This window comes from Mizuhopecten yessoensis, unplaced genomic scaffold (genome assembly GCF_002113885.1).
Source record: "Mizuhopecten yessoensis strain PY_sf001 unplaced genomic scaffold, ASM211388v2 scaffold9311, whole genome shotgun sequence".
Taxonomy (NCBI): Eukaryota; Metazoa; Mollusca; class Bivalvia; order Pectinida; family Pectinidae; genus Mizuhopecten; species Mizuhopecten yessoensis.
The window spans coordinates 606,909-678,997 of record NW_018407984.1 but is presented as its reverse complement, the minus strand read 5'-3'; the positions used below and the strand labels follow the sequence as shown (position 1 = coordinate 678,997).

The 72,089-nt window shown below is 36.4% G+C and overlaps 4 protein-coding genes across 6 annotated transcripts; 2 read left to right on the top strand and 2 right to left on the bottom strand.

The window, feature by feature from the left end:
* Nucleotides 1–16,898: 16,898 nt before the first annotated feature.
* Nucleotides 16,899–34,317, top strand: LOC110457818 (potassium voltage-gated channel protein egl-36-like). Its single transcript, XM_021509245.1, has 2 exons — nucleotides 16,899–17,450; nucleotides 33,220–34,317. Exons 1-2 carry the CDS (start codon nucleotides 16,935–16,937, stop codon nucleotides 34,315–34,317), a joined length of 1,614 nt encoding a protein of 537 aa, XP_021364920.1. The 5' UTR covers nucleotides 16,899–16,934.
* Nucleotides 34,318–37,256: 2,939 nt separating this feature from the next.
* Nucleotides 37,257–49,691, bottom strand: LOC110457806 (transmembrane protein 144-like). 3 transcript variants are annotated; one of them, XM_021509229.1, is made up of 10 exons: nucleotides 49,512–49,691; nucleotides 46,994–47,172; nucleotides 46,235–46,357; nucleotides 45,433–45,532; nucleotides 44,460–44,540; nucleotides 43,743–43,845; nucleotides 42,804–42,931; nucleotides 42,500–42,600; nucleotides 41,142–41,413; nucleotides 37,257–39,399 (listed from the first exon to the last, which is right to left on the bottom strand). In XM_021509229.1, the coding sequence occupies exons 2-10, from the start codon at nucleotides 47,151–47,153 to the stop codon at nucleotides 39,310–39,312; spliced, it is 1,158 nt and encodes a 385-aa protein (XP_021364904.1). In that variant the 5' UTR covers nucleotides 47,154–47,172; nucleotides 49,512–49,691; the 3' UTR covers nucleotides 37,257–39,309. The 3 variants fall into 3 exon arrangements, with proteins under 3 accessions (XP_021364904.1, XP_021364903.1, XP_021364906.1); XM_021509228.1 differs by having other exon boundaries at nucleotides 49,516–49,691; XM_021509231.1 differs by having other exon boundaries at nucleotides 42,503–42,600; nucleotides 49,516–49,690.
* A 1,035-nt stretch (nucleotides 49,692–50,726) lies between these two features.
* Nucleotides 50,727–59,380, top strand: LOC110457810 (sodium-dependent glucose transporter 1A-like). Its single transcript, XM_021509237.1, has 4 exons — nucleotides 50,727–50,881; nucleotides 56,990–57,220; nucleotides 57,596–57,656; nucleotides 58,099–59,380. The coding sequence occupies exons 1-4, from the start codon at nucleotides 50,798–50,800 to the stop codon at nucleotides 59,148–59,150; spliced, it is 1,428 nt and encodes a 475-aa protein (XP_021364912.1). The 5' UTR covers nucleotides 50,727–50,797; the 3' UTR covers nucleotides 59,151–59,380.
* Nucleotides 59,381–61,609: 2,229 nt separating this feature from the next.
* LOC110457799 (ankyrin repeat and SOCS box protein 13-like) lies at nucleotides 61,610–67,875 on the bottom strand. Its single transcript, XM_021509210.1, has 3 exons — nucleotides 67,781–67,875; nucleotides 63,337–63,420; nucleotides 61,610–62,833 (listed from the first exon to the last, which is right to left on the bottom strand). The coding sequence occupies exons 2-3, from the start codon at nucleotides 63,387–63,389 to the stop codon at nucleotides 61,789–61,791; spliced, it is 1,098 nt and encodes a 365-aa protein (XP_021364885.1). The 5' UTR covers nucleotides 63,390–63,420; nucleotides 67,781–67,875; the 3' UTR covers nucleotides 61,610–61,788.
* Nucleotides 67,876–72,089: the final 4,214 nt, after the last annotated feature.

The window sequence follows — 72,089 nt, the reverse complement described above, 5'->3', positions numbered from 1 at the left end:
AAATAATCTTTAATCATCAGGGATTTTCCTTTCGAGGGTGTGATTATACCTGATATAGAATAGGAAGGGTATAACCCTACTGTGCTAGAGATTTAAGTCCGTAAACTGAGCTTCTACGGACACAGATATCCGCGTCGGCATATTAGGGTTATCCCGAAAGTAAATATTGACTAAGGTAATGTAACGATATTTAGATGTACATGTAAGTAAATCGTGAAGCATTCCATAATAACTCGTTACTTGTTTTGTACGTCGAAATTATCTAGTTATAATTAAAACTAAATGTTCAATGATAACTCGTTATTACTGCAAATTGAACCTTGGTTATTTGTATTTCGCTAATTGTGGAAGGAATGAGTGCGTGCACAGTAAATTATAACTCCTGTGTTAAGATTATCAGTGCCTCGAAACGACTCGTTATCGTAGCTGGATTTTAATTCTTGGCCATTTATGCTTGTATGTTATCGAGAAGATGTATTAGTATTCTACGAGTGGAAATGTTCTGGAAAATCTCAACCCTTCAGTCGACTAGACACACACTCTCTGTGTGTCGACCCGCGATCGATACCGTGGAATTGGCCTTTCACGGATACATCTCTACAGACCTAAGACACATGAATGCTCAATTTACTATGTATCAAGCCTGGAGTAGGAAACTGGTTCAAAGTCGTCGGCGTGAACAAGGTCTGGCGATGGTGTCTAGTTTGACACAATCGAAATTGGACTGCATTTTCTCATTCTTCGATATTTGATACATTACTATCATAAAACGCTTGTAGATCACTTGGATTTTGATCTGTAGTTCGAATTGCAGATATCATAAGGAAGGCTGTCGAGGTACATGTATCTGTCAGCACATCTTCTGTAAGAGCTTGTTCCTGTCAAGATACTTTCAATTTGAAACATATAGGATAACGATGGATGTTCGATCGTAACATACAGTGAAAAGTGCGGTTATATTCCAAAAGTTTAAGGGAAAAGGAAAGTAATTTCGAATCTTGAATTGTTACCTTCGTTGCAAGTAACGTTGCTCTGCTTTGTTGGAATACAGTAGTCACGTTTTACCTGTATTTAACTACAGCCAGGATAATTCCATCCATTCACCGCGATGAAGATGTAACTGGATATACATAAAAAAATAATCGTACGATATCAGGAATGATGCCTGTAAGATAAACCCAACAATGCTATTTACAGCTCCTATTTCAAAGGTAAGATACACTATTACAACGTTTTATGCTACGTATTTAACCTCTTCACTTTCTCTTCTGCCATACCTCCGCATTTAAAAGATTGTTTTCAAATTGCCTACGCTGTATGCGTTATCTTATTAGTTCTTTATTAATCTGTCAACAATATAATTTCGAAACTATCAGATTTATGCTATACCTCCGCATTTAAAAGATTGTTTTCAAATTGCCTACGCTGTATGCGTTATCATATTTGTTCTTTATTAATCTGTCAAAACAATATATTTTCGAAACTATCAGATTTATGCCATACCTCCGCATTTAAAAGGTTGTTTTCAAATTGCCTACGCTGTATGCGTTATCATATTAGTTCGTTATTAATCTGTCAAAACAATATATTTTCGAAACTATCAGATTTATGCCATACCTCCGCATTTTGAATATTGTTTTCAAATTGCCTACGCTGTATGCGTCATCATATTAGTTCTTCATTAATCTGTCAACAATATAATTTCGAAACTATCAGATTTATGCTATACCTCCGCATTTAAAAGATTGTTTTCAAATTGCCTACGCTGTATGCGTTATCATATTAGTTCTTTATTAATCTGTCAACAATATAATTTCGATACTATCATATTTATGCTATACCTCCGCATTTAAAAGATTGTTTTCAAATTGCTTACGTTGTTTGCGTTATCATTTTTGTTCTCTATTAATCTGTCAACAGTATAATTTCGAAACTATCATATTTATGCCATACCTCTGCATTTAAAAGATCGATAAAAACCAGTAGTTTGTGTATGTTGTAAGAACATCCACTGAGAAGCAATACAGATCCCAAGATATCAACATGCACAATACAATTGTTTAAGAAACGCAAAAAGGACGTTTCTTTTATATTCTACGCTATAATTAAATGTCTTTTGCAGTGTCAAATTTGTTCGATTCGGGATTCTCACACCAAACATCTGGGTGGGAGGAATGCGTTGAAGTAATCTATACCGTCGGATAAAACAATCGACATAGATACAACAACCGTCTGCCCTGAAACATGACCAAACCTTTCTCGTAGATACCAATCCTAGCTTTATATAGCATATTTGTATAATAAATCTTTTTCATCAAGTATGAATATATAAATGATGCATTCTATTATGGTGTACTTTTGTTTTATTGGGATGAGGAATCCTCTATTCGATCATTAATGAATATATTACAGAAATTGTACAATACATCTGATAAGGCATTGAGAATATTTTTATCAGTTTTCGTTGCGACTTTTTTTACGACGTGTACATTAATGAAAAGCTTACCATTGACGAAAGGCGATGTTATCGAGTTTATAATTATTGAATATATATGATAGCTGGTGTACGATGCACTCCGTTTTGACCAGCGTACCTACAATAATGACAGGCTAACGACAGCTGCGTGCCTGGGGATCAGGCGTCCATTAGATATAGTGCTTTCCTAGACATTACTCAATATAATTGAATATCAGCACTAACCATTCAACTCGTACAAATGATTGTACATATGACATACCAGTGTCAGACAAGAGTACATAATCTGGTGTAATGCTACGTTACTGATTGTCTACGCTGTTGATATGTATTACAATACTTACAAAGACCTGCACCCGCTGGGACTACAGAGTGATACACTGATTTGATCGTTTCTTTTTTACTTATATGAATTGTATTGCCGCTTAGGCATTCGGATTTTACCCGCTTTAAGAAAAACTTTGTGAACTCTTTTTTTTTAAGTTTCCATCTGGGAATAATGAACAGAATCTTTTTATGAATTAAACTTGAACGTTACCTCTGCAATATAAATAGCACATATTTGCTTTTATATGTAACCATGTTCACTTATATTTTTCGTGTATTGTCTACTGTAGCTATGACGGACGGATGTAGCACCATAAGAATGTTCCAGATTTTGTTGGAAGAAATATCTCATTGTGTGTGATTGCTCATTATTGTGTTTTAAAAGCTATAACATAATGTTCTAAACATTTATATATCACATATTCATCTTGCTGATCATAAGTTTTAGAAATACAATAATAATTACCTATAAAAATCATGAAGTACGAAAGGACCTTCCCAAAACTTAAGTTAACCAATGCAGAGAGTTAAACAAAAAAATCTGTTTAAAATTAAGTTTTTTTTGCAGAAAGCCAAACAGAATAAACATTTTGTCTGTACCATTTTCGTCCACTTAGGACCTATCTGTTCTGCTCAACTTTAGAGTATTAAAACTCCGCGTCAGGCTAATTCCTAAATGTATGTAGAAATACGGCGAAAATCAAATCATTAATTAAAATAAACACTAAACAAAAAAAGCTTCTGGGGTGAGTCCAAATGACTGAAACAGCATCCCAATAGGGTAATAAGGCCATCATTTTGTATAATTTCTGTTGCCATGATGTCTAATATTAGACAACTTTTGTTTTTCAGTTTTTCAGGTTTAAAATCTTCAATTGTTGTTAATTGAGGTAACTGTTAATTGAGACAACATCCACATATTGCATTAGTTATTGAACGCTACTCAACACACCGTTCTAAAAGGCAACCATTTCACTAGCATTATGTAAATAAATGCACATTTATGTTGTACGTCATTCATACGGTGAATATGTTTGAACGATACATTGTGTTTATTGTGCGTGGCCCTTTGTGCGTATTGGCTGACCATGAGTTTATATCACATGGTTTCATTTCACATTACTTGAGCCTATGCTGAGCAACACACGACTCTTTGTTTGTGCTAAGAAGACAGGGTTATGTTCGGTAGACACAGGTTCGAATCAGGTTAACATGATCTCATTCATGTAAACGCTTAAATCGTCCCTTTAATCATGCGCTAATTTCAATTCTTGATTATCCAATGGTTTCACTACTTTTATCATAAGACGCTGTATTTATGTCTGATGATGGTTCATATGATGTCTGCGCAGTGTGCCTCATGACACGATGGTTTGTCACGTGACCTAGTGTTTGAGTGAAGTTGATTTACGATAGTCTATCAATTGATCTTCCTATAATTGATTTCTTGCTTATAAGTCGTTTTATAATGAAATTAATTTTTGCTGAAATTAAATACATATTTATATTTCTTGTCTATTTTCATGGAATTGTTGTATTATAAAATGCTTGTGGCAAACACTCTCTCTGTCTGACAACAAATGCAGGAAAAACATGAAAGTGAACTATGCGATAAATTCTTATTAAATATTATCAGAATACATACTATTTGTTAAAATATAGCTAAAGATATAACTTATTGATATTCTTCTGATTGAACCGAACTGAAGAAGGGTTTCTATTATGAAATCAAATCGGGGAACAAGATACATAAAACAACCATTACACATTACAAAATAATAACACTACAGAACATACTGATGTTAAAACAAGTCCCTTCGGTCGGCGAGGATCCGAGGGCTATTTATGATTAAAAACCATCTTCAACAAATGTGTCGTGAAATTATCTAAAAACGCGAATTACTTGATAAAAAAATATAAATAAAAAATATGGGAGAAATCTTTTAACATAGTTTTATGATCCAAGCCCATAGCAAGGTGTAGTAAAACATTATCATCTGTTTCTTCTTAAATACTTTATATGTTTCTGTCTATGATGAAAGGACAGAAAGACTCGGAAATGTTACAGATTCTTTTGTCTATACTAGTTCTTCTTTGGTTATATACATGTATATGCATGCAAGCGTACGTAAACAAAAGCCGTATAGATAGATATACCTAATCCTCGGAGAACAATAAAACAAGTAAAGAACGCTGGCGTTTCTAGGGGAAGGTAGTAACGCGGCTCTACTGAACCTCAAGTTGCCTATTAAAAGTCGAATTAAGCAGCCGTTATTGAGGTACTCAGCATTACCACAGCTAATCTTCGACTCGAGGACTTTTTGTCGAAGGCAGCTTCGATAGAGTTCATGACCACCACGTCAATACTTCCTCAGCACTCACATTTACGTCTGATGAAAATTCACTAGAGAATCTGATTAATACCTCATCGTCATCCAAACCGACATTTGACCGACAATGAATAAGGGATACTGTAAATCATTAATATTGTGTGAGATATCTGTTTTCGCTTTCGTTTCAGAAGATTTTATTGAACAGATCTCGAGTACAAGCGCACATTAACAACAGCCATAACCTATGCAAGCCCTCTCTTTAAAATATCTGACATTCCCAGCGGAAACTTGTTAAGGTATGAATCAACAATGCGACAGATTAAACTTCTGTTCAATTTGCGTATTAGATTTGTATGACTTGATCGAAAAAATCTGTTTCCAATTTTGTTGAATCTATACTATGTAGGTCCTCAATGAGTGTAAAAAGGCTAGAATATTTCTTTTGTGAGTATCCTCCGAGCTCAAACAATGGCAAGGCAAATCTCAAAATAATGGAGGATTTTATTAATCTCATGTGAAAAACTATTCACATTTACGAGAATTTATGTGAATTTTCATGAAACAAAAAATTCCAGCATCCGTATCTATATGGTGAGGATACCCAAAATGGAACAATTTTTTAAGAAAAATATTAATATTTCCTATAAAATTTCCGAAAGACCAAATGTTTACGGTAATGAAACATTACATGCATTTAGCTTCGTTTAATGTATTTCTTGGGTATCAACAGCGCTTTTGTCTATCTATAGAGCTAATTTAAGTGAGTGAGATTCACTCGGAATTTTTAGCTGGTCGAGTACACAAAATTGAACACTTCATCATATAAGTCTGTTTATGAAAGTAACTGACAGCATTTAGAATACTTTTGTTGAAAATGTCTGGCTAATTTTAGTATAATATTTGAATATATAGTTTTCCATGTTTAGACATATGATAGGATATTTATAAAGTCGCACCGTACCGTTTCCAGGGATTTTTTATCATCATTTTTTTTTTTATATTTTTCAATTGAGTTTATGAACAACCTTTAAGGGGTAGGCAGATGAAATTTGAAACTATTGAAATCTTGATTAAGAATACATACCATTCCCCTTATTGCATAATAATAATGCTCCAGCATATATGCTTAAAGTATTCCATTTTGGCTACCCTCACCCTAACCATCAATCCAACGTCACAACGTCATGTATATTGACTTAACTCTGCCGGTTCAAAGGGTGTTATAACATGAGATGATACGAAGGTAATATGGCACTGGTGGTACTGTATAACACATAAGTCACGTGATGTTACCATTTCTACATTTCTTTTAAAAATGGAGTGATTACTACAACGATGAAATAGTATGGCTGGCAATAGTTATACTGAATTGAAACCGCCATTTTGCAACTAGGTATTTTGAAGCCAGCCGGCTTCAGAAATAACGTCAGAAATAACCAATGTCATACTGTACTTGTGTTATTAAATCTTTACCAAATATACTACTGCACCATTTAGACTGCAAAATAATAGACCTTCCCGTATCGATTTCATTTGGTATATGCCGTAGTATTTTTTTCCACGCAAATAATCACTGATGGTGTACTCAAAGCTCTCCTCTTTCCCTATTAGCCTTTGTGATCGTTCTTTCTAAGTAATTGTGATTTTTTCTTGTGCCTGATCTACAAGTTTGACTTCAATAGTTCCTATCTTAATTCGGTATAACGCCTCTGATCGGGAGCTCCTACTAAGATGACTGAAGGTTCCAACTGATTTCTCACCTCTGATTAGGTAATCATGTTAGGCAATCTTGATATGTAAGATGTGTTGTGATTGGAGGGTCTTCTGATTTCTCACTTCTGATTAGATACTGCTTTTAGACGAGAAGTATTCTGATTTCAAGTTTCTAGTTTGATTAAATACTTCTTTTATGTTCGATGCGTTCTGATTGGAGATTCCTAATCACTTCCGTGTTGAGTTTAATGTGTTTTGGTTGGAGGTACCTTGTCACATTTGAGACGTTTTTCCTGGAACGTTAGAAATGTTTTGATTGACGGTTTCTAGTCACCTTTGATTAGGTAAAAGTATTGTGTTAAAAATGTGCTGATTGCAGGGTAATATAACAATATAAACGTCGATTAACCGCATCTTATAATGTACGAACCAACTATGGGCTGTTTAGAGTACATACAGTCAAATGCACTACTATTCCTAAAATTAAACTCCAACGATATGTAATATCATCAAATTACACACGATCTGAGAGGGTGCTAAAATCAAGATCAAAATAAAAACAAAGTGCTAAATTAACCAAATTGAGATTGTCAGAACATTTCACTCGAGACCACCGACGCTAGGAAACTCCATTATATTCTACCTTCTGTAACCTGAATGTATCTACCGCTGACGGAATATTGCTAGTACACCTGACTGTCAATGTTTCGAGAAACAGTTCGAAGAGACAATTAAGGCGTGTATTGATTAAAAAACATCAGAGAAAAGGTGCTTGATATGTTTTACTTGCCTAATCAATTTCAATATGAATTGTCTATCTTTTATATAATATTTTTATTACTATGATATTGCGTTATATTGAACATACAGCCACTTGAGAGATGCCAATGGATATGTTATGCAAAATACGGCTAGAAAGGAACTGAAAAAGGGAACGGATTTATATAAGTTATTTCAACTTGTTTCCGGATCCCATTCCTCTGTACTTTGTATGTTATGTGGTGTAATGCAACCTAATGTGGAATGAAATAAAGTTTATATTAAAAAGGGAACCAGTCACTGCACTACATAAAATTTGGTAAATTGACTCTATCAGTGTAGGTGTTATGGTAGGCAGTGTAGAATATCTGTCGGATGTAGTTAGGTATTAGCAATATAAGTCAGACAGATATCCATTGATTTGTTCATTTTGTCGGCAGCATTTTACGTAACAGTTCTTTGGTGCAATATAGAACTTAATAAGGATTCTTTTAAGTTACATATATTCTGTGGCAGCGTAGGGAATCAGACACTGTTGTAAACGTTTCAGATATATTTTACTATTAAGGTGCTAAAGTGTTTTAATATTGATTGATTGCTTTTCCTTTTATGGAGTAGATGCGTTTAGTCGTTCACAATGCATGACTTGGGCAATGCGAATTAAGTAGCGTAATGGAAATAGCATATGCATTTGACTGAAATCACGATCAGCACTAATTTTTTATAACCCAACGGATTCTGATTAAATTACAACATATCCTATTGGAGAATGTACAGGTGACAAAGTTACATTGTGAGACATTACGTACCATGGTCCATCAGTAAGATTTAATGATACTTTCAGTCACCCACGTACTTGTAATTAATTGAACCCAGGTTACAAAGAAATGGCACAAGGGATCTTTTTTTAATTAGAGTGAACCATAATATTCCTCCAAGACATCTGATATTGACCAAATTTACTGTCAGAGAGGGTAGTCTTGTAACACGTGTATACACACCAGAGTCAGAGAGGGTAGTCTTGTAACACGTGTATACACACCAGAGTCAGAGAGGGTAGTCTTGTAACACGTGTATACACACCAAAGAGACACAAATCCTTTCCGAGAATATCAAGACATTTGTCACCGCGGCCAGAACGCGTTTTAAAGGTGACAAAAAATGCAATAGTCTTTTTAGTTCGTTTAGGTAGTTTTGAAAAGTATATTGAAAGTCGTAGTACAAATGAGGTATTTCTTTTGCAAACAGTTCAGTGATTTCATTTGGTAGAACAAAATGTTGATCGAGGAGATGTCCATCATGAGGAAGTAACCGTTGATCAGGAGCCGAGTATATCTCAGATGAAGGAGGATTAAGGCCTCTTCCCTCTTGTTGAGGGCCAAAAACAGATTACCTCAGTGGAAAGGAAACATGTATGGTTGATTCAGTAATACACATAAACAGCTAACAAACCGAGGAGATACATGTCGATGCGATAAGTTTTAGGGCTCAGTTATAACCGGGAGAAGGACGTTAAACACCATCACCAAATCAGAAGAAATTGCTCCCTTGCTCTTGCAATCGGACTGTAGTCTGATCACTGTCTTCATATTTTGTACTCGCTTCCCATTTTTTAAAGACATTACGCGGGCTAGCAGCCCTTACAGGCAGTTCTCGAATCACAAGCCTTTTTACGCAGTTATTCCATCACTAACCCGTAAAATCAGACCTCTGTGAACTAAACTGTTAATGCATTACTCCGATTGCAAGCATTTTTATATTATTTAATAACGAAACCTGTTTCTCCATAATAAGGAATACAAACGTTTTAACCAGCACATTGATCACAATCTTGCCGAAGCAGTGATTTGATCACAAGACATTTAAAGCAGTTATCTGATCACAAACCCATTAAAACAGTTCCCAAGAAGCTGTTATAGCAGTATTCCCACACAGCAGTTTGATCATAAGCCGGTTAACTAGTTTAGCTTTATTTTCGGAGAGAGTCAATCACGATGTAAAAAATGATTAAAAATTTATATTACTAATTCTTTATATTAGGATACTCGCTATATTGTCAGTTAATATTCAACAATTGACATAATGTATTACTTACATGTTAATTCAGTTTTACATCACGAATAACCAATGTACTATACCTTGCATCAAAGAAAAGACACAATGTTATCATTGTTGACAACAAGATAGTACGTACTTTAATAATTGGTTTTCACCCTTTTGTGTCACTGCTAGTATACATAAACGGCCTTCCATCACTCCTCCTACATGCTAGTTATATATTGCGACAGATGCGGCTCTACACTCCGCCATAAAGGTTCTCTCTTTGACGCAGTAATTGCTATAAGAAATGTTTCAAGCAACATCTACAGACAAAGAGTTATTAATCAGGCGCAAGGACATAGTTGTTCTTGATTAATTGTGTAAGCAATCAACAAACAGTTGTTGTCTTATAGCTGTTTTTTCGTGAACAATTAACGTTCAGCTTTCGTTGATCATTTATAAACAATCGACATAAATCTGTTGTTTATTCTGTTCAGTAACAATGAACATACTATTGCTGGTTCTGTTATAAACGGTATACATACAGTTGTTGTTCATCCTATTATAAAATGAAACCCTACCTAATATTATTTAAAAGAACATTCACAAACGGCAGCAATATTTTTTTTTACAAATGATTTCAAATGATATTTTTTAATTGCCGTTAGGAATTTTGTACTATTGGGAATTTTCAGTATTTTCAGCGTGGAAATACACTTCCACCCACTCGGCAATGCTGTTGTGTATATCTTATAACGCATACATATTTTCGCACATGCATATTCTCTCGCTGAACTGTTTTCATAACGTGTACCCTATTTTCTTGCTTTAGTTTAACAACCATAATAAAATAAGAACAAAATGAAAAATATGTTGTTGTTGACAGCTCCACAAAGTCCACACTATCTGAACCTGTCACGATTTAATGACCATTAATGATTTGTTTTAACCATTATCTTTTCGACGCTCCATCATATCCAACTGAAACATACCATGTTTAAGTCGATACATTAAAAGGTTTTGCGTTACACATTGAGACAATACCAGACAATGTATTACCTCAGAAACTGTTTTTGGTTGGTTGGTTGGTTGGTTGTAAAGGGTTTAATGTCCTGTCATATAAGGACGCCTTATTATTAAAAATTCATCGCTGTTTTCACTGATCTAATCTGTAACGTAGGTTCGTTTGAAGCATTATTAACAAGTCAGTTCGCTTGATGATATATGTAATTACTTATGTGAAGTACAATGTGCAATCAGTTGAATAAAAAGATGGCTGATCTAAGCACATGTGTTGTCGAGTCTTTGCTCATAATTACGTGAACAACGTAACATAATCGACAGACGGGATAAGAACGGATTCCCAGTCGTTTAACGCCAGTTTACGCCAAATCAACATGCATCACTATTCCGTCATCGACAAACTTGGATGAAAAACACGTTTATGAATGTGATAAACGCAACATGTTCATCTTACGTCTCAGATATTACTCGTTTATTGCATGAGTTGATACATTTAACTCTATCAAACGCACTCAATAAGTGTATCCATGGATTCGCAAAATTCATTGGTGCAACCTGAGAGGCCAGCGCAATGTTGGCCTATTGAGGCATATCAAGATCACCTCCATTTAATATATTTAACCAATTTCTGGGGGAATCAACTTATTTATATCAATGCATGTTTTATTGTGCTGATTTCAAACATGTCACCATTTAATTAAGTCCATGTTTCAATTCAAAAAAGATATTTTGTTACAGATATTCATATGGACCTCTCTAGAAAATGTAGTAATATCACTGTATCATAGAACATATCTTTATCCGAATTTGTCACTGCTGTGCTTGATACCGATCCCGGCTCTAATCTACGATGGCAACCGCTAATCTTTAGTCAATCGGGAATTGATCACGTGACTTGCCTATCTAGGCCAGCGAACAGGGAGACTTATGGAGGCAGAAAAGCTACAGTGTATGCCTGTTCTTATGTCCACTGTACATGTAGTGCCCTCCCTGGCTCCCGGAGATACGTTATCAGGTGTGCCGTAAGAATGTGTCGCTCAATCATTTAACAATCAACGTAGGAGATTTAACTTGCGGGTTTTCGTTTGTATCAGCTCGGCCTCGTAATGAAGCTGTGTCTTATTAATTGGTTGCCAGATTGAATTGATGTAAAACGAGATAAATAAGACAGAGGTTGGGCCGGAACATAAAACGACGCTAAGTTTGTCATTTTTTTTTTTTTACAAATTAACAGGTTTCTTCTTTACCTATTAATAGTCTGGCTATGTTGCTCCGTCAATATCATGCTTACCGTACTGCCAGTTCGAATCCGTACTTCCCTTTGACAACCGACACAACATAGCATATCATCGTATGATTTTAGTCATTCTTTGTGTATCCTCTTGACAACCGACTGAACTTAAATTACCATTGCTAGGTTTTAGTATGACACTTTGTATAATTCCTTGACAACCGGTTATACTCGTTCGATTTTAGTAACATAATCCTTGCTACCTGGACCAGCATTTGATTATTTTGCATAAAAAGACGTAACTCGGCCTGCTGTTCCTTTGTTTAGAATGGTTTTTCTTTGCATCAGGATCCATGACAACTAACCATACTTAACATGCTATGTGTGTGTGTTGTATGGCTATATATCACCTTGATAACCGACAACATATTTTTATATCTTAAATAGCTTTTAGCTATCACGCGAATTTTAGAGTATAAAATTAATATCGGTTGTGTCGGTGATGTATCGAGTGGTAAATCAATCGTTTTCATGGATTTTTCTATTGTCCTTGTAGCGGCGAAGTTAAAATCTAAGGTGACGGATTGGTTGCTTTTGTTTTTAGTTCCAAGAAATGTCAATATATATACCATGAAAAAACACATGATTCATTGCAATCGTGAAATGTTCTGTATGTATTCATGTGTTATCGAATAGTATATTTGTTTTGTCGGCCAAATGATACAATTGTAAGTTATGCATTTGCACTGTATTTACTATGTAGTTTTATAATTTTTCGCAAATACTACATGTACGATGTATACTATGAATACAAATTGAATTGACGCCATTGAAATCAAATTTAGCCAGATTTTTGACGCAATTTTTGTCTTTTTGATTCATTAGCCATTTTAAATTGTTTCAAATTTAAAACACTGTGCGAGCAATATTTTATTTTACAATTTTTTTAAGTTAAAGACAGCATGGTAAATGTGCAGTACAATGTCAATTTGTTTATATACGTGTCTATATAAATATAATAGGAACAGCTTACCATGCCACTAAACAAAATATGTTTAAACAGTTATATTACATCCTTAAGACAATATCCCGAAGGACGGCGAGACAAGGCGGTTTACCAAATATTATAAAGTTGCGTTTTAAACGAAATGACTCCTTAGAAATAGAACAGCTGTCTTAAATGTTTCAGCACAGTATGGCTCACTTGGCTGCTTTGAGCTATAACCTTCTATATGTGCGCCGTGACGCCGGTTATGAACACTCCTTGTTTGACCAAAGAACCCTGTGCTTTCAAACGCTCGCGAGTTTTCGGATGCTGATGGTGCTATTATATATATATTTCTTATGAGATGTTCTTTTTTACGATATATACACTGTCACCTTCATCAGACAAATGACCAATGAAGCGTATGCACACAAAGGTGTAAAATGTGTACGAGTTGTCCATAAAATCGATATCGATTTCGGCTACGCTGGAAACGTATGTAAAATAGTTGTTATATATGTACCGAAATGACTCAATTCAGCTGCGCTTTGTTAACACTTGGTCATAGAGGTGCGAGAGTCTTTGAGCCCCCTCGTCTCGATTTAGAACTGGGCCACAGATACATATATATTTCTATCTGCTCTTGAATTGTGCCATTAGATGAACTATATTAATTTGTTCTTGCTTCTTGGGGTACTACAACGATTGGAGAGTCAGATAGCAAACCCATTTAAGCAATACTAATATAGTTACGTTAATACACAGGAAATATTCTTCTTGTATTTAAGTATAAATACACCGGAAATATTCTTCTTGTATTTAAGTATCAATACACCGGAAATATTCTTCTTGTATTTAGTATAAATACACCGCAAATATTCTTCTTGTATTTAGTATAAATACACCGCAAATATTCTTCTTGTATTTAAGAACTTATTAATCATCACAGATGTCTATTGATAATAATCAAAGATTTTATATAGATATAGGCATCCCCAAGGATAATATTTCTAAGTATAATTACACCGACAACATTATTCTTACCATAGTAATATACAATCGTTTCTAGAGGTTATTGCGAAGACATTATGGTCTGGTCAGCTTGTAAGCGACTAAGCCTTATAATTAATGTGACGTCATCCGATTGTTTTGATTGTAACGTTACAATTCTAACCTTGGTACCGATTATATACAAAAATACTTTGTAGCTATTCATATTCATTTTTTTTCAATGATTAAAACTAACGGATTAGTGTATACATAGTCTTACTGAATACAATGTGTATATCATCATATGGTATCTATCCAAATACTGTATTCAGACTTTGTACAATGTGTTATTTCATCATAGTGTTAAAATTGTATATATATCGTAATTCTGTATACAATGTATATATATCGTAATACTGTATACAATGTATATATATCGTTATTCTGTATACAATGTATATATATCGTATTTCTGTATACAATGTATATATATCGTAATTCTGTATACAATGTATATATATCGTAATTCTGTATACAATGTATATATATCGTAATTCTGTATACAATGTATATATATCGTCATAGTGTTTACAATGTATATATATCGTAATTCTGTATACAATGTATATATATCGTAATTCTGTATACAATGTATATATATCGTAATTCTGTATACAATGTTTATATATCGTAATTCTGTATACAATGTATATATATCGTCATAGTGTTTACAATGTATATATATCGTAATTCTGTATACAATGTATATATATCGTAATTCTGTATACAATGTATATATATCGTAATTCTGTATACAATGTATATATATCGTAATTCTGTATACAATGTTTATATATCGTCATAGTGTATACAATGTATTCTGTATACAATATCGCCATACTCCTCGCAATGTATATAACGTCTAACGTATACAGTGAACATATCGTCAACTGTTTAAAAGTTATACATTGTTTTACTTTATATATACAATATACATAGTTATACTGTTCATGATTTGTATATTTTTAAAAAGTGTATATACATGTATGGTCATAATGTATACAGTTTATAAAACGTCCAATACCAGTGTATATATCACCATATTTATATAGGGTCGTTTATCTTATTTATCGTATTTTATTTCAGAATTCATCCAACCTAGTGATTTGTCACGTGACCACTTACAGAACTCTCGACAAAAACAGTCTAATAACAGGGTTCGCTGCCATAACACCGCTGGCACGCGCCGCCATGGTGATGGATGGTGGAAGCATCTACATCACAGTCTTTGTTTAGTGCTACATCAACGTTCTATACGGAGGTCAGTACAGTTGGTTTAATGGAGATCACAGCCGCATCACTAACATGAAACAAAGGATGTTACGCATGTGCGTTGGAGTTAAGTTGAATACCGTGTGACCATATATGGATGTACAACAGCGACGTGTTTTACTTATGGACATCTTTATACATTTGATTTTATACAGAAATATGTATGAACAAGTGCAACCATATGAGGTTGTTTATCACAGAGGCAGCTATCACGCACAGCATATATGATTAAACTTGACAGTGTGGCGTGCCTTTACAAGATAGCTGACACAAACATTATCAAAAGCTATATTCCTCTATAGATGTACTCTGGGACAAATTTTTGAATCTTAATGGAAATGACATGTTTCCTTTATTTGCTTTCGAACTGAACAATGTCAGGAGGGGTTATAAAGATAAACATTCTTTGTAAATGATGGAACAAAGAGGTAGTACTCATTTTTGGTTGTGAAATATTATTACGACGTTGTCAATCCTAATATAAGTTTGAAACAGATATCGTTATTATTTTTCATTTTCAATCATGGTTAGAGTGAAGTGTTTCATTTAAAATATGACGAAACATTCATAAACAAGATTAATGAAGCTGGCTTCCCGGCACAACGGCGACCAGACTGTATATCAAATAACCGAACTTTAACAACGTTTCATTCTGTCGTTTACTACTGATCCTCACAATTGTGACATCTTCAAACATACTCAGGAATGTGGCCGTTTCGTGTTGACGTTTGTCTAGCTAGTGGAACAGAATAGTGACTTTGTTTCATGCTGATGTTTGCCTATCTTTTGATTAATGATAGTGACTCTTTTGTAGGTGGATATTTGCCTAACTAGTGGATAAAAATAGGGACTTTATTTAGGTAGATGCTTAACGTATAGTGGATAATAACTCTGAATCCGTTTCATGTTGGTAATTGACTAAATATTTCTTTAAATTGTGGACAGCCGTACAATTAAATATAAGAGTACTTTGTGACGTATAAATTGTATAAGTGTGCCTCGTACCTTATACGATTAACCTGGTGTAGTTACAGGTGAAATCAACATCTGGTGTTTATGACCAAATCTAGACAGTTTTGACATAAAACAACCAATATCCTTTACTCGATGGATTTATAAGAGCACGTGGCCTATTGAACCTGACTTGCTGATTGACGGGGAACTATATAAACAATTTATTGGCAATCCTACCTCGTGATAAGTTTATTGACATGCACGCGCACTGCTCGACATTGTGTGGTTGATGTGTATCTGTATTTCAATTAATGAAACGTAAATTAATGACAGCAGCATTAAAACCGCGACGTGAATGTCGTGATATTGAGGAGACGTCCTCCAGTGTTCCGTCTCCCGGATCCCTCGTCATTATGGAATGACTTCCCCATCAGTTCTGTTTGATTAACGCTGACGGGATAGTCTTTGTTTCACGCGCTAAGAGATCACCTTCAGCAAAAGTCAATAAAGGCCATCTATTGAATGGTTTCCTTGACACCAATAACTAGCCGTTTCGATTGTGTGCAAATTAGCACTGTCTTTATGATACTACCAGATATGATCAGGAATGTGTTACTGGGTTATTTATCGCTCTAGATATGAACGCCACCTACCGGTGATCTACATATAAACCAGCGATGCGGGATAATCTAGACCTGTCAATGCTTCTAGCTAAAGCAACGATCTATATTTAAAAATAGAGACTGAAGTCGCCTTACACTACGGGTTTAGATGTCAACGTGTAGCCTCGATAGCAGACAAATGCATCAACCAAACACATTCCTCAACATGAACGGTGACCCCGTCGTTATTAATATAAGTGGAACTGTGTACCACCTCAAACGGGGAACCTTCCGCCGACTTCCGCCTTCTTGCTTGGAAAAGGCAATAAAGATAGAGAGCGATGTGCATGAAGAGTACTACATCGAGGGCCACGCCCAGTGTTTTAGTGCCATATTATGGTATTTTACCCACGGAGAACTGCACATGCCTACTTCCGTTTGTCCGGCAGTCTTTAGCAGGGAACTTCAGTTCTGGAAGATCGACCCGAAAAGATTATCACGATGTTGTAACATGAGGTTTATATCGTTTTTCTCGGACCAGGCGTTGCTCAAGTCGATGGAGGAGGTGGAAACAAAGAACGCCTTTATAGACAAAGGCATTCATCTTAGTAACACCAAATGGGAGAGATTCAGGAAAAAGGTGTGGGACATCTTGGACGACCCGACATCCTCTACAACAGCAAAGGTAAGATTTTACTCTAGCAGATTGCAAATCCACTCCTATTTTGTCTTGATTTCATGTTAAGTCAGTTTATGCTTACTCCATAAAGGCAGGAAATGCTTTTAATGCTGCCCACGCTTGTCTTATCTCGTAGCGTTGCTGCCCACGCTTGTCCTATCTCGTAGCGTTGCTGCCTATGCTTGTCCTATCTCGTGGCGTTGCCGCCCATTCTTGTCCTGTCTCGTAGCGTTGCTGCTTGCACGCTCGTCCTATCTCGTAGCGTTGCTGTCCATGCTTGTCCTATCTCGTAGCGTTGCTGCCCATGCTTGTCCTATTTCGTGGCGTTGCTGCCCATGCTCGTTCTATCTCGTAGCGTTGCTGCCCATGTTTGTCCTATCTCGTGGCGTTCCTGTCCATGCTTGTCCTATCTCGTAGCAATGCTGCCCATGCGTGTCCTATCTCGTAGCGTTGCTGCCCATGCGTGTCCTATCTCGTAGCGTTGCTGCCCATGGGTGTCCTATGTCGTAGCGTTGCTGCCCATGAGTGTCCTATCTCGTAGCTTTGCTGCCCATGCTTGTCCTATCTCGTAGCGTTGCTGCCCATATTTGTCCTATGTCGTAGCGTTGCTGCCAATGCTTGTCCTATCTCGTGGCGTTGCTGCCCATGTTGTCCTATCTCGTAGCGTTGCTACCCATGCGTGCCTATCTCGTAGCGTTGCTGTCCATGCTTGTCCTATCTCGTAGCGTTGCTGCCCATGTTTGTCCTATCTCGTAGCGTTGCTGCCCATGTTTGTCCTATCTCGTAGCGTTGCTGCCCTTGCTTGTCCTATCTCGTAGCGTTGCTGCCCATGCTTGTCCTATGTCGTAGCGTTCTGCCCATGCTTGTCCTATCTCGTAGCGTTGCTGCCCATGCTTGTCCTATCTCGTAGCGTTGCTGCCCATACTTGTCCTATCTCGTAGCGTTGCTGCCCATGTTTGTCCTATCTCGTAGTGTTGCTGACAATGCTTGTCCTATCTCGTAGCGTTGCTGCCCATGCCTGTACTATCTCGAAGCGTTGCTGCCCATGCCTGTCCTATCTCGTAGCGTTGCTGCCCATGCGTGTACTATCTCGTAGCGTTGCTGTCCATGCTTGTCCTATCTCGTAGCGTTACTGTCCATGCTTGTCCTATCTCGTAGCGTATGTTTTAGGATTCCAAGGTCACCACTGCTATGTTTAGATAATCATCAATTACAAATGTAGTGCATTGTAATCAGTCTATCAACTTTTGTACCCTTTTGATCAAAATTTATCAAAAGGTCAGGTATGATAATACCTCGGATATCTTTGAATTTCAGTGTTCGAAGGTCGTGGCCAGGGTCACTTTTGCTATGCATAGAAAGTCATCAAATGATTCTGTGTCATTACTCTAGCAGTTTCATTTCTTAACAAATTTTGATCGAAGTTACTATAAACGCAGTAATGAGAATACTGTACATCAGATGAGTATATGTTACAAAGGTCATTGCGTGTTGCTTTTCATAGATTGTTTTTCTATTTTTCTCCATTGATCAACTTGAAGTATGACGATACCATGAATGCGTACATATTTCGGGGTGTCAAGTTCAAAGTCGTTTTAGACTATTTATAGAACATTATCAAACACTGAAACAAATTATACATGGCGGCGGGGGCATCTTAAGGTAGCCGAAAAATAGCTTATCTCTCGTTGCACTTCACACGAAAAGCATTGTTAAAATCATAAAGTATCTGTAATTATTTTATCTCGCGTTACACTAAACGATAAAAATATACTTGATTACAAGATATGAAGTAGCTGTGGGTATTTCATCCGGGGAATACGTTAACCAACTATTTTGCGATTTACAAGTAGGTTTGAACCTAAAAAAGGGGTTAAAAAATCGTGTATTCTCAATTCCATGTAATTGCGTATTTAATAATTTTTCGTGATATTCAATCGACAAGAGAGAGGGTAAGATAAGTCTTCTAATATGAGATAGCTATATATAATTGAGTGAAATGTGATTAATGTCCTCATGAATAAACACTGAGATGTCAGTTCGCGAAATTACATAATGAAAGGTTCGCAAAATGTTAGAAATTTACCGTATGTCCAGAGTAATTCAATAAGAACCCTCTCCAGCTATTTCTCGGTATGTCCATGACTACAAACTTCGAGCGAAAGTTTTTTTTTTTATCTCAGTCAGATTGATGACAGCTAGATTTGCTATGTAAGTGTTATTTTAAAAGCAGTAACACAAAAAAAAGATTAGTGGCACTGTGATTGAAAACTTCCAACACAAAAAAAGTATTTGGTGTAATTGTTGATGAATATTTATCTCAAAGTGCTCATACAGACAATATATGCAAAAAGCGGTCATTTTACATTTTTTCAAATGAAAAATTGGGAATGTGTACAGGCCGGTCTTTCTGTCTATCTTGGTAAAGGAAACAGATATTTTCAAAAACTTGAAAAATATGATTTCAATGAATGTTTGTGTCCAAAACAAACTAAGCATATATTATTTATACCTACCTGATGAATTTCCTTCCGTACGCAAACAAAAGATATAGTTGACGTCAATATGATGACTTTGGATGCGTTTGAAATGCGCTTGAAGGTGACCGTTTTATTTATTGAAATAGAAAAGTAATGATATTCATATTGCATTTGACGTTTGCAGTCCCTTTAAACAAACCCATAAAACAGACAAATCAAACAACGCTTGATTACATTTTATTCATTTACAGGCCTTTCAGATTAATAAACCCATAAATAAATTGCAATAAGATGCATAAATATAGATCTATATTGTTTTTATTTAGTTTGGCAATCAACTGTTGCTTAACTGTTCTATGTATATCTGTTTCTTTTTCTTCTCGTTGCAATGCTAGAGGATACAGAACGTGCTGTGAGAATAAAACACAGTCTGGTCATGTGACCATTAATGTGACGTCACCAATCTTACTACTTTATAACATTTACTCCGACTTTGTTGTTAAGAAACAACCGGAAGTGACGTTAAAAGCGTTAGGTTGAGCTTCAGTAAGCTTATAAGCAATACTTATCCTTAGAATAGGACACCGCCCTTTGCTCAAAAAGTCTTTACTGACAAATTTTCTCAATAAAAATTACAATTACAACCAGTCTCTCTCCCTAACGTTAAGGTTATGCGTTAACATTGAAATGACGTCATGGTAATAATGACTTTTTTTTCGTAATAGTTCTTTAAAATGTGTATTGAGCTGCATTACTATGCTAACTATAAATGTAATCACAGCAAAAAAAACTAAACTAATTACTCTAAAGCGCTTTACGACAGATGGATCAGTTGGGATTCATATAGCCTATGATTGCCAAGTGAAACAGGTCACTGTTCCAACATGTATATTTCAATCAAACTATGTCATGAATGTGACCACATGTTACTGAAAAGCTGACGAATAATTCGAATTGGGAACTTTTTTTTATTATATTCTTGATTGGTGTTCAAAAGGTTTCCATAAATACTAATGTATTTTGGGATCTCTTAATAATTTACCAAGCTCTTTATTTTTCTTATGAAACTAGTTATTAAATCATGCGTTTTATGTGATGCATTAAAATAATGTTAAAAACAAACTAAATTGTTCATTATAGCACATATAACTATAATAAGCTTCCCTTCAAGTTAAATTAGTTTATCTTTTTATAACAGTATTTCTCTTGACTCTGCCGCAATTCATACCGAACGCGTCATAAAACATTCACCTGACACGGCCATCAACTCAGGACGACCACGTCCTAAAACATTTACCCCAAGTCGCCATTATTTCATACCGAACGCGCTCTAAATATTTATCTGACGTTGTCAGTATTTTATTTCGAACACGCTAAAACATTTGACTGACGCTGCCATGATTTCAAACTGAACACGGCCTAGATAATTCCCTTGGTGCTACCATTATTTATCATACCGAACACAACCTAAGACTCCGCCTGACGCTGTAGTGATTGTGGCGTAAAACCAATGCACTTGTGATTTGTTCGACTGTTTTATTGATAACTGAAGAAAACAATCATTCTTTTCTGTAAGCGCAATGTACTAATACATGTACTCAAATCATTTCTGTTCGTTACATGCGCCTTGGTGGATCTTATCTCGAAGACCCAGATAAATCCTTACATATGATTGATCGCTTACTTATAGTACATTTAGACGTCATCTCTGAGTGGAAGCGAGGTTGACGGTTTGCCCATGGTTCGCTCGCATGTCAATTTATAATACGTGCACGAACCCGATGCGAAAGGCGTCTGATCTTAAATACCAGTCTGTTGTGTAGCAATGTTTTTGCTTTACATGCAAATTTCGCTGCATATTTCATCAAGTTAATTCATAATACATATCAATGCTTCGATTAGAGAGTATGGTCTATTACTCTTGAACATTTTGTACGCATTTTTCTAAAACTGTTTTTCCTCTCATTAAATCTTGAAATTCTTAAAGTTTTAAAACAAAACAAGTGACTTATTTTTTCTTGACATGATGTTCAGGTACGCGTGGACGTTTATAGTCTCCTAACATTATTACCAGTTTCGCGTTGATGTCGATCTTTGCTTCTTGACACTATTTTCATTTCCGCATTGAGTTTCATTTTTGCTTTTTGACAATATTTACCTTTGTGCAATGACGTCCATTTTTGCTTCTTGAGTCTATTTGTATTTTCGCGTTGACGTCCACCACTGTTTGTTGACGCTTTTTACTATTCGTATTGACGTTAGGTTCACATGTTTTGTATTCGCTTCATGTATGCTTCTACTATTGGTGTCTATCCATTCCATATCAAGACAGTTCAGCTTCTTATTTCAATTCCAGTGCTATGAAAGTCAATAAAAACAACATTTGTTCATCAAGACTCAATACATTTTAACGAATACAATTCATCTGTATTTAATCTAGACTTAAGTTTGCATACAGAAAATATGTGCCTGGTTTCACTTTTAGTGTTTCAGCGTCAATATCGATTAGGACGGTACTTATAACAGGCGTTGTCTGAAGAGCTAGACAATCGGTCATTGTGATGGATTCCAGGACCAGATGTCGATTACACGTTACAAAGTGCGGGCGTGTATCAATTAACCAAAAGCAAAACCCCGCTAATTCAATATAAACTTTTGAACACACGAGTGCGGGCTCCGTCAACCAAGAGGTTGCTCGTCTCAGAATTATGCGGGGATAAAATTCTACTTGGTGATCGAGACGATTTGTAATCAAGCTTGGATGGCTAAGTTAACACGGAAACATCACCGCTCTGATTAAGTAAGATTCGACGGGAAATGTGAATACGAAATTACGGCTATACACTAGAGACGTTTGATTTGATCAAGGACGTTTTTCGCGGACCCTGGTAGAAGGATGGAGGGGCTAGACAGAGGTTGTGTTTCCTGGGTATTTAAATGAGAGCTGGACAGTGGTCTGAGACTGGACACCGTACCTACTGTATAAGATGGTAGTTAGTACCGAAATATGTCGCCTGTTGTTTAATGTCGCGTATGACGTCACCTTTTGTTATTAAGCCTCGACGAAATATTTGTGGCACGTATATGACAAAATATTATATATTGACCATCATAGATTAACTTTATTGTACAATATAACTGAAGAGCCTGAAACATGTTAGTGTATATTAAAACGATGACTATGACATTTCCATAAGTATGCCAAGAATATCCAACGCGGCGGCTACTTATGATATCATTAGGTAGTACAGTTTTCCCAATCGTTGAGAAAATAATTAATCAACATTCTGGTATTAGAGCTGGCGCCATACCATACTGTGCGAGCTGCCGACGAATGCAGAAATGTACTTAACGGTTCGGCTTGTTTATCTGCCTCCGACGAAGCAGATTAAATTGTGTCATTCCGAGGCAGCACCTTTTAATTTACATTTTTAATCATTTATTTTCATTCAAAGTCAGACGTAGGAACTTATGAATATGTTCAATTGATACCACAACACCTCTTCGCCTTTTAGCTAAATATGGAAAATATATACATTTTATATCTAGGTCTACTGTACAAAAGGTACAATATTACTTATTAATAAACTCCAACTTCCTCCTGCCGCACCACCAATTAATGTTTGCCATTGAAGGTTAAGATGTGAGGGGACCTTTTCAAACCTGATGCCAATTTAAGATGATTTTTCTGGGTATCGAAGAGGTCCATATTGCATATAGTGAACTAGAAACGATATATGAAATAAGTTATACAACTTCTTTACACCTTTGTTATACAGATTTAAAGCACATTATCCTACTTATTCCTGGACAGCGTGTTCTTACCGTAAATTATACAATTTTCAAGAATACTTATTTTTGCGAGTAGAATTTTAAAAGGCGATTTACTGGAATTAAATTTTCGAAATCAACAGTAGTCCCCAGAGCTCCATTTTAAAGTACTAATAAAGCAAAGTGTGTAGACGACAATCCATATCTGCCAGTGCATTGTACACATTTCCAATGGGACGAATTTCTCTTTTCATTATCGATCGATGAGCAAAGAATGTTTACCTTTTGTGTGTGGTGTATATTTACTTAGCTATTCCGGAAATCCTGACACTTTAGCTACGTGGTTGTTGTCTCCGGAGAAAATAAACAGACGTGCTCCTGTCGTTTTGCTTAATTAACAGCATTTTTGACTCAATTTTTATGCCAAACGATTTCAAAACAACCGTTGATCAAACACATAACAGCGCCTCAGTTAAATAATCACGAAACATTCAGCTATTAGAAATGGAATTCTTCTTCAGTGATGGTAAATAAGGTTGCGGGGAAAAGGAGAAGGATTCATTATCTGTCTAGCTCCAGAGGTCAGACGGTTAACTCGTTGCGCACAATGCCGGGGTGATACCTCTGTAGGAGAAATATGACTAGAAATACTCATCAATACTATGAAACATTCCGAGTCATTTGCATTTTCATTTAGAATACGACCCGTCATCTGTATCCTAAACACACTGCGGTTAACATTGTGCGCGAACTCTTTCTCTAGTGCTCATTTGGATGTGGCTTCAAGAGCAGCTAATATCAATAGTAAACCTGACGACGTTAGTAATTCTTTACTGTGAATGCAACTGTGCACTGCATATACGTCTCTGTGGGCAGCAGCGAAACACTTTCCTATTGTATGCCGTTGGCACTTTCGTTCCCTCTCCATAAAGCGCGACACGACATCGAGCAAGTTTCGCTTTCTCGCGCTCGTATTCTAGCTCCCTCAGGTTTAGGAAAAAGAAATACGAATTTTGTATTTCACATTAACAGGACACTGTTTTTGGCGTGAACGAAGCTCTGTTGTGTGTCTATGAGAATCATAGATACATAGGCTTCATATAGTTCATATAGTATTGTCTTTAAAGTTATAAAAGACACAATACTGCAATGGTTTAAATACAGATTACAAAATTGTATATACATTTGCAAGTTGTCACTATATAAGCCTCTTTGAAAGCTGTGTCGTTGATGGGACTTTAATCACCATGCAGCACCAGACACAATTCTTAGCGTATTAATTCAACACTGACCGGAACTTCAATATCCAATGTAAATAAACACGACGGCGGCTGAAATATCGATGGGCATTGTGAGACTTGACAATGTCATTGTAAATTTATGTCCAAAAGAAAACGTTTTTTTTTTTATTACAACAAAAACAAGGCCAAGCTCTGCAATATCGTACAAAATGCACATCGGTCGCAATCAGCAATGCCGGCAATGGTAACAATTTTAACGCTCACGAAATTTATCAGAAATATCGTCTGTTACACTGCACTGATCAACAGGGGTTCGTTACAAATATCTGAAATACACATATGCTATAGACCTACTGACACATATGTTACAGACCTACTGATACGAGTCACAGCACACATAAACATTTCAGACATTTGTAACGAATCCCTGTGCTCCGTCGCAAGATCACTCTCTTCAAACGCTATCAATTTCACGCGTCTCGCAGCCACCGTTTCCTCAGTTTATGACGACATGTTAAATATCGAGGCTGCTATAGAATCTTCCAACTGTAGTCAGATTCACATACAATTATCAAATAAATTCACGTCTGGATTCTTTACAAAATGAGCAAAGAGAAAAGTTAACTTCCAAAAATAACTCCCTCGTGCAGGGCAAGGTCAGATTTACGGTGTTCACTGTATTTATCCATGCGCGAAATTTGTTCCGCGGAAAAATCGAAACAATTTCAAATGTAACTTTCAGCTCAGAGTTCTATTGATAAACTTAAATCGCCCTATAGACATAGCATACGCAATTGTATTGATACTGAATTGTGGAATAAAGTGTTTGTTAAAATTTCAAAGTACTACTTTGTTTGCCAATCAGCACGCGACAACACGCTGTTCCAACTATTGAACGAATTTGTGTGGACTGTCGATAAGGCGGGAATTTTAAATTTTAAATATAAATTAAATAAGTTAAAACAGAACATAGGAGGCAGAGAAAACGTAAATATAAGTATTGAACTGTTTGTGTATGGTATTTATGATCTATTTGAATGATACAAAAACAGTTCAATGCTTAAGTATCTTCCCAATTAAAAACTATTTAAACACTATTGGGATGTCAAATGACAATATCTGTAATATGTGTAAAATACAAATAGAAACTACAGAACATCTGTTCTGTGAATGTTCACAGTCCTTAAAACTGTGGCAAGATTTAAAAGAGAGATTATTCAGCAGAATAAGGAAAATCATTGATTTTAAGTTAGAAATGCTCCTATGCCCATTAACTATATATTTTTGTATACAAAATATTATATATATACTGTTTCCAGAAAACCCCATAATTTATGTTTAAATGATTTGAATGAGTTTCTTGCATTCAGATATAATATTGAAAAAGCTTTATCAGTAAAAATAATATATACAATGAAACATTTGATCAAAGATGGATGGAATGTAAGGATTTATTTTGAGAATTTTTTGTATACTACAATTTGTCTTTTTGTGCTTATATGGATACATGCATTAATGGGTAAGTATGTTTGTATTTACATACATGTGTACGTATGTAAGTGCATGCATACTTGCTGATGTTAGTGTGTATGTACGTGCATGTGTATGCATGTATGTATGTACGTATGTAGGTCGTAGGAGTGTATGTACCCACATTTTGTCAATATTTGAGTTCTATATGGGTAGCAATTACAATCACGTGAAATTACAGAAAAGTTGATATTTCAATCGCGCCTAGCGCATAGCGTTGTATAACAAGCTGTTAATACAGTAAAATCGCGTTGTATAACCAGCTGTTAGTTAATACAGTAGAATCGCGTTGTATAACCAGCTGTTAATACAGTAGAATCGCGTTGTTCCAGACATGTGTCCAGTATGAAATGAATAGATAACATTTTATCAAGATTAATGAGCAAACAATGTGTTTAGTGGAGCCTTGCTAATTCAGATATTTTTGTATGAAATTCAAATTCTGGATTCGGTGATTTGTTCGTACATTTTTAACGCCAAAAGGTACATTTTATTGTTGTGAATATATATTAGTGGTTCGTTAAGCTATCAAACGAACTACCTACTGCCGCCAAACGTGATTTGTTTTCCTCTATTTAGCGAGAGAATCATATTACAATATATACAAGAATCAAAAACTGGTTCAGCAATGGGATGCCGCCAATTTGCGGTAGAACGATAACCCCTAAACACAACAAAAATCGTTCTTAATCATCCACCATTCCGTGTCACATTTTCCCCTTGGGTTTTGCTTCCGCTACATTTACTTTATCGATCCGAATCATTTTATTTTACTTTCGTTTTGTATCTGGTGACGTCAATGGATTGAGTACACTTCCCACGATTCCCAGACCCCTGGGAAGGTTTAAATCGTATCTTGTCAGGCTTCCGCTGGTGATTAGGCTTTATTAGATATGCGACCCTGTCCTTTGTGATTGTAGCGTTTCTCTTTTCCCTCAAGCACACTTACGCTATTTGTTCATTTGCTCCCAAGCTTTTCCCATTATCTACACGAATTCCCGCCACATGTAAGTGATACTGTAATACCGCCTATTTTTTTTAACTTTAACATTTACTAACTTCAATATTATCCATTCCTTTCGCAAACCTTTTATATTATATATATAAACCTGCCCCTACCCACTCCTGGAATATATGCCCCTCCCCAAACAAAATGACGGCATGACATTTTAATCGTGTTTGGCTTAGATTTATGGAGGATAACCTTCATATATATAAATATCAACTGTCTTTAAGTTATTACATCTTATTTAGGTAAACATGTATGCTCTTTCCTCTATGTTCACTCCTAGATATATATGTATGAAGTAATACTCCATGCGTTATCGGTAACACATAATTCGTATTACGAGAATACGGACACTTGTACTTCTGAATTCATCACATACGTATATGAGTGGCTGTCAAATGGCACTAATCTTTTGAAACCGAGACTTTTACAAATGTGAATGGGAAGCAGAGCCGAAAACCTCAGAAATATCGATCTACTTCATGATAAAGTCTGCGTACAGTTTGGCTCCGGGAATCCTCCTACAGTCCTATCCTCCTACACGTCCTATCCTCCTACAGTCCTATCCTCCTACACGTCCTATCCTCCTACAGTCCTATCATCCTACACGTCCTATCCTCCTACACGTCCTATCCTCCTACAAGTCCTATCCTCCTACAGTCCTATCCTCCTACAAGTCCTATCCTCCTACAGTCCTATCCTCCTACAAGTCCTATCCTCCTACAGTCCTATCCTCCTACAGTCCTCAGCAGTCTGAAGGAGACGGACTTTATCCAATAATAACCAATTCACTGTTATGAGTCTTGAGAATACAGACATTATTTGATAGTATCTTGTGTTGTTTCATTCAATTTATCGGGGCTTTGAACTTTAAAAAAATAAACATCTTGACTTTCAATATAAGTAAGCAATGCCTTGGTAAGTTTGCTTGAACGGCCGGCGTAGGCTCCCTAATTCCATTTTGACGATAAGGTAGATATGCTAAGGCAATCTCTCATATACAACAAGGCAGAATGTACCAGGCAAACGATCGTTCACACGTAAGTTAAATGTTGAAAGGGAGAAACATACTAGTAGTGTCACCTCTGGATCAATGTACTAGCAGTTGTGATACCAACGATAACTGTTGTTCATATATATGCATCAATCATTGGAAGCTGTACTGTTAATTATCCCAGCGTATCCCACTTGTAGATGTTTAACATTGTCCCCTAATGTGATTTATGTAGGTAACTTATGTACGTTGTGTTGATTCAGCGGTCTCAGTCATTGACGTTAGATGTTTAACATTGTCCCTAATGTGAATTATGTAGGTAACTTATGTACGTTGTGTTGATTCAGCGGTCTCAGTCATTTAAGTTAGATGTTTAACATTGTCCCTAATGTGATTTATGTAGGTAACTTATATACGTTGTGTTGATTCAGCGGTCTCAGTCATTGAAGTTAGATGTTTAACATTGTCCCTAATGTGATTTATGTAGGTAACTTATATACGTTGTGTTGATTCAGCGGTCTCAGTCATTGACGTTAGATGTTTAACATTGTCCCTAATGTGATTTATGTAGGGAACTTATGTACGTTGTGTTGATTCAGCGGTCTCAGTCATTGACGTTAGATGTTTAATATTGTCCCTAATGTGAATTATGTAGGTAACTTATGTACGTTGTGTTGATTCAGCAGTCTCAGTCATTGAAGTTAGATGTTTAACATTGTCCCTAATGTGATTTATGTAGGTGACTTATGTACGTTGTGTTGATTCAGCGGTCTCAGTCATTGAAGTTGTTAACTTGTATACCCTGTACCTTTAACTTATTTTTTTCTTTTCGATGAATTGCTTCCATGAACTTACAGTATGTTCGGCAGTAGCATCTTCTCCAGTAACAATGCACATACTCACACCTAGCATCTTCCCCAGTAACAATGCACATATCCACACCTAGCATTTTCTCCAGTAACAATGCACATATCCACACCTAGCATCTTCCCCAGTAACAATGCACATATTCACACCTAGCATCTTCTCCAGTAACAATGCACATACTCACACCTAGCATCTTCCTCAGTAACGATGCACATATCCACACCTAGCATCTTCCCCAGTAACAATGCACATATCCACACCTAGCATCTTCATATCATGCATATTGCCGTTAGCTCATTGAATATATCAGCAAAACGTTTCTGTCCATTGTTGACACAGACAGAGTTTAAAATAATGTTTCATTTCAATTCTTTTCATTTATAGAAAAAACCGGAGGTCTAGGATTAGTTTTATAAAATTTATATCGAATATAAGAAAATCAATAAAGTTGAACGCAACAACCAAATCTATGTTTGGAATGACGCTGAACACTGCAAACAAATATTTTTGGAACAAGCTTTATCGCGACAGCTTAACGTTCATCTGAAAAATGATTTTTCATAACTCGCTTATGAGACCTTTCATTTACTAGAAAGATTTAACCAAAAGCAAAACCCCGCTAATGACCTTTGCAGAAATCATCTGTCGAAAATATTGTTGATTTTGTCTGAAATATAATTTTAAAAACAGAATTTGAGTGGCGCAAAATTTTAATGAATAATACAGTTAATGAAAAAACCTACCTATACATGCATTCATGAAGTATCCATGTATTCACTATTATCGAGAAAGATGTAAGAAAATATGTCAAATCTCCTGTATAAATTAAAAAGGTATCCATTTCACATGTGATTTATGAAACAAAATAAGTAGTCTAGAACTAGTTGATAAATATTATTTCAAAAAGAAAAAGACAGTCAGTACCGTTTGCAAAACATTACCAAGAAAGCAGGCGTAAAAAGGGAAAAAACAGGTTTTCTCTAACATTCGTCTCTTTAAGTCATCTGACTTAAATGAAACGTTTTATATGTATCACAAGAGTCTCCTGCCTTTTGTCTCAATATAGTGTATTTTACTGATTATCACATTGCGTTAAATGTGTGTAGTGTTATATCAAATTGGTGTGACTTAAACGGCAGATTGGTTGAGTTACACATGTTTAACTGGTGTAATGGGTTAAAAGCCATGACATATGGAACGTTTCTGTTTAAAGAATCGTTCCCTTTTGACTTTGAGATCTTCCATTTCAGACATTTTTTCGCAATGTAGTATTACAATGAATACATAAACATTATAAAACTTTACGAGCATTCAAACTGTATTAAAAAACAAAATAACAAACTTTGTGAAGTATTGTTGAATAACATTTGTGTATAGATCAGCAAGTTGGTAGCTGTGTGACTTTTGCATATAAACTGGCAAGTTGATCACCTTGATTTAATCACTAAGCGGACGGACTTGTCGTTTGTAAAAACAACGATGTTGATCACAAACAAATGTGGTACAAAGAGGTTCCACAGCTCGCTATCACGCTCAATCATGTACAAAGAGGTTCCACAGCTCGCGATCACGCTCAATCATGTTCATGTACAATGGAATGGCAACAAATAGTGAAATACATTCAAGTCATTGACAGCTAGGATTTTAATATAATTATAGTGTATATTAATAGTTTTATCTTGTTAACATACATTTGAACCCAAACTTATAAACACGTGCTGTCACTGGCTAGGTCATTAATTATCCCACAGGGGTACTTATCGATGAGCACTTGTCCCAGTGGTATTTGTTGCAGTATTGTTGAGAATGCTCGTCGTTGTGTCGGTGGATGTAAGAAAGCCATTACATCACTGTATCCCTACCTGATATATTACTATATACAGTAATTCACTGTCTGATGCGATGTTAGCGACAAGTAACCTTTACGTAAAGAGCCATTATCGTCCCGAATAACGTTTGCAACGTGATTCTGTTTGGCAAATTGATGGTAACCTTGGTCTGAAATATCTCACACACGCAACTGCACGTGTCCGTCTGTCCGTCGCATCGTTCGTGCCGGAGGTGAGTCAATCATCCCAGTATTTGTTGGTTATACATTCCTTCTGTTGTCTGTGGCTAATGTTACGTACAGACGATCACCTTTACTGTTAGTAAACTACACGCTAGCAGTAATGAGGTCCGATCTCTAAGAACAGTGCTACTTTAACTTAATATCAACTGCTTTTTTCATTTGAAAAACAAAACAACTAAAAACATTGACATTCATTAGAAATGAATATATAAACTACAAACTGTATGCTGTTACATTTTTTTGTTTGCGCAATCTCACGTTAGGTTTTGATACAAAACTATGTCCGGACGGTCTGAGCAAAACAGTAAAACGTTGCCAGCCTACTTTTTAATCAAGAGTGTCAGGTTTTATTTAGCCTCTACCTGTATATGATGACCCAATGGAATGACCAAAACCATTTTAGGGTTTTAAGGTATATACATCTGTACTCTGCATAATTACCCGAAGCTGTGTATGCATAAAAGTACCCACAGCTTTTTTTCGGTATATACAATGTTACCACAAAAACAACCATTGTTAATCCTTACGATTTATAAAACGTCAGACACCAGATTTTAGTTCACAGTTCCTTATAATTCAATGTAACATCACAGACAATATTTATTTAGTTTTGAGATTAAAAGTTATTCATTTCTGACAAAAATGATAGCGTTTTGCACAAAACATAACTTTGCGCCTTAATTTCATCTCTGACTATGACCATTCAGACGTTATAGTTAGAAATACAACGCCGAACATTGCGGAACGCCGAACATTGAGGCATACGATGTCCGCACTTTTTGTGTTGTCTTTCTTTTTACATGTAAACTATACGACAAACCCTGCAGAAGTCTGCTATCATTTGAAGAATAGCAAAAAATAAATTATTATGATAATTCCTTTAGAAAGAAAAATAATTATCTCATTTGTGTGCGCGTATGAATAGGTCTGTCTAAGTCAAGAAAGGATGTAAGAAATTTCTTTTTTGGCCTCCAGATCGGAATACCTCCATGTCCACAGATAATGGAAAATCCTATCAGAAACCTCGGGTCTTGATAAGCATTCTAACGTTGCAAAAACAGGATTGGGACATCGCGATAGGTTAAAGGAAAAACAACGTCCATCATTCCGACAGTCAGTTGTTTTTGTCATGATTTATTGCGTATGTTTTGCTTTTTGACCTTACGGGTAGACAAGAAATACAACATCTCCCTGTGAATGAGGTATATTAAGGACTGGTGATTCAAACATTCTAAATTCCCCGGGATGTTTTGCTACATTTCATCCCTATAATTTGAATCATATTATATATATCTCACCAATAGGAAAAGACTCTTTTAATCACTGAAAGGCCATAAAGTATTTGACTTTCCTCTAATTAAAATCAAAATAGTCCGACGTGCCATAAATATGAATATTTATTTCGTTCAAAACCTAAAAAGAATAATATTCCCGAAAATATATTACCAGTTAAAAATGTAGCAGTGATAATAAACTTCAAAACCGTGATGTTGTCATGAATATGGAGCAAGTGGTTATAACCATTCATATACTTGAAAAGTACTAAAATACAATGCTTGTAAATTTGTTAAGTAAACTACACCTACTTTTTGTTTCTCAATATGTTGTAATAAAGCCTATTCATTTGATTTTTTTACCCTAAACACGGCAAACATTTAATTCCTTCACATGTCTAGATCGTGGAATTATGTTCTATGTAAATTTACTTTTCTATTTCTGGGTCAAAATCTCGAAAATTTAAGCCCAAATAAATAACCAGTAATAAGGTAGTAATATTTGTTGATAAGCATACTGAATCTTTCTATGTTGTAGGTCTACGTTGGTATCTCAGCCTGTTTCATCGTTATTTCAATATTCGTGCTGTGCGCCAGTACACACCCTGCCTTCCAGAGGGAGCTGGAAATTTCTGAGTGGAAGGAGTACTTCAAGAGCGAACCAGGGAAATTTGACGAAATGTTCGAAAACAAGAAAGTGTCCATTGCCAAACCGACACTTCCACCGGGGAAATCTGGAAACGCCGATATCTCGAATAATCCAGGTCACGGTAACAAAGGAAGTGCGCAACCTCGAACTCGAGAGATTGTAGGAAGTGCGCAGACTCCAATACGGGAGAAACGTGATGATGATGGTGAACAAATAGCGAACGAAACAATGTCGACAAATGAAGTGAAAAATTTTACGAGATCCTTGCCAACGAATTTACATTCTCGGTATCATTTCCTGGACATCGTAGATTATGTGATGGTGACGTACTTTTCGCTCGAGTTCGCTCTCCGGTTGCTCTTCTGTCCTGTCAAGAGGCGTTTCTTTATATCTATTCTGAATATTGTAGACATTGTTGCTTTATCGTCCGAATGTTTAATTATGATATTCGAAACAATTTTTCCAAAGGAAAGATTCACAAGTTTTTCTCTTCTCGATATTGTAGAATGCATACAGATAGCCCGAGTGTTTCGATTATTTCGTCTTATCAAAAATTTCATAGGGTTTCGCGTACTTGTATATTCCGTGAAAGCCAGTTTCGCTAACATGATGTTAATGGTCTTCCTGCTGATGGTGGCTGCGCTGATATTTTCCACCTCCGTATTTTACCTCGACCGGGATCAATTTCCATCGATACCAGACGCCATTTGGTGGGCTATAATAACTATGACAACAGTTGGTTATGGCGACATGCATCCCGGGACTATGGCGGGTAAAATCATCGGATGTCTTTGCGCAGTTTCAGGTGTGTTTGTATTAGCTGTTCTCATTCCTGTTCTCGTCACCAATTTTCTACTATTTATTGGTTTCGCCCGCATTCCCAAGAGAGACAAGGAAGGGCTGGCTTCCATGGTGAGGAAAGAATACGAAATCAGAGAGTTCAATAACACCAAGTCAAAGGTCAGAGTTCAACTATCGTGTCCATAATGGCAGCAGGTATACTCTAACACATCATGGTGTCAGGGAGTACGCACATGGATGGTGTAACTAAATAAATGACGAGTAATGAATCGTTATTATATATGTTATGTCGTCTTCATTGGCCTAACAATTTCATTTTGTGTCTTAAAGATAAAAATGTTAATCCACAAACTCTTGATGTGTATGTCAAGCAGCGTGCTCACAAGTAATAGGAAGAAATTAAAAGTGCATGAAAATACATACATGGAAACGTCATTATTCATGAAGTGTAAAAGTGTATAGTAACTGGACAGCCATATGCCGATACGTAAGTAATGTATCTCATCTTCAAACTTACAAATAGAGTCAACGTCATTTCGGAATTGGTCGGGATGTTCAAAATAATAAAAATTGGCACGACCACTCTTCAGAAATGATTGGGAAAAAGCTTTTACATTGTCTTAGAATCACGAAGCATCCGTTTCTGTTCAATGGTTTATATACAGCTTTTTCTGTATTTAGCTATAGGAGAACAAACTTTGACGTTTATTATGTTTCAAAATTCATTCAACATTACAGCTTTGAAAAAAATAAGGTAAATAACTTGTTTATATTTAATTATGAAACTAATTTTTGGAATCGACATTTTTAAAGAACTTTAAACTGAGATAGCTCTGAGATTATCGTTTCTCATTCTCCTGAAAATTGGCACTGAATTCTATCTCGAAAAATACATCCAAGAAATGTGTAATTGATTCACTTTGCCTATATGTTCACGTCAGATTAAAGTCAGTGCCTAAAATGAACAGGAATCCAAGTGACATTGGCCCTGTCGTATATACATAGTTGTCTCCAAGAAAGCGAAATGAGATTCATCTTCATATTTTCTCCACTTTTTTACATTATCTTATCTAAGATTACATGTATCAGGTATGCAATTCTAATTTTACCTTCGATGTTGTCTTTTTGATAATATTGATAGATGCTTTGGAGACGGATCCAGGACTTAGTGTTTAGTGGGAATGCAAAGAAAGATGACAATTTGCATAAGCAGCATAACCTTAAATATATTCCGAAACAATAAAAAGAATGGTAAACAGTTTCTCGTCAATCCCCCTTTTCAAAAGACGTTAAATATTTTCAGGCAGAAGGAAGCAAAAAAACAACGGATTTTAAGCCTGCCCTCCCCTACACTCCTGGATCCGTTTCNTGCTCCAAAGAGAAGATAACTCTGCAATACGCAAAGACGGAATAGAGTACGTGGTGACATATTATATTTCATTACTTATTATCTTTGTTAGACATTGGTCACTTTTTGTAGCTGTTTTAACGAAGACGAAAAATACGCTGCAGTCACCTCATCGCGAGAACCGTTACAGTATTGTGGATGGCATAAGTACTTTCCGAGATGGAAACTTGCAGTCTGGATGTTACAGTGTGGAACCTCGTTTATCCGTACAATGGTATATTGTTAGCGCGGATATAAACAGTGGAACCTTAAGGAGCCCTACAAATACAATGGAGCTTCACTAATGAATAAATTTACATTTAGTAGTTTAGAAATATTGCAGCCGATGCTCGAAACTCTAGATTATAGAATAAAACTTCCATTGTTCGTCTCGACATCTTCATTGGACCTTCATAAGCCTTTATATATTCAATGGATTAGTAGTAGTTTAGAGATATTCAGTGGATTATTAATTGTTACAGTTAATAGTTCTGACATATTCATTCACCGAAACCTCGTTTGTCTGTACATGTACATTATCTTAGTCCGAACCTATTCAGCGGATCCTTGTTAATCTGGACAAATACATTGACAGCGAATCCTTGTTAATCCGGACAAATACATTGAGTTGTGTTTTCAACTTGACCAGCTGTTATGAAAGTGATAAAGCCATTGTATTGTGAACAAAAAAAAAGGTGTAAAGGGAGGTTAACGTAAACCTTTGAATTGAAGGTGCTAACATGCGTTTATCACTGTTTGTTTATCATGAAATTAATGAGCAAGCGCTCTAGACTGCAGGGGTTTATCTGGCTACAAAGGCGGCAATAACACGTTCAAGGTATACGCCTCGTTATTAAAAAATGCATCTCATTTTCAAAAGAATTCCCTAGTCAAGGTCTGTTAAATGTTTTGAATAAATGGTATTTAACGTGTTAAACGGATGGCTGGAACATTTCAAAAGTACAAATATTTGCGGTAATATCACTTTGTTTGATAAATCCTATATCGTGCTACAATGTAATTATATCAGTATTAATCAAAAGCTATAAAATTGCATACAAAACATATATAATGTGTGAGGCATCATTTTTATCAGCTGTCTACAAACTCTCTTAATTAACAAATTGTTAACAATTGTTTACGGATCTTTTATGATAATGTATCGGTACATCATGTACAACAGAAATAAACAGTCTAAAATTAAATACTCAAAACCATCTAAACATTACCATTTCTGAAACACCCATAAAATGTGTTTATGTGGAGCTCTCCTTGAAGGGAGGTTCATACCAACAGTTAAGTAGCAACTACGATGTATAGCCTTAAGGTTCATGATAGAGTGCAAGGTCATGTAGCACGGGGTCGTGTAGTACAATGACATGTATCACGGGGTCGTGTAGTACAAAGTCATGTAGCACGGGGTCGTGTAGTACAAGGTCATGTAGCACAGGGTCGTGTAGTACAAGGTCATGTAGCACGGGGTCGTGTAGTACAAAGTCATGTAACACGGGGTCGTGTAGTACAATGTCGTGTAGCACGGGGTCGTGTAGTACAAGGTCATGTAGCACCGGGTCGTGTAGTACAAGGTCATGTAGCACGGGGTCGTGATACCCTGTAACTATGTGTATGATACAACAAGTGCATTTTCTCTAACAAGTGCTCAGTAATCTTTTTATGCAATTAATCACTTTGTATGTACATAGCTGTAAGATAATTAAAACATCTCTAAAATTCTACTGCGTGGTTCACATTTTTTTTATTATTTTCAATAAACGTAATACAATAATAAGATTTCACCTTGACGATCAATATTATCATATAATATCACCATATTCTCATATAATGCCACCATGTTCGTAAGAACGACTCTCAGCTTTTATACACTTACTAAACAGCGGCATCCAATACTCGGAACACTGCACAGAACCCCATTAAAATACCACAGACCAAATAAAACAGGAATTTCACGGGAGTGGATGTGTCGCCTGCTCAGCGGTTTTAGTAAGAAAAGTGTTTTGGCTTGACAGATATGCCAAAACGCATAAAAAACTGATACTCGACAGAAAAACAAGAAGCATATGCTTAACATTATTGCTTCTAGCATTAACGTACAAAATTTGAAAGGAATTGATACTACACAATGCCCTTATTTGGCAATAAAAGGGGCACAATTCCTCCAAAAATGCATGTAAACTTCTGCGCGAGGTATATTAGTACGCAATATGTGTACCGAAGGGAACTCAAGGTATCGCGCGGAAACCTTGTTTCGGACGACGCAACCGACGAAACGACAAAGTACTACCTATATGTCGCCTCGCGTTGCAGGCGACACAAAATCTGCACTGACCTCCAGTGAAATAAAAATGCCAGACTCTCATAACCACACCTGAAAGACTAATGAAATCATCTCACAGAACTCCTTTAAAACACATTCATATACTTCTTTAAATGTATCAGATTCATTAAAACATGCAATAAAACATGTTTATATATAAACACAAAAGCGTTAAAACATCGCACAAAGAATTATAGAATTATCAGATTCTTTGAAATACATCAGACCCATTAAAAACGTCACCTTCATTAAACATCTATAAGACTGCACTATCATTAATCACGATTTACTCATCACAACCTATCACATTACTTTCATACTCTCATTAAAAGACCTCACATTCTGATTCAATATGTCTTAGACTTTAAAACGCTGTTTTATTAAGATACATAAGCGTCAGCCAAAACGTATCACATACTCATTAAAAACAGTGAGATTAAAGACCAACAAGTACACACTTAAAATATACTTATTTGGCGGTATTCTTTTCAAGAAAAACGAAATATATGGTTATACAGTGTATCTGTATTAGAAATAAACTTTGCACCAATTCCTCATTACATATGTAGATGGCGAGTCTAATATTTAAGTGCGTTGGTATAGGAGTGTTTACAGTGTGTTGGTATAGGTATGTTTACAGTGTATTGGTATAGGTATGTTTACAGTGTGTTTGTATTGGTATGTTTACAGTGTGTTTGTATAGGTATGTTTACAGTGTATTGGTATAGGTATGTTTACAGTGTGTTGGTATAGGTATGTTTACAGTGTATTGGTATAGGTATGTTTACAATGTGTTGGTATAGGTATGTTTACGGTGTGTTGGTATAGGTATGTTTACAGTGTATTGCTTTGCTACGTTTGATTAAGCTAATAATATTTTATGAAGATGATATAACAGGGTTTTTTGTCGTCTGTAACCTCAAATTAGATTGAAAGTTTCAATATCTTAAACCACTATAATCAACGTGATGATTGTGGACATTACTTGGCAGGAAAAAAAAGAAGCAGAAACGACAAGAACATTCAACAATGCTTTTCAGCTTGGGAAGAGATCATTAGAGGATATCAAATTACTGTTATATTATCATTTTTCGGATTTCGTTTTTCTCATAAATATTTGAGCAATAAAACATTAGTCTATTTAACATTAATATCATATATGAAATGATCGATTTAGAGACTAAAATGTGTGGTGTTTCACCATACTATCTGTTATTCTGAATGACAATAAGATTTGGTCCAGAACAGGAAACTATTGATACTTCAAGTCAAACATCTGACGAGTCGTCATTCTTTATTTCTGACGTAAAAACTGAACGGATCCAGGAGATGAACACTGAGGCAAGTCTTCATTGGTCGAACACTGTACCAGTTGAGTTGCTCGAGGAGAGTACTGCTGGCCTTACATATTGCACTGGTCAATGGGTTAAGGAACATAGTACAGTCTTTGTTGTTATTATACCGGGTGTTTAGACAGGGCACACATAACTGCTCCGGCCCCTGTCACAGCTATCCCCAGTAACAGTAGACATAGATTCCTTCGACCCTGAAATAAGATATTACATCAAGGGTAGACTTATTCACAGTTTAGATATGTAACATCTAAATGCAACATAACATGGTAAATAATTCAAAACAAGGAATTTATTTCCTATCGAAAAAAGGAATATTATTTAGATTTATTTTTTAAATATTTATATAAATTGTAAAATTATATGGTACACAATCTGAATAGATCTAAACGCAACTACAAAAGGACCACACTTATCAGTTTTATTGAAATCATTCACTCAGTATACAGATCATCCACACAAAACGTTCACTCATTGCCGCACAGCAGAAATGGATACACTGTATATGTGATAACAGAGGCATTGAAACGAAAAGGGTTGTAGAAAGTGGGCAGGAGAGATTAATTAACAAGCTATTGTAATCGTAGCAGGTCTGCAATGTCCGATTAGCAAAGACAACATAAGACAATATCCGATTCCACAGAAGGGACACACAACATTTGCCTTGAACAATCATACAGTTGGCTAGTCCGAATTATTCTGACGTTTATCGACTTTTTTCATATCGGTCTGTCGTCGATTAACGTCAGAACTCCGGCCCTCTATAATATGCGGGAAATATGCGACCCGCGCCCGGAGCGCACTTCAAACTGATATTTTAGAAACAAATCGTCACTTTCACACACATGTCGCACATGGATCGAAAGATCTATTCTTTATGCACTAGGTGGTATCAAAAACATGTTATAAAGATCATTACGAAAAGCATTTTCCAACGTTTTCTATACCAACCCATGTTTTTTATGGAAATTAGGCCATGAGAAATGTCACATGACTTGACGAGATCTCGCGTTACCGAAGGTATTTCCCAACGTTATGACGTAGGCCAGCGAGATTTTAGTCACGTGGCATTGGAAGGCGGGGCTATCAAAAAACTAGAGTAAAACAGAGTAAGTTTGAAAAAATATGTTTTTAGTGATTGTATTAGTTGTTTGAGGCATGTTATGTATGTTCATCTTGTGCATAAATAATAGATCTTTCGATCCATGTGCGACATGTGTGTGAAAGTGACGATTTGTTTCTAAAATATCAGTTTGAAGTGCGCTCCGGGCGCGGGTCGCATATTTCCCGCATATTATAGAGGGCCGGAGTTCTGACGTTAGTCAACGACAGACCGATATGAAAAAAGTCGATAAACGTCAGAATAATTCGGACTAACAGTTGGCTAGAGCGGGTCAAAGTGTTGTAAGTATGTAAACGCTATTTATTGTGCTCGGGGACAATTCACAAGACAAAAACAGAACTACTTCGATTTACCTTACTCATGTTTTTTTTACCTCCAGTATATTTTCCTTTATAATATAACATATAATTTTATCGGTTCAGTGCCCTGTTCTCCGATGTGACATTGCAATGAGAATGTGCTACATAGTGAGAGAAAAACTTGTCAATAAAAGACAAAAGCAACCATTGATGGTGTCTAGTCCTGTCTTGGTTCCTGTTAAGGAGAAACCTTTGTCCATTTCATTTCATTTCATCAGATTTTATTGACTTTGTATATGCCTATTTAAGTCCTTTTCAAACGTATCATAACAATCCAATTAAACAGTACAGGGGAGATAACTCCAATTTAGCTTGTGAAATGAACATTTTACAACTTTGTCCATATTTCATCTTATTTGTTACCTCGTAATGAAGTCATTTTTTGTCAATACTGTGTCTTACATTCATTTCCAACAAGAAGTGCATGTCCATCATTGTCAAAGTTTGATCTTACCTTGATCTCCCGGAAGAAGACCACGCCCACTATGGCGTTGATGACAATTGGCACTGTAGTCATGATAGGGAAGGAAACTGATTCTGACAGCGTATCGTTGACCAGAAACCACAGCGAGCTGGCTGTTCCCCACATCAGCCCGGTCAGGATCCCCGGGAGGCTAGCCCGGGGGTAGATCCGGGGTATGTTGCCCATCACAACACAGTACACGCAGAAGTAAAATGTATTTCCCAAAAACAGACCACACATTGTGGCAAAGGCGTAGTCCATTCCTGTCAAGGTCAAAACAATATGTATATCATTTATACTCTTCAAACCTCACAATACAATAATGTAATAGCCATAATTTATCAAGCTATAACAGAGCGAGTATTTAGTATTGATAACTTGTGCAACTATATGAAGAATGTAAACGTATGGTATCACTTAATGTCAAACACGTTACTAGCTGGGTGTAGACATTTATCCATTTTTCGGTTTGGTAAACAGTTGACAATAAGATGACATTACTGGTGCCCCTAGTCCGAATTATTGTGACGTTTTATCGACTTTTATTTATATCGGTCTGTCGTCGATTAACGCCAGAACTCCGGCCCTCTATAATATGCAGGAAATAAGCGACCTGCGCCTGGGTGGCTCTACAAACTGATATTTTAGAAACAAATCGTCACTTTCACACACATTTGGCACATTAGAACCACGCAAAAAGCAGATACTTGACGACGCATGTATATGAAAATAAATATAAATGCGATAATTGAGAAATTTGAGGTGAATACTATAATATCTATGAAAGATTTATTTAAAAATTGACATGAATCCAAAGAAATAGCATCGAAAAAGTTAGTTTTTTACCAGGATAACACAGTGAAATCAGACTTATCTCTCCCTTGGTCTTGTAAGCTATGTATATCACCAAATAAGTTATACCTTGTGTTTAGATTTGAATTCAAATATTTTGTAGGAAAATGTAATAATTGGAAGACCTTACAGCTGCGTCAGAATAATACATTTACGTCATAGAAAAATATAGGGCCAGTGATGCTGTACCTTAAGTACAGTGATGGATAAAAGTAAGCTATTCCACGTGGGAATGGCCTGCCTCCGGCTAGGGATCCGACACATGAAAACGACTGTTACAGAGGTCGTCTGTGATAACGTTACCAGTCAAAGTGATACCAATAATTTGACTAGACACAGCCTTATTCAGACTCTGGGAAAAAAATGGTTTTGGCTAGGCTCACAAACCTCAGTCTATTCAAAACCAGTTTATCCCCTGGGTTTGAATTAGCATATGTCTACGTCAGGGCTGCGCTTGATTTGATTAGTAAACACTATATATATATATATATATATACTACCAAACTGGCTGGAATGGTTATATGTCTGCTGTACGTAGAGGGACGGCGTGTAGGTCTGGCCGTACAACGCCCCCGATATCACACTCATGGTAATCCCTCTGGAACAAAAGTACATACATACATAAATAGGCTTTAGTATTGTGCACAGGTATGCTATGAATTTAGCCATAATTATACGAATATGGTACACATTTAACACATGTTAACATAAATCCTCTAGTGAAAAGTTCTTAATGAATGATACATTAATTGAAGAATTAATCAAATTGCTTATTATTTTATTATTCTGTGCATTACTCACAGGATTTTTTTCTTTGTAGGAGGCAGTTTATCAACAAAGATGAGCCCCTCCTCTGTGCGTTTGTTCGCGGGAGACAACAACATGCACTCCTCCGTCGGGATCCTTGCAGACGTTAGCGTGTTAATAGGCTACATTAAAACATAGTAATCTGTTAATTACTCACAGAGAGGACACATGTAAAATGAAAAAGTCCGTAGAAGCATAAGATTGTAGAAACTAACATATAGCAGAGATTAGTCTATTCATAACTGCCTTGACCTTATCTGTCACATAGTAACCCAAAATCAATAGTTTTCCCCATTTTTATAGCTACTGTGACCTTATCCTTTAACCTTGTATTCCCAAAGTCGATAGAGATCTTTCACTCCCCAAAGGGCATTAGCTATTAAGCTTGGTGTAACCTTGACCTTTAACCTGGTGACCTCAGCGTCAATAGGATTTCCCCTCTCCCCTTGTGGAATGAATCAATTGTTTAAAGCTATGATCCAAATAACATTATCTCAAAACTACATGTTTTGTATTGCTGCTGTGACCTTTTTTTAGCACATGGTATCCCAAAAGTCAATTGGGATCTTGCATTATTCATCTAAGTTTGATTTAGATGTGATATTTCGTTCAAGAGACAATATCCAAAAACCGACATTTTCGTAATATTTCATCCTATTTATAGCCACTGTGACCCTGACGTTTGACTGCGTGCCCTCAAACTCAAAGTTTTTTCCCTCTCCCCTTGTGATATCATTCATCCGCATTTGGTTTGCAGATGATTCATTTTTAAAGTTATCATCCGGAAACCGTTCTCTTCGTTTCTGCGATGTCTCATTGATAAGTTACCGTATCCATATAAGAGCCAGGTAGATACAGAACTTGTACTGATGTATATCAATGTTTTTAACACAGTGACTTCTTGTATATTAAATATTTCAGTATCATATTTACATCAAAGGTGTTGTATTGTCCAGCAGAAGGAGATGATGGCGTTGTCTCCCCTGGCTCTTTTACTTTACGTATATCCGGTTTAAGGAACGAAAATATCACAGCACTGCAATAATAAACATACATTAATGGCGATGTTAACAAAATTCCGTTGGAATTCAAACGTGCATTCATTGTAATGTAAACATAGATACACTCTGTGCAACATCAGTGCATCCTCGATATCAAGGGGTTACGCTCACTTTCGCTCTCTTCACCCCTGGAATATGTCAGCAATATTGAAGGCACGAGGATAGATGTTTGATTGGTCTCGGGTAAAAAATAACTGACCAATCGCTAGGCTGATACCTGTCATTTGAAGATAACAAAGGAGAGACGCCCGACTTCAAAGCCTGTCAATTTTTACCGTTACGTGACCGCGAGATTCTTTTGATGTACATCAAAGGATCGAACTAGTCTTCTTGTCTCATCAACAAGGTGACGCACACCAAGCCTTCAATATTGCTATGACATATTCCAGGGGTGCAGAGAGCGAAAGTGAGCGTAGCACCTGGATATCGAGGATGGCATCAGTGTTGATGACATACATCTTTTCATTCGTAATAAATAGAGGTTCTTTTACAAGTATACTAGATCCCTCTACCCTTTCTTGTGTGTCAGATGTGACAAATTTGTTGAATGTTAAACAAACAAAGGTGAGATATCGAGGAAACAGCTTACCTTAGGATACAGAAGAGAACGCCACTATAGTTGAGAGGTATGGAATCCGGAACTTCCTTCTGTATACCAAACAAACCAAACCTGTTGGAAATAAAACAAACCTCATGTATTCCAATCAACAAACATCACTGATTTTCGATAAACTGGTGATTTTTGCAGAATCAATTGAACAAAGAAAGAACATGTTAAGATAAACGGCAGACAGAATGTGTAGATGTACTCAACTGGTATTGCTTCGACACATAATTTAGTTCTACAAAAGAATTTACCGTTAAAAGGGAAGCAACGCAAGTTAGTTTCGATAGAATTTCGTCGGTGTATTTTAGTTTAGCCCTTAGAAAAATAAATAAACAATTAAAAAAATGACGAAATGATCTTGAAATAAACGGCTCTGTGATGGTGAAGGCAAGAGTACAAGTTCGCACCAACGTCTTGCACTTCCTGATTGTAGGATATTAAACAGCACGGGCGACTCTCAGTGTGTACATTTTACGGGCAATACAAATACATGTAGGTCTTATGAGTTGGTTGGTACAGACAGTAAACAATAGTTTGTACTCAGATTGTAAATACTGTAAAAATAACAATGAAGGTTTGGAAATTTTAAATTCATCATTGGTGATGTAACTTTCTAATTTCTTTAATTCCAAGGACGGAAAATTAAATGCTGATACATTTAAGTTAATTTGGCATTGTAGGACATTAAAAGATGGAAACGCAAATAAGAATAAAGACAATGTTTAGGCCTCTTTGATAAATAAATCATTTGAACATAGGAAAACGGGCGTGATCAATTTTTAAGTTTCATATAATTTGATGTTGTTTTTTCCTTTTGTTTTCCATTTCAATTTGCAAATCGATTACCGAGTACAATATATGAATATAAATATACAATAACGATGAATTGAACATGCTTTAAGCCCTGTCGAGCCTCCAACTCACAATTTATGATAAAGTGTACCAAAATAGTTACCTGCCCGTGGCCCAGCCACTCAGCATATTACAGATCCCCCATACACACATCCCCTGTGCCATACCCACAGCTTTCACGATAGGTACCAGGAACAGGTTGGCTACAAAATCAAACATCACATGAAGAAGTTTGTAATATTATCTGTTCATGTTTCTCAACCACAATGACTTGACGACAAAGATTTTTTGTCAATATTTTTGTATGATTCTTTTGATTTCTTTCAAATTTAGACTATTAACGATTTAACTTTATAAGCTGTAAACATATCTTAAAATAAACATTTTATTTTTCGTCTGTTATTTCCGTGAAATTTAACAAGTGGAACATTGCAAAGCTGCATATCGAGATCTAGGGACATGCGAATCAGGATATATGTTTAGACCATCCTAATGAGTAGGGAATATTATAAGATCACTTAGGGGTTTAAATCAACATTTGATAAAATGAAATTATGTTTTCTGGTAGAACATGGAACATTAAATATTTAGTTTCATTTCAATCACTTCCGATAGATTTTCAATAGAAAATTTCATTTGTCAAACTACATTTGCGTTAATGCATTGAGATAACCTGCTTTCACGAAACACTGAATAAAACTTCTATAAGGCTTATAACTCTCTAAACCTCAGAATACGAAATGGGAGGATCAAACATACACCTTGTATTGAATTTCAGGATAGCGCTTGTAAAAATCGTTTGAAATTTTGCGAAATAATTGAAAATAAAGGTGCACAGACAAGAGGTTTATATATAAAACAACACCAGTAGATTTACTGAATATTGTGTAAAGGAAGTGACGTACCGGTAATCCATACTACGCCGCCTAGCATGACAATGGGATAAAAGGTAGCCTCGCTTCGAAACTGTTGAATAATTGTGCCGACTAAAAGGGCTCCATGACAAAACATGAGTTGAAAATATATACCTGAAAAACAAATATATATTATAAGGTATGTTAAGTATAGGTAAAATATCCGGCATAACCTTCCTGGGTATCATACTGCTCTAGTGATCCTGGCCATAATTCTTACATAAAATCTACAAAAATGTCACAATGGTAAATAAAATTATCAGATAACTGCCAGATGTTTCTCACTGAGAGTTATCGCCTTTAGCTTTGATATGCACAGATGTCGTTTGATTTATAACAGAATATACCTTTGGCTTTAAACATTGGTCAATGTCATTTAGTTTAACAAACATCACAGTCGATCATCCTAACAAATTACGGATCTACAATATTACACTGAACGTAAATTATTTTTGTTGTTGAATATTTTAAGAAATTTAACCTGTGACCTTGAAAGTAGATCAAGGTCATGTTCTTTAACAAATGCGGTAGGCATTCACTCCAGTCGCGTATAGGCCACGTACCAAGGCAATGCCTCCATGATCTTAAGGACGACAGACAACTACGATGGTCTTCCCTCCATCCCATAATCTCACTGCACTTCGAGCCAGATGAGGAAAATCTTACTCCATTTCAATACTATACATGGTACTGATGTGGATCGAGACAAATAACCAAGGATTATCAAACAAGACCCTATCGTCTACTTACCATCGCCCGTTTCGAACCGCTTGACTGGCACCACGATATTTCCTAAGAATATCACAGCTACGGCAGCTGAAATGTAACCCCAGAGAGGCGCTATGACGTCATTAGTCGAGGGATTTAGCGTCGTATCATTGTAGGACACTGTGGTCGTATTCGAAAACATGACGTCACTCGTTGCTGTCCTATCAAAGAAAGCATTGGTTTAAAACAACAGTCACATGTAATTTATTCACAGTTGTTTGCTTATAAAAGTATACATACACATCATAATACACATATTATGCTATTTTATGTGATGGTGTTAAAGCACAGGGGCACGCAACTACTATTAACATTGATCTTGTAACACTTTCAACGTACCCAGCGACTGAAAGTCTTAACAATATCAATAGTAATAGTAGTTGCGTGCCCCTGTGGTTATAGTGAAATTAAAATGGTCACGGACACAGGGACATGGAAATATGTCACATCTATATTTGGACCTAAAGTAAGGTGTTCAGAGTGATTTTACATGTTTTAGGGGTTTAAATCGACTTTCGGTAAAAATGACACCCAAATGATATACTTGTATATTTAATCGTTGGGTGTCATTTTTACCGAAATTCGATCGTTTAGGTCCAAATATAGCTGTAACAAATTTAATAACCATATTTAGATATTGTATCTACAAACTTGTTTAACAATAGATTGTAACTAGACAGCTCAGCTGAACTGTATCAATTCATTTCAACTCGATAATGACTAGGTCACAATATGAAAACGATCTCTTTGCAGGTTCAGGGAAAGAAATAGGCCTGTAGTATTGCAGTTTGTCGTAAGAGGCGGCTAATGTGGGGTCCCTGCAGAATCGGGGGCTTTGTTCCATGTCTTCCGCTAAGAGGACATTGAACAGACCAAGCTTGATCTACTTTCTACATTGTAACACTTGGGATACATTTATTTTATTTTCCCTCTTTTTAATTCGTTTTATACGGCGGTGTCTACCTGGACACACGTCATCGTATGGCCTTAGTTGTTATGAAGAAATTAAAACTCAAATCAAAGACCCTAGTCCGTTTGGACATCTTAACCACTGTGAGCTGGAAAACTTGTCAAATACACTGTATCTGGGGAACAAAATACTTGCACCTCTTCACAGCAAGCTACAGGCTAATAATCACATCTCTAGACATTTTCTTTAGAATCATATATTTAAATTTCACCATTTCTGTAATCTTTTAATGTGTGTCTGAAATGTCATTTATCTAAATAAGTTCATAGCGGTTCATTCCAGCATGCCAAACAACATTACTCTAGGCTTTATGTTTCTCAAGAAGAAGATATATGTGAACAGATGGGGGTTGATAAGTGGTCAACGGAATCCTCGTCATTGCAAAGCATTTGGCCTTAGGACATGTAGCTACGGTAAGGTATACACTCAATAAGTCCCGGCTGAAAAGAGCTGGTATTATAAGTTAACTGTGTATAATGTTCATTTCCACTGAAAGGCCGAAGGGTCCGACATTTAAGTCTTTTACATTACATGTCATTTTAAAACTGTAGTAAAACGACAGACCACCGACAGCAAACTTTGTAAGTAATAGGGTATAGTTAATGTGAATCCCATATTACTTTGCCTTTCTATTATCTTAAAATTTCTTTCTTTTTTATATTACACACTTCGATTTCCATCTCAATCTGATGATATTTGATATTCTGGTAACATTTATAAATAGTAAAAATATATTATTTCTTCCGTTTTATATAGACCAAAACGTTAATAACTTAACTAGGATCATATTTGATAGACAAAAAGATATATGGATAAATAAATTCTTTTACAGAAAATTGCATAACGGAATTCGATGATGTTAAATTCGAATGTGTTAAATTGTGTTAGGATACGGCTCTGTTCGTCTCGTGAATTCGCAATGTTTAAATTGATTAATAACTTGTCAGTACATATTGAAAAAAACATTAATAAACAAATGTACATGGTCACTAGGCCCAAGTAGAAATCCCTTCCTATTTGATATACGAATGCATATTGAGGTAAATGTAGCTGGGGGAAACCTACACCTATATAGTGTGGTGAATGGTTTACGTAACTAGCTATCGGTAACAAAAACCATATAGGAATCAATCGATCCGACAGCGGTCGAGCCACGGTAACGTGAACCGGCTATACGTATACGTATAGGCAGTCTCACATGCATGAGGGCATACGATTCTCTATACTTCGTTAGGCTATAAAATACACGTATTCTTCTCAGCTTGGTACTTGTAACCCTTACCAATATAAATACTATGCCACTTGTGTGTGCAGGTGGTATACATCACTGTAGAGTATGTGGGTAATATTATAAACTGTACGTGTGTGAGTCCCGTTCCTTGTCCTTTGTGTGTTCAATCCCATATTTGTATTCACCAGAAGTCAGCGACCCGTGACTCGTAGAGACGTTAATTATAACTTGATGTTATACATGTATGTCTCTGATGTAAACAGACAGCATGACTACGTACAACAACTGTATGTACACACCTACCTTACACAGACTCCATTATCGCTGACATCCCCCTCTGTTCGTAACTGGTCATTATAATGTCTGAAATCTGGCTCGATCAGCCGACATAAACACACATAACCGGGCCCAAACAGCTGATTGTCCACTCTCACTAGAGCTGTAGAGGAGTACTAAATACTTCCGGTTTTGCCGTCACATGGAGGTTACACACGTGTACATCATGTGTGTGACTCATAAAGCAGCCACAGAAGCAGGAGCGCTCTATTTGGAGAAGCTCCAAATCAGAATGCATTCCAATTATAAATGTCTGTTTCTGCATATGATAGATCTCAGACTAGGGATTCGTTACAAAATGTCTAATAGACACACTGATATGGGTCATAGCACAAACACATACATTGACATACATTGATATGGGTCACAGCACACATAAACATTCATATATGTTTATGTGTGCTGTGACCCATATCAGTATAGCATATGTGTATTGGATATTTGTAAGGAACCCCTCTACACATCCCTGCATAGTCCGAGAACTATCGTTCTAATAATGTCCAGAATATATTACTATGTATATACTCTACATGTAAATAAAACTTCGATCAATAATTCCCTAAATATCAAACAAATGAATGAACACCTTTAAATGATCAGCGATATACTTATATTTACACACGTGTACGCTGTATCGATCACATGTGTTATTATACCTGATTCCTCTTGGATTAAAATTCACGTGAAGTAGGAAAAAATGTTACAGGCACTTTTCAGCACTCCATTCTGCTTTCTTGTTTTCAATAGAAAGGGGGCCCGAATATTAAAATCGTCAATATTTTGCTACACTCGTAATCAACACGTGAATACATGCACAGCTTTGAAGATTAAGTTGGTTGCGGGGTATGTCACTACTGACATGCCAAAAAGTGAGGGGGTCCGAATTCTAGGTTATACTTACGTATACGACTCGCTTAGTTACATGAAAACACATGTCCTTCGCATCTGCAAGGACAAGTTTTACTTCATTTATCTCACGTTACAACTCATAAACGATTCCAGTGCTTAACACATTAGTATCATTTCGGCCTATACCTACCTCTGCCTATTTTTGTTTAGAAAATGAATACAGATCTGCTGATTCCTATTATTGCATTCTAAGGTTAGACAAGAGATTTCATGGCGCCATTTCTTCAAGTCTGACGTCACAATTACGTCATAAAGGAGATAATCAAACATGGCCGACGTGAAAATGAAAACGACTGTATATATTTCTTTCACAATGATTGAAAAATAGAACAGAAACGGAATGGAAACGGTAGAATCCTTGCCGTCATTTCTAAGGACACGATTGATACGGACGTTTACGTTATTCTTGACATGGATATGTATGGTGAGTAACAAACGCTTTCACTGGACATCAATACACAATGACATGTCGTAAGTCTGTCACGCCGTTTCCTCATTGCGTTATATAATGTATGAAATAGGTGTGACCCAATCAACAGGCACACATATGAAAATAGGTTGTTTTTCTGCATAATTTATATTTAATGTATAGCCTACTGTCAGTAAAGTATTTAACACTCAATCCTTGCATAATTCAATGAGCGTTCCCGTACATTTTCGCGCTCCTATTACATTTTGTGCCTGTGATCAACCCTTGTTTCAAGTACTGGGTGCATACTTGACAAGGGGACACCCGAACCTGAGTTGTAACTAGTATTGTATTCGGGTCGAAGAAGGAGTGAGGAATGTAGCGGAACTGGACTGGGTCACTTATCGGCTACTAGGAAGCTCAGTTGGTAAAGCGTTCGTCTAAAGTTCGGAGGGTCTCGGGTTCGAACCTTGTTCTGGCGTGAGTTTTCCCTCTCCTACGGACTGCATATTTTCATAAAATGTAACATCGTTTGCCATCTAATTTTGATAAAACTTTTCATTTTCATCCTATTAGAGACTGAACAAGTTTATCCATGGCTATGTTATAGAGATATCAATTTTTAGCTCGGCATAAAATATTCTTTTTTCCATGTCATTCCCACTGAAAAGAATGTTAAATTAATTTGCCGTAATAGTTTGTTTTTGACAATTAACTGATCGTGCTTATAACTCTAAGAAAAGGATAATTAGATGTATTCTACCAATAGAAGCGCTAGATAATTCTCTAGCTCTATGCCAAATTTATGACTTTTTGACGAAAAACGAAGTAACGAAAACATAGAAACGACTTGATACGGGCACCAACATATACTTGTTCAGCTTATGTATTTTGTATTGTATTAATACAAACGGTATCGCAGCTGTGGTACATTGTATGTTGGAGAGTTAACGGTATTACCTATTGACATCACAGTTATTACTATATTAATTATCATATTGATATCAATGATACATCACCCATATGTGACGAGGCAGTTCTGTCAGCATACGGAAAGTACATGCAGATGTTAAATTACAGAAATATAGCTCTTATATATTACTGCTTTGTCGGACTCATTACGCTGCGTCATAATACGTCAAATCAGCATCAAACGCTTCCAGTCGACTTCTATGGATTAATATACAATTATGGACTTTTGTGCTGGTGAATATGATGTGATATGAACCTGAAAGAGTGATATTGACTTAGGCGAAGCCGAGGTCAATATCACTCTTTCAGGTTCATATCTTCGCCTCAGTCAATATCACTCTTTCAGGTTCATATCTTTGCCTCAGTTAATATCACTCTTTCAGGTTCATATCACATCATATTCACCAGCACAAAAGTCCATAACTGTTTTAGTATATGCTTCAACAATAAAATAAAACAAAACAAAACTAAAGGTTCTGATTTTTGTACGCGAGCCTCCGTGTAAAATTCAGCCAGGTTTGAATACAACAGTTCATCATTGTAGCTTTCGAAGGCATCGTCTAGGTTCTTTTTCTTAAGATAAGAATGGAGGACATGCGCTGCGTGTTCAATGGCTAACAGCATCTTTATCCTCGAATAGTTTTGGTAATTTTCCTATCGGAGGAGAAACGTTCGCCAGCAGCCATCATCTAATGTCGTCTGACAGATCGCGTTCCAGTCTAACTGCGCATGCGCTATGTCAGGTTCCGGGGAATTTCCATACAGGCTATATTTCGAAATCGATATTCACCGGATAACCAGTCTACATTATACAATTATGCTGGTGAATATGATGTGATATGAACTTGAAAGAGTGATATTAACTGAGGCGAAGCCGAGGTCAATATCACTCTTTCAGGGTCATATCACATCATCTTTACCAGCACAAAAGCCCATAACTGTTTTATTATATGCTTCAACAATTAAATAAAACGAAACAAAACTAAAGGTTCTGATATTTGTACGCGAGTCTCCGTGTAAGATTTAGCCAGGTTTGAATACAACAGTTCATCATTGTAGCTTTCGAAGGCATCGTCTAGATTATTTTTCTTAAGATAAGCATGGAGGACATGCACTGCGTGTTCAATGGCCTTTTTTTACGTTAACAGCATCTTTATCCTCGAATAGTTTTGGTAATTTTCCTAACGGAGGAGAAACGTTCGCCAGCAGCCATCTTCTAATGTCGTCTGACAGATCGCGTTTCAGTCTAACTGCGCATGCGCTACGACAGGTTCCGGGGAATTTCCATACAAGCTATATTTAGAAATCGATATTCACCGGATAACCAGTCTACATGAGTTTTTGAGGACTGGTCACGTGAATAGGATCCGACCAATGTGATTGCGAGAAATGTTCATGCATATAATAAGAGTTTTTAAAAACTGGTCACGTGTTTATGATCCGACCAATGTGATTGCGAGAAATTTTCATACATATATAAAATAAATTATGTTATGATGTATGCTATTAGCAGTTTTTCAAAAAATAAGTCTCCGTTATTTACTGACCAGGTAGCGCTACAATAGTTTATGTGTGGCTGGACTAGCGATTTGTTTAAACATTTAACTTGCATGTACTCACATGCTCACTAAATTCATTTAGGGTTTTGGACCTAAATGACATGCTCTATCGATGGGTCGTAAAACAAAACAAAAACAAAACATCTATTTTTGTGGTCAAAGGTTACTCCCAGTTCCCGTGTCATGCTTTTTTCCTACATGAATGGCGGTGTCCTTGTTTGGTAATGCGTAACTGGAGTTTTACTGTATCGCGTAATTCTACATTTGATAAGGTTCAGCTACATCTTCTTGTCCTATGTCCTCTTTTTTTAGCTTCGTTTGATTGCAACGTTCAAGTAGTGTGTGCAATTAATGTATTTTAACCGACGATATTGCCCACCATCGTGATCAGCCAGCATCGGAGTTTAATACGAGCATAACCAAATGTTCAGTCCTGTTGAAAATGCGTACTAAAAATAATGTGGAGTAAACATGGGGTTGACAGATTTATAAACGAATTTAACAAAAGAGAAATCAAATCAAATCAAAAGTTGTTAAAATTGACGATGAGGCTACAGAAAAATATTGTTGAAAGTATTGAAAAGCGATAACAAAAGGATGAAAACTCAGTGTTCAATAGTTTAACTGTGTCTGTAATGAATATGTAAAGCAACATCAATGTAAAATGTTATGTCGGCCAGTACTGGACGTATTACAAGCCCACGTTCATTCGGCCATTGGGACTGATTTAGGTAGCTCTGGCAAGTGTTGGGTCTGATGTGAAAAGATCCATTGCTAACAAACCCGTTCAGTTGATCACAGCAAGAATTGTATTTGTTTCTATTTAAAAAGTTGACTATGGACAACCTTGCCGAAATCCTTTAAAAAATCTATAAATATTTTACACCCACTATCTTTGCCATCTTCTTAAGCCTTGTAGATTCAATCTTCCACAACTTCAATAGCTATGATGTATAAGATCTACATGACGTAAAGCCCTGTTGGCTATAGGTTAAATATTGTTTCCATCCATGTCATAATCCAATGTAATTGGTCTTTACTACCTGCGTCCTATTTTAAATAATTGAGCGCCGTTTTGTTGGTACAACTGCGCGAATATTTTCTGTTTACTCGCCCTCGGTCACTCTAAAAAGCACATAAAAACATTTCGAGAGTTTTAGTTGCAAGGATGCTGCGCCAGTTACCCGGGCTTCTAATCTTTTTCTAAGGCATCCCTCTTTTATCAGAAAATCATCGCGTGTCTTTGCGTGGTTAAATAAATGATATCGCAACTGCTCTAGATCTGCGACATTATCATGCGCTGAAGAACGTACTTTGTCAACCAACAATTGCCTGTGCATGTCCTTGCATGTTTCTAGTTCTGCTAAGTATACTGGTACAGCTGATGACTGTTCACTGCTTGGGTCTGGGGTGTATGCACCGCTACATCTTTGTACTACGCAGGCCTGTGGTCATGAGAACCCAGGCCAATGGAGTTCCATTGTCCGACATATCGTTATACTATTGTCTATTCTGCCATAAATCTGAATGTCTAATTGGGGCGAGGTTTGTGTATTGGGACATTTGGTGACAAATGTCAAATATCATTGTGGTCAGCTTGACCACTCAGGACCATCCCCAAACTATGGCTGCCATTATTACACAACGTCCGACACAAAAGGAAAAGGACGGTCACACCGAATTTCAAACATATAAAGATCACATTTGCGTCAGTCATATAGAAGCGCCGCCCTGTGATTCACTCAAGTTGAGGGACGCTCCCAGAGGCGAGAAATATGATTTTCAATGTATTTACCCGAGACCAGTCAAAAATCCGACCGTCGCCATCCAACCCCGATCTCGAGATTTTGTTTTACAAGATCTACATGACATAAAGCCGTGTTGGTTATCGGTTAAATATAGTTCTTATCCATGTCATCTGGATTTTTATCTGTACTCGTTCTTTGCATCACTTTGTAGGGCGCCGCAACCATTCAAACTGGTCTTCCATTACCAGCGTATTGTGGCTCTGGTTTTCACGTGGTGGCTATTTGTACTATTTCATCCCTTCGTTATTTCGCGGTACAAGGAGGCGAAGGGACACTATTTATCGTCCCTTCGTGGCTAATGAACGTTTCTTTGTTTCGTTGCCTCTCCAGAAAGCGAAGGAACGAATGAACGCCGATAACGGGGCGCTAATAAACGTCCTCTTATATTCGTTTCACCGCCTCCAGTTCTTCTTCTTTTCGTTCCTTTGCCTTCCTGCTTTGAAAGGACCTGATTTATAAGTAGCAGGGAGCAGGCCATTTAACTGGATGTACAACGGTATTTCGGTCGTCACTACTTTTGACTGACATACTTAATTGCGCAGAGAAAGTTCATTGAAGTTTGCAGTTTCTTCATCTGCAGTAACGAAGTCGCCATTTATCCTGGTAAATCTAAAGACCTGTCTGTGTTTTTTGCTTTGTTTCAGACATTTTTTCAAAAAGAGTTGGGGTTTTCCCTTGATATTCCATGCTAAGTCCTCCTCTTACAAGTAATTGAATAGGCATACGGCCATAATCGCTAGGATCCTAGCCGTTGTTAAAAAATGTAAAGTGAGTTTCTTGAGTATTATAGTAAAGGTTTTTAATCCATTCCATGGCCAACTTAAAACAATGGGATATTTTTCTCTATTGATGTTTCTAAGTTTTGCTTCAAAGAAGTTGAAGGACTGTCACCATTAATGTTGCCGTAATATCCATCATTTCCAACGATAGGTGGTTCAAAACCGAATTGACGGTCTCCGAAATTAATTGTAATTTGAAACAGTGCCGTATGGGTATAAATGTTTGGTGATTGCGGGTTTGTGAATCAGAGTGATAATTAGATAAAACAATAATAAATGTTCATTTTTCCTCAGTTGTTTAAGATGCTCCAACGAAAGCTGTTGGGACAATTGTATGCCTCTGTAGTTATAACATGCAATCAAACAGTTTTCTACTAAATTTCCTCCATCTTCATAACTAGTAGGATATTAAAAGTTGCTTTCTCACCGAGGCTTTGTCTTGTAAGAGTAGTAAATTCACATACTTTCACAGTTAGTCTGCAGTTCCTCGATCAATTTCCACATTATGAATCAATGACCTCATACGCTTATTCTCTGTAAGGTTCTGTAGTTTACTGCTAGTTTCTACACCTTGCAGGTATTTGATAGAATTTAGAAATTAATTTAACAATTGAATCAGAAGTGATCCTACATGATTGGTACAAAGTTGGGGTCTTTCCTCATTAATTTAATGATTTTTCATGGATTTTCATGATTATATATGAACAAACATTCACTTATAATCCATTGTCTGTTCCAAACAAAAGCCTTTCTGGCACCCCGAAGTTAGGTTTCTTAGCTATGATCTGCTTACTCGAGATCATCTTTCCAACAGACTGAAAAGATTCAGGACTTGATTGGGAAAAATTGAAACACCTTAAAAACAAAACAGGGCTATGTTATGTTAATTAACAAAGTCGTAATTAAAAAATATAGAACAGAACAATTTGACTGGAATTCAAGTATGTTATCGGTATATCATTTTATGATTACAAACTGACAGATAATCTGCCTGTGGTTTTATAGGGAATGTTCCTCGAGATTATAGGACCCACGCTCCAGGATCTCAAAGACCGGACCAATTCGGAGTACGAGAGTCTATCTCAGGCAGTGTCTGGACGGAGTATCGGGGCCGTGAGTGGGTCCATCATAGGGGGTATTCTGATTGACAAACAGGGGCAGTATTGCGACCTGATCATTGGCTTGTGTCTAATGGCGGCGGCGGCAGCTACCATAGCGGTCCCACTCTCTAACAAGGTAGGCGGGGTTGTATGTTTCTGTGTGTCATTCGCCGACACGAAGGCGAACGGGACATGGTGACCGCCATGTCCTGTTATCTATTTAATTTGTCGAGCTAAGCTTGTTTGTCGTTTGATTGCAATAAGGTTTTAAATGAATATTTGTACGAAAAAATGTGTATGACAAACTGTTCAGATGATGGGTTGTTAAGATCAACTTCGACGACAACGATAATTTGTCAGATAAAAAGGTTGTATACTAAGTAAGATTTATCTTGTTCAAAATCTCTTGATTTAAGCAATAAAGAGAGTAAGACCAATGAAGGAAATGATACCTCTCGGCACTCATCCAGCCGTCAACATACATTGTTCCCGACACGTGTTTGTATTACAGGTGCTGCTAACGGGAGCTCTTATCATGGTGACAGGTTTGGCTGAGCTGATTGTCAACGTAGGTAAGTAGGTAAACGATCGTATGTTAAATTACTCTCTTTGGTGATTATTAAGTGAATATCTTATCTTTTGCCCACGCAGGGGATTCCTTAGGAAACAAATTATCAAATTGATAAAACAAGTACTCTATGAATATTGCGAAGAGGAGTGTTTGAAATGTTTTGAATTATACGCTGCTATATGGACAAGATATAAAAAATAATTTTGAACACTTTGTAAATAACACAAATTTTGATATCATTTGCTGTTGTTTCCTGACATGTGTAATAACTTTATATTGTAATGTGGAAATGTCCCTTTAATTGGAATATAATTTTTTCCGAATGCAGATATATATTTTCTTAGTATCTTAATAACTGATTATTGAAATGATCTAATATTAAAAATCTATTAAGTCGCCATTAATCTATACAATAGAAGCTCGTGTTTTGTTTTATGTTTCAGCTGGCAATACTACTATCCTGTATTTATGGCGGGAAAAAGCCTCCCCTCCGATGCACATGCTTCACCTTGGGTTTGGGATCGGATGTCTTCTGGTGCCCCTTGTGGCCAATCCGTTCCTTCCATTGATGACTTACCTACCAGACTGTGACGTATCTACAAGTTCTAATATATCCCTAACAAATGTTACAGACACGAACTGCTCGATAAACAGTATAGAGTCCACCATGGTCCTGGAGGATTCTATGATCGAGTATGCGTACGCCCTAGTAGCAATACCGACGGTGGTGTTAGCGATGGTGTTCATGGTTTTTCAATGTATATTTCCGCAAGTTCATGACGTGCGTGGGACCAAAATTAAGAAACGAGACTCGAAGGCTATGCTGAATCCGGGCAGCTGTACTGACGGCGATTGGTGGTACGGTCTCCTCTTGTTCTCTCTCGTGTTCCTTTACTTCCTGTTTACAGTAGGATTCGAAAGGTTTTACACCAAGTTCATCCGCACCTTTGCAGTGGACGAACTAAATTTCACCAAAGACGAAGGTAGTTACATCAATACTGGTTTCTGGGTAACATTTTCACTGGGAAGATTAATCGGATTTGCAACTGGAAAATTTGTCTCAATTAGAATCATGATGGTTTGTGAAATAAGTGGGGTATGTCTTAGTGCACTTGGACTCAATCTTGTCACCGTCTTCAACTTCGAACCGGAAGCGTCTTTTTGGATCTTCTCGCTGTTGATTGGTCTGTTCCTGGGACCCATGTGGCCAACCGGGATATACTGGACAGATTACCACGTCGAGTTGACCGGGATGGGTATTACCGTCATCTGTCTAGCTGGCGGATGTGGAGGATTTTCGTGTGTAAGTATTATGGGATACTTATATGATGCAATTGGTCACGTTTGCTTTGTGTACGAGGCAATGGTGTGTGGACTTCTAGTGTTTGTAATTGGACTGTGTCTCAACTTTGTCGGTATTCGCCACGGGAGCAGGTTTGATAAGGTAAAAGACGAGCAAATTATAACAGTTGAAGATATTGACAACAAAATGTAACAATTTAATGAAATGGAAGAATCCATTCCACCGCAAAGAACAAATTTCAGTCGATATTAAATTGTTATACTGTTCAATTGTTGTGTGATGAATTCTAAATTACTTTTTTGAAAAGAGTTTAAGTTAAATGCATGTCATACTTTTTTGAAAACGGAGATTTATCTTTGCCTTGTCCTACCTTGTCTAGAATGATGAGGGTAACACGATTGAAACAATATAGCTAATGCAGCTATAATAAAGTTACAATATATGCACAAACGTAGTATTTTAATGAAAATGTATGAAATGTTTTATTTACTTGTATTTAAGGATGTTTGCGAATTATGTACTTAACAAAACATAATTAGTATCGCATTTACTTACCACTGAAACTTATGATATGGGTTAAAACATACTTTCCTACAGACACAAAATACGAGATTTACAGTGAAGGATTCGAGAAATGTTGATTGAAATCTTGCTTATACTTGAGGCGCTAAACCACTTGAAAATAATTCCCCTTTCGAATTTTTGAGAAGGCTTTCGCAAGACAATATGTGTCGGTGTTAAAAATCAGAAACAGTTCACCGACACCACCACCACCACCACCACCCACAACTATTACCATGTTAACATAAGTGGAAGCAGAGTAAAACTAGTGGCAGATGTTGAAAATGTATCGACAAAACATTTTCAACATCTTACATTTTCGAAGGTTAGTGATTTCATCTGCACCCATAGTTTAACCGGATTACACTTACGGTACAATTATAGTGATTGCTACATTGTTGAAAACACTCAGTATTCATTAAGAAATACAAATGATTTCAAAATACAGAAATAGATTTTCTAGTGCAAGTCATTTTGACCGTCAACCTTTTCGTTTCAGTAAATTTCATCTTTATGGATTGACAGGTTGAATTTATAGTAAAGCGAAGCTGGCTATAAACACAAAAATGATCATAGGAGGAAAGTTCAGCAAGTTCATTTCAAGAAAACGATAAAATTAAAATATACTTTTCGTTCCCTGTATGGGAACGTTACCATGCTAATTTGTAATTCAAATTAGCCAAACATTGAACTCTGTATTTATTTTTGAAGTGAGCATTTAAGTTGTAATAAACTGTTCCATTCTGACTCCTGTAATTGCTGACAGCAATTTATAGATCTCAAAAATGTAATGCTTTCGACAGCGTTTTTGATGTCTCGTCATGATCATCCACTAAGCAAAAGACGTAAGAACGTTCGTCGATTATTCAATACAGCTGCCTGGCCAGCTTTAAAATGGGCAAAATTCTGTACGAATGACCAATCATCATTTTACACATTTTATTGACACCCTCCAAACCACTCCTTTAAATTCAAGGGGTTACTTTCACTTATATTCTGTCCATCCCTGGAATATGTCACGACAAAATGGAAAGCTAACTGGCTTTGAAATCGAGTGTCGCTCCTTTGTAATCTTTAAGGAAATGGTATCAGTCTATGAATTGGTCAGCGCTCTCTTCGTGCCTTCAATTTTGCCATAACATACGCAAGTGAGCGAAAATTTCATTTCTTTGGAATCTGTTCTCGTTCAAGTCCTATTTAGATCTTAAATATGAGCAAACACCAGGAGTTCAAACAATGTTCATACAAATGGTAATACGCGTATATTAGTTGAAGTTATTGATGAAGTTGACAAATCAATATGGTTTTGATATATTCATTATTTGGTCAGAGCTGAGCGAAAGTTAAATTAACATAGCCATATCGAACATATTTTACAACCAGGGGCCCATACGCTTTAATGGTCTTTTCTCTTGATAAAGATGACGGAGTACATATCGTACTGGTCACCGAAAGGTCACACATAAATATCGCCCTGGTTGTGCTATATGATCCTTTAAATAATCTATATGTATATCAACTTGAAAAACAAGTTCCGAAACATCCGAACAAAGAACAGACAAAAGATGTGCGCCAACTAGGAAGTCTAGGAAAGAAAATGATCGAGATAGTCAGACTTAGTGTCCAACTCGAACGCACGGTCTGTTTTGGGAAACAATTCACCAGATCAGAGAAAACAATTGGGAGTACTTGATCAACACATAGGTAATAACAGATCATTCCAGACAGCAAGAGAATGTTACTGGCTTGGATAAATCCAAAGATGTGGACAAAGAGAAGACAAACTGTTCCAAGTGACAGATAATGCAAACAATCTTGATACCAGAAGAAGGCCAGTTCTAACTCGAGATGAGGGGTCCCATAGATTCAACACATCTATGACTAGGTGTCCAACAAAGCGTAAACTGATCGATTAGTTGATTTTATCTTAGAGTATATACATTTGACTGGTCATTTATTTTATGAAGGTGACAGAAAACATACCATGGAAACGTCACACACACATTATATTTTACCGGATTGCTATATATAGGAGTCTACAACAATAAAAAAAATAATAAATGGGGAAATAACAAAAATAACAATATTAGTTATATACCGGTAAACAAATGTCCTTTAATGCATCAATAAAACAATAAATAAAACCTTCTCACCGGTTCCTGTGTCTTAGATCAATGCGAGTTACACATGCACATGGTTTATAGTTTTTCAAAGGGGAAAGAAACGAATGCTCTAGTCATATTTTACTGGGGAAAAAAACCGTTTTTTATCAACTTAAAACGTCCTTCAATAATATACAATCTTGCAATGCTGGGGGCAGATCTAATAGTTCCACCTTTTTATGAGGAAGATGTCCAATAGCACCTCGGATACAGAATCTGCACAGGTTTTTAAGTGACCTTGGAGTACTTATCCGATCATGGAACCATTCCTTAAGTGTATTTGAGGCATCGCTGCTTTTTGTTAGCCATCTTAAGTGATAGCAGCGACACCCTGCCTCCACTAAAAGCTCAACAGACCTCATCTTGTGGAATTTGTAGGCGAGAACAATTGGCGTGACCTTCTTGGCCTCTTGGCCATTGTTCTCGACTCCCCAGGTCGTACTCGACACATCTAAATCACAGTTAGCATCAATAAGAACTTTCAAAGCAGGGACGTTGTTTTTCCTGATAGCGTGGAATATTGGGGTTTCACCATTGTGCACCACATCGGGGCTCAAACCACATTTCATTAAGGACTGCAGACACTTAGCGCTCTCTGCATTACGGCATGGATTGAACATGTCGAAACATAGATGGGCTGTGGTACTGCCATACTGCTGCATTCTTAGGTGCACGTTGGCACCTGCACTAGTGAGGACATCTACAGCTTCATTGCGCCCATGTTTAATGGCAATCATGAGAGGGGTTCTGCCGTCACTATTGTACTCATTCAAACGTATGTAATGGACAGTTAATAGATATTTCAGAATTTGAGTAGAAAAATCCGTTTCCTTTGGACTGCTGACCGCCACGTGAAGGGGTGTTTGACCGCTACTTCTGATCATATAGTTCACGTTTGCACCTTCTTTTATCAAGAACTTGACCAATTCGTCCCTGTTATTCCTTATAGCGTGCATCAGTGGCGTCTCCAGAAACACTGGGTCCGGTGTGTCTATGGAAACTCCGATGGAGACGAAGTGACGGGTGACGTCCTCAAGGGCTTTGCCGACAGCTTGGTGGAAGGCACATGCGATAAGGAAAGTGTCCCCTACATTTCCCTTCACCAGGCGCGTGATCTCGCCTAGGTCACGACTGGCTATGGCTTCTTCAATTCTGAAAACACACAAATTATAAGTGGATTGTGAATGAGTATCTACTTCAAACATCAAAGCAACTCAACCCTACCTAGATTGTCTTTGTAGTACAGGTCGAAACAGCTCGTGTAAGTCCGGCGACACAAATGACCAATAATGTTAGACACGGACTTTGTACGGGCTTGCCTACGATTCATGACAACCAGAAATCATCCCATTTTTTCCATCACCTTGATCAATCAAAGTTCGACACGGTTCGTCCTTTGGTAACAGTTAGACAGTGTACCAAGATCGAGTGATAGAGTGGATAGACGGCCTATTGTATTTATTGTGTCCACAACTTTGAAACCGACGGAAGGACATACACAATACACTTACAACGTTAACTAATTATATAACCTATATTGCACTTTTCCAAACACTCCGAAATAAGTACGTCTTGCATAGTACATATGAAGTGTATTGTGCATTTAATAGTTAAAAATCAAATACTGTCTAGAACCATGTATCATCAGATCTTACTCCGCAATGAAGTCTCCAGTTTTTGTCCTGGAACCTTTTGCTGCTTTCTTCATCCTCAGAGTTTTCTATTCCCTGTACTGTAGCCTGTCAAAGAAAATAAACAGGTCAACAATGTATATTATGATACAGGTAAATGTGATTAGTGAGGTATACATGTAACAGTAATTGGATTGCTGTCTGCATTATAATTGAACCGCTTTCAGTTAGTACTTAGCGGTTAGCTATGACAATTTCAGTAAAGATGTTGGCAATTCATGGTCAAATTTAATCTTTTTCAGTTGGAATCCATAGTAAAGAGTATTATATAAAGTTAATGTCAAAGGTTTAAAAATAGCTTGCTAGTTTTTGAATGCATGACCTGGAAGCTGGGAGGCAAAAGTCGAGGTATTAATTGTGAAAGAGTTGTCTTTCTTCTAACGTAAAATAAACACTTACATAGAGTATCGAGTGCCACAGTATTTAGATAGATCACATATACACTTACGTAGAGTATCGAGTCGCACAGTACTTAGATAGATCACTAAAACCACAGTCACGTGTTGATTGTAATACATCGAACGAGGCTCCACAAAATGAACCGCACAACTTATCAAAATAGGATGACTGTTTGCTGTTCCATCAGGATACTATAATGGGCAGACTAGCCACAGACTAGCCACAGACTAGCGACAACCACAGCCACAGACTAGCCACTAGCCACAGACTAGCCACTAGCCACAGACTAGCCTAGCCACAGACTAGCGACAGCCACATACTAGCGACAGCCACAGCCACAGACTAGCCACCTAGCCACAGACTAGCCACCTAGCCACAGACTAGCCACTAGCCACAGACTAACCACAGACTAGCCGCTAGCAACAGACTAGCCGCCACAGACTAGCGACAGCCACAGACTAGCCACTAGCCACAGACTAGCCACAGACTAGCGACAGCCACAGCCACAGACTAGCCACTAGCCACATACTAGCCACAGACTAGCCACAACCCAAGTGATCACTGTTTTCTGCTTTCTTGTGTCTTTTTGATTTGGACAATAACAGCGGTGTTTTAGGGAAATGTGACAAACATTTAAATGCCAAATTGATTTTAAACTATCATATAGTTTAATCCTGTTGAATACTTAGCTCAGCTGTTGTTTGTGGATCTTCACAGCAATTTGAATTGCAACAGAAGTAGGGAGAAACTGTGCTTTGTGAACATGATAATGACTTTATTTTAGGGGTTTTTCCTTGGGAATTGGCAGCTCCGATAATGCTTTGGTTGACTAGCACTTTTTATTCATTAATTTGTTTTTGAATAGAATACTTGATATCCCATGTACAAAAATTAATATAGACCAAATTGTTTATCTTCCTACGCTTTGAATGGCTTCCAAAACTCTGAATTTATTTAACAACCAAATGACTGCATCAACTAGATAATAAAGACAACTCATCAAAACATCGATCAGTTTTCATTGTCAGATATCTATTATATTAACAAAATTTCAATATGAAATTTCGAGTTACTTATCATACGACCACCACTACCATTCGAGTATTTTTTTCATTGAATTACTGATGCTAAAGCATATTGCTACATGTAGTTCAAATATGTTGGATTGAAACCTTATTCAGTTTTAACACAAGCAGTTTCAGGACTGAATATATTGATGGACTATAAATGCCTCATCATAGATCTGGTGTATTTGGCGATTACACTAGCACTCCGTAATCTACATTACCTAGCTAGGCTAAGGCACAGCTAAGTGATCAGTAATTGACATTATACTCGAAAGATTTCAAAATTTTACACAAATTTCTATTGATAGGACATCGTGCATGACTCGGACATTCAGCATTAAGCTGTCGTTTCTTGTGAGGAAACTGGACTGTGAAATCGGCTCATTATAGCTATTTAAATAGATCAATTGACCAAATTAATTTACAGAAACTTCAATTAAGAAAATATATCACTTTTTAGCTAGGAAAGTCAGCATTAGCTTGGGCTAAAATAAGATAATGTATGCACGTTTTTGTATCTTCCCTACACTACCCTTACCTACACCATACACTCGTGTTATAAAGGGATTTCTACCACAATACGATGTGTTATTCCACTCTCAGATCATTGTATAAACACGCAGACTGTGAGATAAATATGAGGTATATACCACACGTGGTATATGACCGTCAAGAGTTTTGATTGGTCGAGAAAATGAACTTTGACCGGGACGACTTTCCACGCGCTTTTTGCCACATGCTGTTTTGTTTACGTCGTCTGCTGTCAACATCCGACAAATGTTGGTGACTTTGTGTGGTTATGCGTTATATTAAAAGAAGATGATACTTAAAGACTTGATCGCTATAGTTTCAGGCAAAATTGCCACAAACGCTCGATATCGTTTCGACGTCACACCGTCGCATGTTCAGGTCGTAAAACCAAAACAAGATCTTTCACAATGTCGGGAAATATTTCGTTCTCCCAACATCTCGTTATCGATATTTGGACGGTCTGACTATATGGCTGAACTTTCACTATAAACGTCAACAATAGAACCGTCACGAAGAAACGTAGGCCTACGGTCTTGGACATTGACAGCGATAAGTTCGTATTCATCACTTGGCGGGAGGCAGACTTCGTACGATATGTTTACGCGCATATAGTCCGTGGTTAATTTATATAAATTAATGCAATACTGCTATTCTCAATATTTAAAGTCGTTCATCTGTTATATTTTTTCATAAAGTTGTTGCCGAAACATTAATTTTGACAATTATAAAAGTAAAAAAAAGTCATTTTTGAATATCAATGAGTGACTTTTTACATATGGGTCATACCACTACGCCAATCTTGCCAAAAACACATGATGAGATTGTGGTAGAAACAGATCACACGACTCGTGGTTGTTGAGTATGGTATTTATTTCACTCTCGTTAGTTAATTTTCAAAAGTTACAGAAACTTTTGAAAATTAACTAACTCAGTGAAATAAATACGATATTCAACAACCAGTCGTTGTGTAACCTCTATACATGTGTTTGAAATAAAATAATTTATCCGGTGTGTTTAACTTAAATAAGGAATCTAGACTAGTCTAAATTATTTTAATTTTTTTAGTTTAGTAAAATTAATGAGTGTGCAAATCACTCAACAATCAAGTTCAGTAAATAACACGCACATTTAAATTCATTTTAAACGGGTCTGTGGAAAAAAAACAACATTAGTTTGTTTTTTTGGGGTTTTTTGGGGGGGGGGGGGGGTTGTGTACAGCCGATTCACGAGTGCTTAATTTCATTTGTTTTTACAAATTGATTTTCATTAGGGATGTCCAGTTATTGTGAAGATATACATTTTCAGTTTATGGTGGCCGATGAAATTAAAAATGTGATGCTAATTTTATAGTATATGTATACGTACACTAGTATCAGAGACGCTTACGTCTTTACTAAACCTGTTCTGTGATTCCTTCTTCTTAAAGAGTCTTCTCTGATAGAACTTACCTGTTAACTCATGACCGTGTTGAGATAAGTTGGAAGATAGGATAATATACTTGGAGGGAAGATAAGTACTATCAACTGTGATACATGTTCTCGTTCAGGTATTTATCTCAAAAAGACCATAGAGACAGAGAATGTGTTACAATGTACAGCATACCTATATTTGGACCTAAACTAATGTGTCCAGTCCCTGTGAATTTGTTATATTGTATCTATATTTTGACCTAAACTGATATGTATAGTACGTGAGAATTTGCTATATTGTAGCTATATTTGGACCTAAACTGATATGTATATAGTACACGAGAATTTGTTGTATTGTAGCTATAGTAAGACCTAAAATGATGTGCTCAGCACTTGAACATGTTCAGTACTTGAGCATTTGAAACAGTGTAGTACTGTAGTTATATAAACTTGGACCTTGATAACAGCCACACTTGTGAGCCTATTTAGGCTCAGGTTAGTAGGTAACTCATGTGGTAAAGAAGGCTTATACACAGATATATTACAGACAACTATAGCAGGAGCCTTATTTCTAATACGGACACATACTTGAGTTTAGTGCGGGATACATTATTAGTATAATGAACATATTATGTTAACGTCAATGCCAAAGCCATGTTTCTATATTTATCTCAAACACTGAACGGAAGCCTGCGATAGGGCTTGGCCCGGAACATCTCGACTAAATATACAATGTAGGCCAGGATAGATAAGTTGTTTTATTATGTATATTTACCAAACAAACCCCTAGGAAAGTTAAACATTTCAGTAAACATCTAAATCGAATCTTAAATTAATGTTCTGATCAAGGCCCCAGTAACACGACACGTCCCGTATCAGTGATCTTGTGATATTATCATCTGTTGGGGTCACTTCCACATCGCAATGCGAGACTATTGATTAATTGTAGATATCGTCAACGAAACGAAAACTGTCCTACTTCATGGAAGATTATATACTCACCAAGGATACCCACGTCCAGCTATTCCTTCGTCGTCATGTCTACCCTGTCCGAGGTAGGCCTACCATGTTAACTTATCACCAGCTATCTATTTTACTTCCGTCAAAGGGGAGATAACTGCAAATAGAAGATATATTGTGGTAGCACACAACTAAATAGGTGATAACTTATGCTATCATATGTTTGGAAGAAATCACGTTCAAATCATTTACCAAATACACTATTACGAGTTCGGGATGGTGCATGGAATTAATGTCTACTAATAGCTGATGTTTACTGATCATGACTACCCTGTTCGATAAATATTACACATGTAACACGTTAACGGTTTGGATTTCCAGGTGGTGTGTGTTGATACACCGATAGGTTAGAGTTATCTCTCTTGGGTCATTGAAGAAGACATGTTCATTCCCTACAAAGAGATAGTGCCCCTAACCTAATATGTTTTCCTCCATGTAAAATATTTATTTATAGTAACTCATATTAGCCCGAGCACTAATAATTCCGTGTATTTCACTGATGAAGAAGTCTGATTTTCATCGTTTCCATGCCCAAAGTAGAGGACACAACAGAAATTACCCAATTCTTCAGGGGATTCCCACATTCGTCACCTTTTACGGTTTTTTTTCAAAATTAAATCCCATCCTGCACAAATGCAATTCCAATGCTGAGCTGTGAATGTAAATGAAAAAAGCTTTGATTACACGTCACATTTCACACAAAATTAAGATTGTTTGAAGGGAACAGCTTTACCAATGACAATAGTTCACATTGTTCTCAACACATGATTATCACATTTCCTCCATCTGTCTTTTATTTGAAGAAAATATTCATGAGTCAAAAAAGAAAATCTACACTGACATGTTCCGAAGGGAAAAACTCAATACATTTTACCACAAAGTGTTATTAGAGTTGCAATTCAGCTTTATCCTCCCCCAGCCCATAGATATGCATGATAACACTCTTTAATTTCAATAAGGTAAATATAACAAGTATACCTCTCCATGACGATAATGTGTTGCTGACGTCATTAAATTGTTACTGTAATTAATATGTGTTTTCCCCATCTGTACGCAATACAAAATTTATAATGTTAAGGGGTAAATACAAGATTAATATATGATAGTATGCATTATACTGAGGAGAATGGTATACCTGGCATGCTACTGATGATTGATTTTCAGAAGGCATTTGATTCAGTGTCTTGGTAATTTATTGAAAAAGTTCTACTTCTCTTTGGTTTTGGTAATAGCATTGTAAACTGGTTTAAAACTTTACATAATAATGTCCATTCAGCTATAAATCAGGGGGAAACATATATCCATTCTTTGATATCAGGAGGGGCTGTCTACAGGGGGATTCAATCGCACCGTATCTGTTTATTCTTTGTGCAGAGGTTTTGGCTACAAAATTGAGAAATAATAGAAATATCAAAGGTATCGAGATTGAAAGTTGCCCTATTTTATTATCACGATATGCCGATGACTCTTCACTTTTACTTGTTGGCTCTGAGAAATCACTAAATGAAGCAGTGAAAGAACTAAATGAACTTGCAAAAAAATCTGGTTTAAAAATGAACATTGATAAAACTCAGGTAATATGGATTGGTAGCAAAAAAGTATAGTGAAGATTGCTTTTTACCTGAACTTAATTTGGGGAAAAGAAATTTACGTTATTAGGAATTTAATTTAGTGTGAACCTTCATGAAATACCCAAACTTGACTTTGACAAAAAAACCTCATCAAACTAAATTCTCTAATAAAAATTTGGAACAGAAGGTCATTAACACCTATTGGAAAAATGTACATGATCAAATCATTGCTCATCTCTCAATTCAATCACCTGTTTATATCATTACCTAATCCAGATGATAGATTTATTTACAAACTCAACTCAATATCATTTGATAACTTATGGAGTGGAAAACCAGACAAAATTAAAAGAGAGATAATCATTCATAATTATGCTGATGGTGGTTTGAAGATGATCAATCTTGTTGCATTTATAAACTCTCTAAAACTTACTTGGATCAGAAGACTCTATCAGAGTACTGAGAAATGGCAGGCCATACTTGAAACTTCTATTGACATAGATCTTCTTGCAAATTGTGGTTCTGAATATATTCAGATATGTGTAAATAAGTGTAAAAATAAATTCTGGAGTGATCTTCTCAAATCATGGTACACACTAAATACAAAATATTATGATAAAATTCTTCAGGAAAACATATTGAAAGTTCCCATTTGGTATAATAGTAAAATCAAGATATGAGGAAGAGCTGTTTTTTATAAAAAAAAATATTATCAGAAAAAGATTTTTATTATAAATGATATAATAAAGGAGGTTAGCACATGTTTGTTTTACACATTTGTAGAAATTATTAAAAAATACCAAGTAAACACATTTTTTTTTACAGTATTAGGGTCTTGTCTCTGCAGTTAAAGACTTTATTTCATCATATAATACATACAGACATAAGACAATCTATCCCTATATACCTATCAATTTAGACATTTTTCTTAGAGATAAAAAGGGGTCAAAATGTTTTACAACATCATACAATGTAATAAAATCGGCCCAGATACCATCCGGCACCAGAAAGTGGAATACTATATTCGACAACATGGATAGACTAACCTGGTATAAAATATACAAAACGCCATTCTGTGTAACAACAAATACAAAACGTCAGTGGTTCCAGTATAGAGTGATTCATCATGTACTTTTGGAGTAGTTGTCTTCCCTCTTTGTGTACTATGCAACTCTGAACCAAAATCAATTACTCATATATTAAGGGAATGTGAAGAGGTAAAAAGATTACTACAGGAAGCTCTTTTAATCCCATTTTCAGTAAACATTTTTTTTTTCTTTTTGACCTTTTTCATCAGAATTTTCTACCCAGCAATCGAGTAGATAATAAAATCATCATCATTATAAAGCAGTATATTTACAGAATGTGATGTTTGCATAACTCATTAAATATGAACGCTCTTGTAAACATAATAAAAGACAACTATCTGATTCAAAATTACATTGCTAATGGTAAGGATGAAAAAGCTAAACATAAATTTGATGACGTACTCTATCATACATTTTTAATTTCTGCTTCTTTTCGTTGGTAGGGAATATGGAATCTGCGATAGCCCCTCACAGAGCCGATATATTATCTTATTATTCTATTTATAATATAACATACAGGAGTGTATATCTTGTACCACCATCTCACCCCGACTTATCCTACCTTTCTTCTCCCTTCTCTTTATGTTCTCTGTTCTCCCTTTCCTTTTATTTTCTCAGCCTCTATCTCAATTCTTTTTTTCTTATAAAGACAATGCAATGTACTCAGTAGACGGTCTATGCAAATTTCTCATTTAGCTTAGATTTTTTTTGTGTTCTTCCCTTTTTTTGTGTGAGACTGATATTTCTTCTCCTTGCATTTATATATCCATAATCAGTAGATATACGAATGTCTGAAAATGTAATATAATGCATATGGGTATGTATGCGTACAGCGCATGTGAGTATGGTGAAATCATATTAATCATCTTTATACATGGACATGGTGTTTTTGACATGGACATGAGTAAGGCAGTATGTGCGGTAATATATAATTTAGCGCAGATTTTCTTTTCTCTTTTCCAACACGAAGATATATACCATATGTGATGAAGGTGGATATGACTGTGTTCTATTTTTTTTACATGAAACATAGCATTGACTATGTGAGTAATAAAATGTTGAAATGTAAAAATAGACGGAAATGAGTATGTAAGTTTGTTCTAGTTTGTGATAGTGTGGATACATATGAGAATCCTGAAAATGTATGTACTCTTTGACAAATGTCGACATAACAGATATAGGTGTATGTTTGTATGTGCCAGTATACAAATGAGTGAATGATTTGCTATTTATTGTACATGAACATTGCATTGATGAAAAATCTGAATAAAAGATAATTATAAAAAAAAATGTATAATCGTTTCTCCCGCACTTCACAGCTGCATTCCTGTTTGTGTTACGGAAAACGTTAACCTGTCTGTACCGACCCATAGGAAGACACGCAACACACGCTGTTATTCTGAACATGTCATCACTTTATGCAGCGAACCTAGGGTCACTTCATAATTTCTGTGGCACTTTTTGTGCCCTCGGAACTCTGGCAGAAAAATAACAAGTTACACAGCCCTCTGGATAAGAAGTGGGAAGTGTACACTCAAAGCCTCGTGCTTGGCTTCAATTGTCTCGCCATCGGATTTAGATTTCTCTGTATTCATTACACAGAGTAAATGACTTAAAAATGTTTCCAGATAG

Bases quoted from the DNA above. Each gene is read 5' to 3' on its own strand.
- LOC110457806 (XM_021509229.1), bottom strand. From the start codon at position 47,153: ATGTTTTCGAATACGACCACAGTGTCCTACAATGATACGACGCTAAAT. The intron at 43,846-44,459 runs GTAAGCTGTTTC...TTATTATTGCAG, and splicing joins GTTCTCTTCTGTATCCTAAG to TGCTGTGATATTTTCGTTCC. The intron at 42,932-43,742 runs GTAAATATGATA...GTTTTAATGTAG, and splicing joins GACAATACAACACCTTTGAT to CCTATTAACACGCTAACGTC.
- LOC110457799 (XM_021509210.1), bottom strand. From the start codon at position 63,389: ATGAAGAAAGCAGCAAAAGGTTCCAGGACAAAAACTGGAGACTTCATT. The intron at 62,834-63,336 runs GTAAGATCTGAT...GTGTGTTTTCAG, and splicing joins ACTGGAGACTTCATTGCGGA to AATTGAAGAAGCCATAGCCA.
- LOC110457810 (XM_021509237.1), top strand. From the start codon at position 50,798: ATGGAAACGGTAGAATCCTTGCCGTCATTTCTAAGGACACGATTGATA. The intron at 50,882-56,989 runs GTGAGTAACAAA...GTGGTTTTATAG, and splicing joins TCTTGACATGGATATGTATG to GGAATGTTCCTCGAGATTAT. The intron at 57,657-58,098 runs GTAAGTAGGTAA...TTTATGTTTCAG, and splicing joins TGAGCTGATTGTCAACGTAG to CTGGCAATACTACTATCCTG.
- LOC110457818 (XM_021509245.1), top strand. From the start codon at position 16,935: ATGTCAACGTGTAGCCTCGATAGCAGACAAATGCATCAACCAAACACA. The intron at 17,451-33,219 runs GTAAGATTTTAC...TCTATGTTGTAG, and splicing joins CATCCTCTACAACAGCAAAG to GTCTACGTTGGTATCTCAGC.